Source organism: Thunnus thynnus, chromosome 23 (genome assembly GCF_963924715.1).
Source record: "Thunnus thynnus chromosome 23, fThuThy2.1, whole genome shotgun sequence".
In the NCBI taxonomy this organism is placed as follows: domain Eukaryota; kingdom Metazoa; phylum Chordata; class Actinopteri; order Scombriformes; family Scombridae; genus Thunnus; species Thunnus thynnus.
In genome coordinates, this window is record NC_089539.1 from 7316343 (window position 1) to 7386323 (window position 69981).

The window sequence follows — 69981 nt, forward strand, 5'->3', positions numbered from 1 at the left end:
CGACTGTATACAGGATCTAAAATGGTTAATGTTCAACTTATCTGAAGGCCAATTTATGTCAATAATGAATAAGTGTCGACATTAACTTAATTGCCGGCTGTATACTAGGTCTATGAACTATATTCTTGTGACACTTTTTAGTAGTTTCAAAAGGTATGTACCGGTATGTAAGTTTGTCGACAGTGCACTGTTTTGGTGGTTAATGTACAAAAACAGATAACAGATATCAGTGTAACAGCAACTTTGGAAAACCACTGAAAACATCAAAAAACTACTAAAATGCTTTTCTAATTTTGGCCGATTGATACCATATGAAATTTCAGTTGGTCACCAAAATCATAGTTATCATCTTTCGAGGGCTATGAATCACCAGGGAATTTGCAAATATACTAATATACTATTAAAAGTTTTGCAAACTCACTACATTAGATGATTTTTTGCTGATTTTTTCTGGAGCAAGCTCAGGAGCTTTTGAGCCAAAAATGTTCACCACTTTGGAAAAATATTTCCAAAGCAGGAAGCAATAAAAGTATCAAGTCATTTACTTGAGGGGAGTGAGGGAAATTTTGAAAAACATTTTCATATTTGAATATCAAGGGTAAATTGAATTAATCTGCTTCATCTTTATATACAAATGAGCTGTAAAGGAGGCTAGTGTGCCTCATAAACACACGAGCTAAGTTGCACAAACGATAAAACAGAAATGCATACAAACATTGGCTTTTAATACTTTAATAGTACTCAAACTTTTTTAGTTTTCACCCTGAAAACTCAATGCAAAACCAGAACTTGTTCATTCATTCATTCATGTGGTTTGGTTGCCACAACAACAGAGTCACTACTGCTGTGTTACCTGTCATGTGAAACCTGGTACAGACGTGTATCTGGATAGACTGAACATTTTCCCCTCTAGCACCTGTAATGTTAACTAAAAGATTCAGACAGCCATTTTGGAGTTTTGTTGAAAATCAATTAAGGCAAATTTTGTGTGACATGGTTTGTAAAAGGCTCTGCAATCATACAGCCAAGTTCAAGAATTTGTACTTCACTGTGCACAAAATGTCAAAACATTTGTCAAAGTAATAAGTCTAACTGTCTACAACAATGCTAGCAGCCCTATGAGACTGCAATTTCATGGTAAACCAACAGTTGTCCAGACATTTCATTTAAAACCACAAATGTCAACCTCATGTTGGCACCAGAGAAAAAAGTCATGGAATCACCAGAGTCATTAGGATTCGTATGTACAATATTTTGTGCCAATCCATCAAGGAGATGTAAAGATATTTTGCTGGATAAGTGAAAAGTCAGGGGATCCCATAGGTAGCCTATCTTAATTTATCAAATGGGCCATGTACTGTATATCTTTACCAAATGTCGAGGAATTTCACAAAAAAATAAAAATGTCAACCTTATGGTGGCGATAAAGGAAAAGTCAGTGGACTTCATCCTCTGAGGACAATGAATTTCACAGAAGTCCACCCAGCAGTTGTTGAGATTTTCCCGTCTGGACCAAAATGGTGAAGCGACTGACAGACCGAGTTATCAACAGTTAATATTTTACCAGTGCTCTTTTTGAAAATCTGCCATGGAGCATTAATTTATCACCATTGTACTTCTGAGTACAATAACCTCCTTGTGTGCTCAATTTTGTTGGAGAGAGGGATGTTTTGTTATCCACTCTGATGTCATTTCACAGCAACATGTTGAATGCACCCAGTCACAATTATCCTGATGAGCAACATGCGACAGTCTGTGTGACTCATGAATCCTGTGAATGGGCATCACACATTATGTGTGCTTCAGATCGGCTCCATAAACGGACACAAGGAAAGCCTGTTGGCGGAATAGTAATGTTGGATTTGGTCCAATGAAAACAGAAGGTAAAATGTATATTTGTAGTGAATTTATTGGTCCAGCAGATGCAAAATCAACTATACAACATACTGTCCTCTCATGCATAGTCCTCAGGTTTTAAGAAGGTGCCTCTCGCTCCAAGCAGTCATTCAAAAACTACATAAAAATAAATAAAGAATATAATAAAACAGTTTTTACAAAAAACAAATTTCAAGTATCTCAAGCAAACATGTTAAAAGATTTACTGAGAGACAGGAGCAGCAGCTTCTTTCTCAAAAGATTATGCTTTCCATTCAGTCCCGACACATTAGTACAAAAACACTTATTACACACACGTTCATTAAAAGACTCCCAAGAGAGTTCCAAGTCATCTCCCATCCATCTCCAGTTATACTGTATGTACACTAACATTTACAAAGATATTATTAACAGCACGCTTTGTTGTAAGAAAAATATAGGTGCTTACATTTGTGCGCAGCAGACAATGACAGCAAAAGGAAATAAAAAGAAAATAAACTTTCCCATCAGTGAACAGAACTCTGTTTAAATGATCTGCATGTTCTGTAGCATTGAAACTAAACACAATGAAAAATAAATATTACATGAAAAGTAAAATATTGAAATGATATGTGAAGTAATTAGGTGAAATGTGGTGCCTCTCCTCCAGCGATTAAGTCCACAGAAATAGCAAGAGAAGCGGCATTGGGCTTGCAAAACAAGCACTACAGGCACTCTACGGCAAAAATCACCTCCGTTACAGTGAAGTCATGAAAATTAAAAAGTTAAAGTGACACATAAACCAAAAAAAAATAATAATAAAAATGTATCCCCACTGTGCAAAATAATCTCTTATTTTGTCGCATCCGCATACAAAAGAGTCAATTAAATTACAACGTTCTGCCTTCACACACATTTTAGAAAAAAGTGCACGTGAAAAACGCCAGTGCTTCCAAAGAAGTGCCAAAGAGTTTACAATGTAAACTAAATACCATCCCATCATCTCGTTAAAGCAACCATAATTACATGGTTGAAAAAGGAAGAGCTAAAAGTTCTATTTGGGTGTGGTCTCTCCAAAAAAAAAAGCTTAACCAGAAGAAACTGGTAATCCAGAGAACTGACTGAGCTGTGAAATATAACAGGAATGACTTTAGATTCGAAAGAGTCACAGTTTTCCTCTGAATCTGAATGAAAGAACGAATTATACACAAGAGGTTTTCTAAAGTTTCCTTGAAAACACAGATTCATCAGTCTCAGAGGGACAATGGGAGGGGGAATTTACGAGTTTGGCTTTGAAATGAAATCGACCTTGAACATAAATATCTCACAAAATAGCTGATAGGACAGCAATTACATAACCATGGCCTGTTTTGAAGGATTAAAGGTACAGTAACTTGCATCCGTAGCGGACAAAATGATACAAGATTCATTCCATTAGATTTTACAGGCCGAGAAATATTGAAAAAAAAAATTCTCAATTTTGCGTTTCCTTGTTGTTTGAAGTTTTTTTCAGCGAATCTTTGTCAGTGATCCACTTTCTGGCCTCTTGAGTCACATGACCAAACGGTGCAATTTCATTGGCAGGACTGCAGGACGTCATGGCGGCCAGATGAGTTCCTCTTCAGGTTCTGCAAACACACAAAGACATGCACCAAAAATGTTAACACTTCATTCTGTATTAAACTATAAAACACGTCACATATGGCTGCCAGGACGTCAGCAACAACACAACTGACTCTTGCATAAACGTCCCCTGGCCAAATGATACTTTCTCATTTAGTGTAATCCCTAAACCACAAGTTACATCACCTGTGTTTCCTTGGGCCCTGGTTTGCTTTGATATTTTTAGAGGGCGTGAAAACTAGCGCTGAGTTCAGGAGTGTGTGAACAGGTTGCTGCAGCTGAATGAGCCGCCACCCAGTTAATCCTCAAGTGATTATGAATGAAGCTGACAAGATTCTCACACATCCAGTGGCGTTATCCACACTTTTCCACTGCGCCAGCAAAACTAGCGCCGACATGTCGCTTCCCCTCACACAGTCAATGGAGTTTCATGACTTTGTAGGTTCATTTATCGTACACACTCAAGCACTATTTGATTTTCTATGGTTATATCTGGAGGACACCCAGCTTTACTTAAACGGACAATATTAAACTGGCAATAAACACAACCAAATTAACAATGACAAGTCATTTCTGATCTACAAATGGCTTTCATTGTGGATCCAATACGCTGCCATGTTGGACGTCCCTGGGTAATAACAGCTAGCAGCTCTTCGAAAACTTTAAATTTAAACATGCCTGTCTCTTTTGGACAGATAAATAATGATATAACTGTTTTTAATATAGTGTGTGAATCAATTTGTTAGCTGTGCTAAAAGCTGTGTTAGCTTGTTAGCAAGAAAACAAGCTAACACACCTAGCACAAAACTAATACAACTAGTGGAAGCTAGCATTAGCATGCTACATTTGTGTCTTTGCTAAATGAGCCTGTTTGCTTGTTAGTGAATCGCCCTAAGTTCCTCAATAACTCACATTATTTGGGAGTACAAACTTCTTAAGAGTTATTTGTGCCACAGCAACTTGGTTTAGTCTGGTTGGCAGATATTTAGAATATATTTGAATCAAATGTTGGGAGAGCTACAAAGCAACAGCAAAGCCTCTACAGTGTGTTTACCTTTGAAAGACTAAGAGAGAAACCACTTTCAGATAGTGGAGGCTGGTTCGTCTTTAAGCAGGACAAGACAGGCCAAAAATAAACCAAACACAAAGACAAGAACAGGACAGTCAGCATGAATCAGCGTACAATAGTAGTAGCATTGTAGTGACAACAGCAGACAGGAATCACAGGAATGTAAACTGGGAAGAGAAGAGCTTCCCAGGAGCAAATATGAATGCCTGTCTTTTTTTCCCTCACTGCCAGGAAACAGTGCTGCTACTCTTCAGTATGAGACATCATTTCCTATTAGTTAAGTCTAGAACACATTCACTGTAAAACAGTGTCCTAATAAGAACATACTGTCACAAAATGTTTTAGTTTACTGAAATATGTTGCATTTATCATGATAAATACTGATAAATGTGATGAATTGAGCTAATACAAGTTACATAAATGTACCTACTAAAGGTAAAATATGTAAATTTGCCAATATTTGTATAAACTTCTTTGCTTTTCTCACTTACATATTAGTGGGGAAAAGAAACATCAGCAGTGAACACCATGCAAATGAAGATGCAGCAACAGGAAGAGGATGAGATAAAAAAAAGAGTGACACAGCCACAGATACTGAACAGAGTGAATACTTACAGGCAAACTTTGCCCAGCCAGTGCTGTAAGGTGCAGAGCAGGAGAAGGCAGCAGAGAAAAAGAAGATGGGAAACAAGTGAGTGAACATACGTGCAGACTCTAAAGAAGCCGTCAAAAAGGAAACAGATGGAGGAAATGTTTTAGCCTGTTTGTTTTATTTTGTCCCATGATGTCATAAATGTTGCTCAAGATAGTTCTGTACAGAAACAATAGCTTCTTATCGAATCTTCCCTGAAAATATACCAATTTGGCATGAAATATCAGCCTCTTGTGATGTGAAGTCTAAATTTTTGGGTACTGGCCTTAAAAAACCCACTGTATCCTAGTAACGCAGTGCTTGAAAATGTAAAAAAGTATGATTTGTGCATGTTTATAATGAACCCACCTGTCCGGCCAGGGCGAGAGGGAGGTGTGAGGGGCTGCACAGGGCCAGGGAAGCAACAGAAGGGGGCAGCTCTTGAATCGGAGCCTCGTCCAGGTCATCGATGCGAGGTTTCTTGATGTTTGACTCGGGGCTGGTCAGAGGAGTCACGCTGTTCCTCCTGATCAAGGTGCCAGGACCCCTCTTCACCTCCTGCAGGGGTGACAAAGATAACACTTTATCATCATACTAGACTTAAAACTCAGAAATCAAGCACTGCAGGGGAGCATTATGGGGACTGTTTTTTTGTAAGAACAGATTAAATGTGCAGTGTGAGAAATGTATCAGGATATCCAGTTCCTTTACTGTTAATAAACACTAGGATCTGAATGTTATACAGGATGTGACTTCACTTCCGTAGTTCCCAGTATTCAGTGAATCATGTATTACCTCTGGTCTGTCTCTGTGGGTGTTCACAGCTTCCACATTCAGAGAGATGGACTCCACTTTGCACCCATAGGCCACAGGGGTGAGCTTCAACACTGTATGGAGCGGACACTTCAGATAGGGCATCTCATCTGCAAACAGCAAATCACACAAAAACATGTTGGATGCCACCAAACAGAGAATGACTGTCTAAATCAGAGGGCTTAATGGGAGTTGTAGTACTCACCTGCGCTCTTATCCAGGAAGTAGGCCAGCAGGCAGCGCATGACGGCCTGGTGGCAGATAACCAAGACATTCTCCTGCCTCTCCAGCTCCATGATGACTGACTCCAATCGCTGGACCAGGTCCTGGTAGGACTGCAACCAGGATTTTTATTAGTAAGTTGGTTTGAAACCACATCAGGAATCCTACTCCTCTGTATTTTGGGATTGTGAAGGTGTTCAATGGCTGTATACCTCTCCAGCAGGGTAGCGGTAGTAGTATTTATCTTCATCTCTCAGTGCAAACTCCTCTGGGAATTTCTCCTTCACCTCGTCGTACGTCATCTCCTCACACATTCCCTAAAAACAACACACCAAGTGTATAATATTTCAGTTCGGCAAAAACAAAAAGAGTTATATGGTGTAAGAGTTTATGTTAGAGTGACACTCACTGCGTCTATCTCGTTGAGAGCCTTCCACTGTTCGTAAGGGACTCCCAGATGCTCGGCGGTCTGGATGCTGCGACACAGCTGGCTGGTCCAAACCTTCAGATCCTTCAGCTGCTGCTCCTCCACAAACCGAGCCAAGGCAGCTGAAAACTACAAAGAGGGAACAGTATTCAAAACCTGACGTTTATCAATTCATCATCTACTCTCATCTACGCTCCTCTCTGCTACTGTTCCTACCTGTTTGCCGTGCGGCGAGAGGCCGGCGTCTCCGCCCAGCCGTCCCTCCAGGTTGTCCGTGCTCTCTCCGTGCCGACACAGGTAGATGGTTCGGGGCTGGACGTGGATGTTCATCAGGTAGTAGACAATCTTACTCTGGATGTGATCTTGGATCCGGTTGACGAGGAAGCGGCGACCAACGTCTATCACTTTGATGAAGGACAGATCCCTGGAGAAAGAGAGCGAACAGGACGGTATGAGCCACTATTTTGTATTAGTTTGTACTGGACATGGCAGAATCAGTGCCGATGATTTACCTGTCATGCTGGTCAGGGTCCAGAGGTTGGTAGCTGGCTTTGTAACATTCAATTCTCCTCTGGAAATCCAACATGGCATCAGTCTTATTGCAGTCCCGGTAGTCTGGACAGGACACCTTCACTTCCTGCACAAGGAGGAAGATTGTCAGACGGCAAATAACACGCCTGAAGCCAGAGAGTTTTAATACATTTCATGTTTTTTCGCACAGCACCGGGACGCATCATCTGTGACATCATCATTGTGACTTACCATGATGTTTGATGCGATGACACTGGGATCATCACAGACAGACTCGATGAAGAAGACCTGGGTAGAGAAAGGAGACGTTGTTGAAAGCTGCTGCACTGGCGGTAATGTCATACCTCAGGTCACCATAGTAACACTGACCTTGAAGGCGTTCTCGCTGCCAAACTTGAGGATCATCTCTCGCCTTTCCCTTGTCGTGTTTGTGGCATCGAAGACCTGAAAAAAAGACGAAGTGGCTTTGTAAGACGACGGGATGCAAAGAATATTGATTTGCACATCACGCTTGAGGGCAGAATGTTAGAAAACGGGTGATGCACGACAAGAAACTCACCGCTACTTGGCCTCCTTCATCCTTTAAATAGGACTTGACATCCCTCAAAGCTGCTAAGGCACATTGCCTGAAGAACAAAGACAGTGGAGATGTTAATTTTGCTTTTTATGGTCAAAAAAAACCCCAACACAAATACAGTAGATTACTCTCATTGTGCATGTGTGTGTGTGTGTGCGTGCGGGACTTACTGCCTGATTTTCACGGCACACTCATTATCAGGCTTGAAGAAGTCATAGGAGCTGTAATTCTTAACCGCCTCCCTGCGGTACTCTCCCACATTGAAGACTGCAAAAGACACGCACACACACAGGAAGAGGCAACAAGCATGAACATGATATCCTGAAGGTGAAAACACGAGTTTATGTTGCCACGCAAAACACCATGAAAGAACAAGGAGTGTCATTGTGTAATTGATAAGCTGCAGAACAAACTGAGCAAGTGTTTAAATATGTGTGTGTGTGTGTGTGTGAGTGGTGTGTACCTTTGGTGGGCATGCCAATCCAGTTGAGGTAGCGTGTAAGTTTCCTGGACATGTACGTCTTGCCCCGAGCCGGCAGGCCAACCATCACAATGACCGTGGGGGGGTTGGCGAAGTGTGGGGCGCCAGCCGCTGCGGAGAGGGATGGCAAGGGAAGGGAATTGTCATGACAACAGGCCTGTTTACAAAAAAACACACTGAGAGGAGCAGAGGCCAGAATGAACATCTTGTACGCTGCCTGCAACCTGAGTCCACTACAACCAGCAGCCAGAGCGCTGGCACCGATAACGACTGGTCACCAAGAGCTGCAACCTGACTGAATTTATTTATTAAAATCATCTCTGCACATATAATCTCATTTCTCCCCATGCTGACTCACTCCCAGCCAGCACGTGGCTCGTGACTTTTATTTCCACCTCGCTGCACATCTGACTCACTTTTGCAAGCTTCAATATGACGGGGCTTCCACCAGCTGGGATGAGTTGTTTTCACTTGCTCAGATATACTATAACCTGACCCGAGGCCCATGGGAGATTTGATATCATAGATATGTCACTGCAGGCTGCTCCGTGTTGCCCTGGAATCCCACAGTGAGTGGGTGGGAAGGAGGATTTGACTCTACATGAAAAATATGCTCTGCAGGGAAGTGAAATGGTGACTAAATTGCTGCATACTGAAGCATAACTCTGACTTTTTATTGGCTCAATTTTTCACTTTTAACGTCAAATTTCTCCAAACTTTTGGACCAGGTCAGCAGACTCCTCGTTCCTCTCCATCACTGCAGTTGCAAGCATCAGGGGTGATCACGCACTAATCTTGTTTCCACAACACAGGAGCCACGATGCTTCAACGGAAAAATGGATCAAGCTCTTACGTGGACATTCAGACATCTGGTACCTCTCTCCTCTCCTCCATCCCCTTCATCTCATCTACCACATCCCTCAGGCCATAATTCGCTAAATTCTTTAGCTTTCCTCCTCATGAAAAACACAAATTACACAGTCAAACTCTGAATTTTGGATCAGACCTGAAACCATCACTGGGTTCAGAATCTGCCTTGTCTTCACAAAAGCTGTTTCATGAGGGAGAAGCATCCCTCCAGCACAGATAGCTTTCTTCTTTCCTCATTGATCAGTAAACCAAAGTCGCCCATCAATAATCAATGAGCAGCAGAAAGGTCAACAGAAATCTCATCAGTCATGAAAAATAAATTTCTGCCTTCCTGATCATCTAAAGGCAGAACAGACCCCTGGTCTCTTTTATAAAACGCCTAAAAACCTTTTTATTCAAGAAGGCTTTTAATCTTAAATCTTATTATCATTATTTAATAATTAACACTGTACACTTTGAGTTTCACTATGAATGAAAAGTGCAGTACAAATTAAATGTATTATTTCTCTCAGGAATGGGGCTAAAAGAAGCAGCAGCATTGGTTTAAATTTGCAGAGATTTGATCTTTGTGCGTTTATAAAAACTATCCAATAAAGCAGAAATAGAAGAGAATGGAGCTCAGTCACAGTTTAGGAATAAAATGTGATGATGAGTTGCTTCAAAAGCTGTTAAATGCTTGTTTTTCCTCATCAATAATCTCTTCCCTGTCTTTTATTTGGTATAAAGCCAGAAACGAGGCCTCAGCAGCAGCAGCAGCAGGGTCGCACCATGCACAGGCGCTGCCGGCTGACCAATCAGAAAACGGTGCGCTTTCAGCTGCATCACGCACAGGTTGCGGGGCACTGTGGTAACCATGGAGACCAGAGCTTCGTCATGCCCCAGTTGGAGGGTCGTTACGTGCGGTGCGTGCTGATGAAGACCACTGATCTATCGATAAGTGAGGATGTGAAAGTAGACTATGCGTAGCTCTCCGGGGATTTTTTATTTAAAAAAAAAAGTGAAGTGAAAAGATTAAAAAGCGCCTTTGAACTCCACTGAAACACTAATAAGTCTCCACGTGGTTGTATCAGACTACAATCAACATTTTCTTCATGTTGTGTGTTGCATGTTTTAATGTTGTAGCACTTTCAGATTCACTATGAATGAAAAGTTGGGTACAAATTAAATTTATTGTTATTAAAATTATTAATTATGTAGAAATAGTCTGTCACATACAAACTTATACTTCAGGAAAACTAGTATTAGATTAAATTATATTATCTATTCCACATAGAAATATATAGAAATATTATTAGTGTTTACCTCTCCGGGGGGCCGGCTTGTCATCCTTAGTGGGAACCCAGATCTTTTGGATCCTGTTCTGGGTCAGCTCTCTGGGCATTCCTTAAAGACTAAAGAACCGTACAGGACACGGGAACCGAGTCGCTTAGATCCCGGGGAGGTGAAAAAAAAACACCACGTCAAAAAAAGAGCCGGTGGCTGTTCGAGCAGGAGCCTCGTCCGTTCAGGCGGAGTGAACCAGGCTGCTCACAATTGTGGACAGAGCGCGCTGAGCCGGGTTTATCTGCCGGTCTGCTGCGCACACCAGCTATTTAACCCCACCCGACCGGGAAACAACGTGACTGTGGTGACGACACACATACATACACACACACACACACACACACTTACACACACACACATAGGCAGCCACAGCGCCTCTCTGTGGTATTTATTGTTAGGATGATAATTTTAATTTCTATGATTAGGCTATATATTAGTATTTAGTGCCTATAGGTCATTTACTTTTTCAAATGAATCACCTCATTGTGTTTATCAAATCTGTATGATTAGTAGCAGTAAATTATAGGCTATTTCGTCTATATTTAAAATATTTAAAATTGGTTCATTTTCAAACATTTCGTGGCTGTGTTGTTTGTTTTTATTGTTTTAAGGCTGGCAGTGGTAGCAATAGTCATGTTATTGTTGTATTTAATGTGTTTTCTACATTGAAAATGTTTCCATTAAAGTTATTAGCAGTTGAAGAGAAATGGTGGTTGTGTTTATTAATATTAATAAATACTATTTTAGAATAATAGTAATCATTATTTTTATGACATGAAAAGATAAATTATTGCTTCAAACCAGAGCTGGTTTTTTTATATGATGTAGTTACATTTTATTCTAATTTCAACACATTGCTCAACATACAGTTGTGAGTGTGAGATGAAACCTGAAGGAAAAATGCGGAACTTCACATCAACTCACTCTGCTTCCTCATCTTGGATTGTCCCATTGAGTCATATTTAAACATAAGCCGATTTTGTATAAACTTACAAGACCACCGCATAGACTAGACATGTTCTCATTTAAGTGTACTGAAGACTCTTAAAGGGAAATGTTGAGGCAGAACCTCTCCATGATGAATATATTAAAAGAGGCTCAGCAGAAGATAATAAATGGCCTATATAGTCCAGTGTTTGGTGTTAGTACTGTCTGTAAAATGAAAAGCATCTGGACAGAGACTAAATATAACAGCTCACTGTGTTTCTGCTGGTTTGCAATTTCAGCCTGAGCCTCATGAAGAGTTAAGATGCATAAACAGACCATCTGATCCATTACTCTTCGATATTTTTCAAACACAATCTAAAATATCAAACATTAAAAAGCTGTATGAAGGTCACAGAATCCTAACGGAAGAAATTTGTTATTTGCTAGTGACTTAAAGTTTATCTATGATGCTCATTACTGACTTTATCATGACCTCATTCAAAGTTTGTCCTTTTAATTTTTGTTCTATGAATCAAAAAGTGCTGTATGTGAAAAGATTTATTCATTAAACAATAAGGGACTTCCATGCTTTTATGTTTACAGGAGTAATATATTTCCCACAGTGAAAGGCCTTTAAGTTTGGCTTTACTATAAAAAATATTTAATACTTTAGCTTCCTCAACTTTTTACAGTGCACTGAAATTCCTCCCTTGCCTCAGTTCGGACTTACTTGCATACTCCCTGAACTCTCTCCAACCTTTACGAAAAACCTTTATGAAATTCGAACTGATTTCCTGTTACTACCTCATAGAGTTTGTCATTCAGAGTAAAAACCTCCCTCTTGTCGACCACCTGAAGATAGCTCAAAGTTTTAACTGGAGTGAAAAGAAACTTGAACTTGTACAATCAAGGTCAGGTTATGATCTTTCCACCTGAAGGATTCAGACGTGTCACAGTCCGAATTCTGAGCTGAGAAACTGAAGTTGTGAAACCAGACGTGGCCTGTATGTGTTGTTTGCCCTGATAGTAAAACACTTTTAAACTTTACCTTAGATAAAGCTGATTGAAACCCACATGCAGTTTCTGGGTCTTTAGAGGATGCAATTATCACATTCCTTCAACTTAAAGTGCAAATTCAACTAAGATTTTTAAAATTCTGTTACAACGTCTTATTGTTTTCTGATTTTTATTCTGTCTAACAAATGCTGAGACTTGGACAGTGATTTACTGTAGATAATATTTTGTCTCAGGAGGATAAACTGCTTGTCTGTCATGGCCAATGTTTCCCTAAAAATAGATGTTAATCTAAACGGAGCTGTGCTGGTTGAGTTTAAGGTAATTAAAATAATATTTGTGAGGACAACACTTGATTAAGCCTTGAGTCTGTAATGACATTTACTTTGATTGACATCTTTCTGGACACTTACTAAGGCTTCTGGTTTGTAAGTGAGGTTTAGAGTAGAATCTAAAGGGATCAGACTATCGTAAAAAGGATTGCAAGATTTACTCTGTGGTCTCTGGAACATCCAGTAAATGTCATTAAATGGAACAAATCTGCTGTGACTTTTAAACAAAACAAATTGCACGGATTGTTTCCAACACGTCATCTTCAAATATTCACCCAGATCTCCTTTGTACTTTGGTGTAATTGTACAAATTTTCACCATGAAAGGAGATTCATGGGGGAAATTAGAGATAATATATACTTTGTCTTCTTTCATTTTCAATTTTCTTCGTGAGAACAGGCAGCAGGGAGAGACTGTGATGGACCAGGGTCAAATATAATATAATAATATAATGTTTCATTCTTTTTTTATGTCAACCTACTGGTTGTTTAAAATGCCTTCAATTTAGTTTACAACAGTGTGTCTAAGATGATTTAAAGCAATAAACGACGGAGAAAGGTTTGTCTTCCTTCCAAACATGGACTGCACAGTAACCAGAGAGATTTCAGGGTGTTGCATCAATTCAAAATGAATCATTGAATTCATTTATTCATTATCTGTGTTGCATGCTGCAGCTTTTTTTCAAAATGTGTAAGACCTCAGGAGAAACTGGACAACATATCCAGGTCAACCTACACACCTCTATGAAAATACGGTGACCCTCACAGACACTTTAAACCACACGTATCGTGACCTCTCGACCTCGTCAAACCGGCTGGTATGTGGGGCAGGGTTAAATAGGCTGCCAACAGCCAATCACATCGCTCTGGTGTGCTGTGCACGTTCAGAACATGCTTTCACCATCGGTCTCCTGCCTGGTTCCCTACATATGTAAACATACACTGTTGCTACAGGCCTGAATGGAGCCCGCTCTTGATGAACCCTTGCAGTGAACATCCAGGCAGCAAAGAGGATAAATCTGTCTGTACGTTTTAGTTTGTTACTCTCATATCTTCAAATTAAATGTATTTTTAATTGTGCTCTTATCCTGTCAGGCTAGTAGTAGATTAAATACTCTTCTGAGCTGGTCAGACGTCTGTTTTTACCAGCTTCTGCCCATTGGCTCATATTTCCTTGACCTTTGACCCTAGTAGACCTGCAGCATGAATGATGGAATGAAATCACACAAATGGGTCTCTCTACTGTTTTCCATTTCTCCACCCAACCTGTTTCTCGATCAGAATTAAGCCTGCTCCGGTGGGATCCCTCCTGACGTTTTTCACTGGAACCTCTGGGGGCCCTGAGGCGCACTTACATAAGTTCTGAATGAGGCTGGGGCTGCTTTCACTGTCCCAGTCCCCTTCCCATAATCCATCAGGGCTAAGTTAAGACTCTCAGGCCCTGGAGACCAGTTAACACTACTGTGGAACTGGCGTTATGTCAGACGAAATTCAGAGGGAAACTAGGCTTCTTGGATAGTGCAAGCTGCTCTATAACAGGATGTGCTGAAGTATGGAGTTTAATTTATTGTTTTGCGAGAATGTGTTTATACCAGGATGGAATATACATCACTTTGAAACTGAAAACAACCGCAGCCTAGTCAGCATGACTAGGCTGATTTCTAAAAATGGATTTCAAAGAATCATTTGCTATACGGACTTAATGTTCAACTCAGATAACAAACAAATAACTTATATTTGCATGGCAAAATGATACATGTATGAATACAACAGTCGACTAGACATAGTTTATACCCTTTATTTTTTCTTGACACAAAGGTATTTTTCATCACAGGAAGAAAAAAAACATAACCGACAAGGTGGACTTACTACATTCACACTTCACTGCTGTTCAGGAAATATAAAAAAAGGTTTATGTACAAGTGGAGAGATCATCTGTGTTCATAGTGTCAGTTGGTGCTGCACATCAGACCTGCTCGCCAAGGTCCAAAACCCGAAATTTGTCTAGATTGTAGAAACAGGCCTTGACGACTCGCCCGCCGAAATAACGTCCGTTCAGATCCACCACAGCTGCAGAGGAGAGAGGAGGTTATGGTCAGACTGTACGCAATTAAACCCCATAAAGCCTTCTTTCACATACTCTGGCTTGTGTTTGCAGCATGCAAAGAGATATTTGTGATAAAGGTCTGTGACTGCAACCAGACAATCTCTGTGATCAGCTGGTGGTTTCTTCAGTTTCCCCAGAATGCCTTTTAACAAGCTCCTGTGAAGGGGCTTTCACATGCATGTTCACAGGAGGGTGTAAGTAAACTGAGAAAAGGTCGCTATATTTTTTGAACGATGTTGTGTCTATCACTGGAGCTGAGAATCTAACCTGTTTGTATCTACTATGCATTTCCTGTTACTGTGGGTGTAGAGACTGGTTTCTATATGACTCTTCAACAATACAGTTCTTAATGATTTGTATGATAAATAAAAGGGGCACAAAACAACAGCTCCACAAAGACACTTCCTGTCTTTGGTTAGTTGACGTCAGAAACACTGACAGTTGATTCATAGGCTAACTCTTTACTGTTCTTTCAATTTCATTCTTTAACACAGCACTAAAATGCTGTTTATGACAGTTGATTGTTTTGCTGTTGATATTTTCCCCTCCGAAGCAGTGAGGACACGTCTCACGTTGTGCAAAGAAATGCTTTGATTTGTGTGGAACAGACTGTTGTGAAAAGATGATAAGTGATGCTAACAGTTTGCCCCCAAGTGCCGGCGATAAAAGCCCTCGGAAAGAAAAACAACATTGCTTTGGCTCTCTCGCTTGGACCTTCAGAGCTGTTTACACCTTCACAACTGTTTACACCTTCTGAGGCAAAATATAGATGCTGTCTTGAAATCCGACTCCTCACACACACACACCGAGGTAACGTCCCTTTAAAAAGGAGATACACAGTGCTAATTCTGTTCTGACCTTATCAATGAACACTGCGATGTTTGTGTGTGTACGCCCCGATCCGGTAATGGGTCCCATCCTTTTTCCACGAAGGACACTTGATCGCTGCAGTCAGCACGTTTCCTGCCTCGTCACAGTACTTTTTATTCAAAAACCCCACAGTGTGCCGACACTGGACGTACAAAACACAACATGTGTGTGTACTTTACATCGTAGTGATTAGACTGTGTGAGCCTAACGTGACACTGTGATACCATTTAGCTGTAAAACTCATCAGATTTCCAACATGTGTTATTGTACTGTATTGGTTATGGAGACAGTATGATACATTTTTAAAAACCTTTCAGAGTTTTAGGAGCAGCACAAAACAAGAGACTTTCCTTCCTGGCAGTGATAACATGTTTCGGCATCATCATCTATAGAAAAAGATGATGCGGTGTGATAATTATAATCTAATTCCGTATCGTTCTTTGAGCGTCTGTCCTGCTTTCTGAGAGCTGTGATGTAAGCGCGGTTCTGACGGGGGGCCGCAGGGAGACGGTTGGGTTGCTGGGCCGCGTGTGATGTAACACCGCAGGGAGCCCAGTCTCACCTTGTTTCTGATCTGGGCCGACGCAATTAGAATGGGACACACTTTCACCCACATTAATAGAGCAGTTATACAATGGTAGGGAGAAAGTGATGCAATTACATGAAGTTGACCTCCCATCAACAGCTGCTTACATATGCAGACGCAGAGCCAAGACTAACATTTTTTGAGGCGACGTGACTTGATGCGGGTGTTCTTAAAAGTTCTATGTGTCAAATGACTATGTGGCTTATTTCTTCTGATGTGTTTAGGCTTTAAAAAATATCAAATGAGCTCATCTATAAGCCTCATTCAGGGTTGTGGTCATAAGACAACAAGTAAACACTGACCTTTGATGGCTGACTCCACCCTCTCGAACTCCAGAAATATCCTGACAGCTTCGTCGTCCAGCACGTCTGCAATCTGAGGAGCAAAGTGTGTTTGTGTGATTTGTTTCTGTTTGATTCATAAATGACTTCATCTGATCAAACCTCGTCATACGCTCCTCTCACCTCAAAAATGACACATTTAACCACTTTGCCGTATTTCTCGCACTCTTCTTTCGTCTCTCCCTCCAGGTCTTCGTCCACTTCTCCTCGGCCCACCATGTTCTACCAAACAAACGCACGTGTGAGGCCTTCTTTCACACTGATACTATTATATGACAGCGTTAATTTGATCAGTTCATTATGTACGGGTCTAATGCACTGAAAATGCCTTGACTTTCTTTCACAAGTTCTTGTATTGTTTCTGTTTTCTGACTAGAAGACATAAATGATCAAAAACCAACAGAGAGAACTCATTTGAGATTAGTTCAACTCACGCTAGGTTATTATCATTTCTGGTATCAGATCACACTACGTGATAAGTTTTTCACCATTTTTCCTGTGTTGAAACATTAAATGTGAACTGTGTGGTCACTTTTGTTGAATAATTAGAAAACAGACATCAAGAGGACTAATATTTCATGTTATTCAGTGATACTGATCCGATCAAGAAAGCTGCATTTCAATTTTTCCCTCCAGAAAACTGTTTTGCAGTTGTGGTTAGCATAACAGCCTAAACTATTTTGCATTTGTTTATTTGTTTATTTCACAGAAGTTCAGAATTGTCCAGACATACCCTCAGCAGGACCACTTTGGTTGGGTTTTTGAGGATCTCTGTGAGCGGGTTCGCCTCTGACTTTTTGGAAGAGTCCGCTGGTTGGACGGAAACAGAGTTAAAGGTTATGTGTGGGGTTTTTTTTGTTTTTTTTTTCCTCTGAAAAGTATATTTACTAGCTGCTGTTGAGCTGGATGAAGTAACTGGAGCAGGTTTAACAATAAGTTTTATCATATCATGTTGTATTGCTCAAGGCAAAGAGCTGGATTCAATACACACGATAACTCAAACTATTCAGCCCATCTTTTGTTCAAAAGCTGTAGAAAAATGCTATGAGAACTGAGTGATATCTACTTTTTCTGTCACGTCTGGCTGGCTTTTATTTTCATATCTTAAGGTCAGAAACTCTAAGTGGGTCACCTGGGTGAAATACAATTATTAGTATTCCTGAAAAACTGAGCAGCAGAGGGATAAATGCCTCACTGAAGTGAACACTAGAGACATACTGTATGTGTGTAAATATATATATATATATATATATATATATATATATATATATACATATGAGAGACACATGTACACACGCAGTGCATATTACATCTTAACTTATCAGCTCGTCCCTCCAGTCACTCAGACACTAAGACACTGGTCCCTAAACTGGGGATCAGCGAACATTAAGTGTCCGCTCCAATTACAGAACACTGTGAGAAGGTATAAAGTGACTGTATTCTCATCTAAACTCTCATCCTGTACTGTGCAGAGCTGATAACAAGGCTTCCTGCTGATTGGTTGTAAAGCCTTTCAAAAAAAATCAACTCAACAACTTAACCGAAGCAGCGATGGAACTGGTGTTCAGCCGTGACATCTAGTGGCCAAAAGCAACTGAAAAACAAGTTGACTCACTGTTTTCAGGTTAAAATCATTCCATCAAAAACAAAGATATTTATGTCATTTAGCAAATAAACACATCTTGTTAAGCCACTTCATCTCTAGTTTATGTGCACTTAGACATTTCACCTCTGTGCTCACAGGGATTGCAGCTCGTAAACAGCCTTTTCTCATGTGACTGATGACACCGATAGGTTAAGAGAATCGGGGGAAAAAAAGGCTAAATGCAGAAGTAAAACTTTCAGTAGATGCAGGCAAGTCTGAATCAGAAGCGGAGCTGTTAAGAGAGTTAAAGTAAGTTTGGGCTGAGAGCAAACAGCTTGCCTTAGATCTAAAAACCACTTCCTGCGGAAACTGTAGACAGAACATTTCAAAAATGAGCGCAGGTTGCAGCACTGGCAGAGATGTTGCATAGAAAACAAGTTAGGTGTGGCCGTTACTAATACACATCAAGCAGAACAACTCTCCTCACAAATGAAGGTTTGGGTGGAAGCATCTCATTTTGAAACAGACATAATGCATTGCTGCTCTCAATATGGTAAATGGGTATGGCGATAGATAAAAACATACAGTGGGGTCCAAAAGTCTGAGACCACATTGAAAATCTTATATTAAACCTGGAATAATCAGAAAGTTTGAGGATTCAGAAACATGTAAAAACACAATGAGTTATGACATTCTGCGCTATTTCTATTTCTATTTGTGGCGCTGACCAACTTAACTCCTTTGTAGAAAAGGTCAGATGACACTCAGGTAGATTTGATCTACTCATCAGAGGCTCTTTCACCAAACTCAACTTGCAGCCAGTTCATATTTATAAATATGGCTGTGCCTTAAGTTTACTAAGTAGCATTGTGATTATGGGAAACTCTGGGGCTGTTTTGCTTACTCTGGAGTTGGATATCTACACCAAAGTGACTCCACCCTGAGCAAGAAGAGAAGTACTTCCCCATTCTTCAGAGACATGCTGGAGCCTCTGGTTTGCATATTTGTGAAGAAAGATTCATACTGCGGCAGGACAATGACACCAAATACACCTCAAAGCTCTGCAAGAACTACTTGAAGACCAAAGAGTCCCGACTGTCACGATCTTTCCTCCACAGTCACCTGACCTCAACCTCCCTGAACATTTATGGATGGGCACAGAGGGGACATACCAGATACTAAGATATTATCATTTGTAATGAAAAAAATAGTGTTACATTCGAAACAAATGCAAAATAGAAGTATCTTGATCTCAGACTTATGGACCCCACTATTCAGAGATAAAACACATGCAAACAAACACACACACACACACACAGTAATTGATATGTATGACATCACAATATGTGTATGGCAGAAAGAAAATGGGAGTGGAGGCCAACCTGCAGAGCCTCCGCCTGAAGTCTCAGCAGCACCTGACTGGCTGGACCCTGCTGCTCAGTCACACACACACAAACACAAACACAGCCGCGCACACACACACACACACATACACAAAATGAAAAAATACAAAGATGTGCACACAAAGTCACATAAAAAAACACCTCACAGATGCTAAAATGACACTGTTGGGATGTCAGTGACAGGCGTAGAGTGCAAATAACATGTGAAAAGATCGACACTTCTGTTGCAACGAGGTGACGTCATAAGCGCCGGAGACGATACGAGCTAAGGTCCGTTGCCATGCAGCTGACAGAGAAATGACATCAGATCAAGCAGAGAGAAAAGGCGAAAAAAAATGGGTGAAGAAATACAGAGTGCAGCATATCAAGCGGTGATTGTGAGAAGAGAACTGTAACAGCAAAACAAAAAACAAAAAAAGAAAGAAAAAGGTGCACAAAGGGTGTACTTACGTTTTTCTGCGGCGTCGCCTATGATGATCTTTCCGCCTCTCTTGCTGGTCTTCTCCACTGACAGCGCCGTGCTGAGGCCTTGCTCGTGCTTCCCCAGGCCCTGGCCTTCTTTAAAGCCGTACTTCTGCATGATTTTATGGGCCACTGTTCCTCTGCGGGGGAACGGGAGAAAGAAGGTCTTGGATTTAAAGTTTGTCCGCACTGTAATTTACTTCACATTAGATTTCTGTGTTTCGGTAATTCCTTTCGTCACGACACTATTACGCAGTGCATAAGTGCGTTATGTGCGTCGCACTCACCCCATGTTGGCCAGGAAGGAGCTGGTTGGTCCGGGCGGTGAGCGTGGCCGGTCTGAGTCTTCATACATAGGCGGAGGGATGGCAGCCTTTGAGCCTCTGGCAGGGCGACCTTCATCCTCGTAAGGGTATGAAACGGAGCCTGTTGCAGAAACACACAACCAGTAGTGACGTGTAGTGCTGCACTGAGGATTGGAAATATTTTAGAATAATAATTCATGTTAATAATAATGAGAATATTTTGTAGGTGATTTTATTTGTTCAATTTCATAGTCTGAGAATTATTTTAGGCATAGTAGCAAGAATTTAAGCTGACATGGTTGTTCTTTCATTTCTGCTACTGTAACATCACAGCAGCTTTGGAAAACTTAACTTCCTCAATTAAAATACAAAAATGAAGAAAATGCCTGAAGAAGGTTTTGACTGAAGAAGGCTGCCTTCATTTTTTCCATCCTTGGGACTCTGCACTGAAGTTCACACAGTGTTTATGTAAACAATGTCGCCCTCTACTGGACAAACTAACTGCTAATTAATCAAATGATTAAAATCACTCGACAGAGACTGGTGTTTATATATCTTCCTTTTTTCACTCATTCAGAAGATGCACAATGTAATACATGTTACAAGCCTTTATTACTATCTAACATAACAATGTGCCTTCCTGTCATTTCACACAGGATTACCGTGAAGTCTGTTTTTGGCCTTAAACAAGCTTTTTTCTGATATTACTGTGTATTTATTCCATTGATGTATAAACTCAATAGAATACTGTTTCACCTGAGAGACCGTCTCACTTACCGTCTCTGTCCACAAGTGATGAAGGAGGAGCGATGGCTGCTCCGCCCATACCTAAGAAAGAGAGAAACAGAAACACACAAACAAAAGCCACCATGTGATAAAAGCAAAATTCCACACAGTCATACAATTCAGTGACTCTTAGGTATTAATATAGTTTCTGTTTTCCTTTAAGTCACAGTCAACATTCTCTAAACAAAGCAGAAATTCCTAAAAAAAAATGGTTTCACTTCCTAAAAGTGTTTCATGATCGGTCATTTGAGGACATCTTGGTTTTAAAATTAGATGATGATAAACACTAGCCTTCAGACTGTAACATGAGTTTCTATTATTTGACTGAGATACATTTTTTAATGATCTGTTTTGACTTTGAGATTAATTTCATTTGTTAATCAGTATCAAAACATTCCAGTTACAGGCACTCCACATGTAATAATGACATAACTTTAACCCAAGCCATGTCAAACACTCACTTCGTTTCCTCCGCTCTTTCTCGTACTCCTCATCCTCATCTGAGTCGCCCTCTGCTGCCGGGAACCGAGAGAAACCGCTTGGAGCTCCGCCGTCGTGCCTGTCTTTCCTTTTCCTGCAACAAACAGAGACCGAGATTCAAACAGGAGTCCTGTGTTTCACCAAAAATTCAGTACGACTCTCTAGTTTCCTACAGTTTACTGTCACGTGACAAGTGACTAATCCTTGAGAACTTTTCTGGGTTTGGACCCACATTGCGGCTGCAAACTTGTACAGATGCATCATGTCTTGATATCACAACAGAATAAGACCACACTGCACCAAAGATGACGTAACTGCATCAAATAAAGCTCCATATCATTCTGCTGCATACAAATATTAGAAGAAAAACCCTGACATGTTGCAATTATTTCGTTCTCCTAATTTATAGTTATTAGTACTATTCCTATTTTCTATTTTTCTATGAAGGCCTAAACGCACTGGGAGCCATAACTGACGCGTGTCAATTGATGCTCCTATGGCACACTGCAAGCGTCAGATTTGAAATTCCAACACCGCAGAACCAACACAAATTTTGTCCTTGTATTAACCGCTAGTTGGATTTAATGAATGAATGAAAAGGAGAAATGCAGAGGAGGAAAATGAAACTGAAACTAAGAGCATCTGTGTCCACAGTAAATCATTTGTTGACTGTTTGATGGTTATTTACTTGAGCGTTAAAACGTGACTGAAATAATCAGAATATAACTTTTTATTTCTCTCATTCAGAGGTTTTGTTCTCACTACCGCTCGCTCTGCTTGCTCGACCACCGCCTCTCTCTCTCTCTCTCTCTCTCTTTCAGCTGACTTGCACTTCCTCTCTCTCTTTTTTGGCTGCAGAGAAAACAGCTTTGGGCGCTGGGTACTCATTTGGCGCTCCGAAATTCGAAACAAGATCGGAGTAGGTGCGTCAAGGCAGTTTGACGTGCGTCGTAACGCTTCTACTGCGTGTTCGTCCATTGAACGCAATGGGTGTAATTCAAAACACGCGCGTCAGACGCTTCCAGTGCGTTTAGGCCTTTAAACTTATAAATTCTCTCTTGCTGTTTTTTCATTTGCTTTGTGAGCAGAGTAAACGAGTACGGCTGTACTTTTCTCTCTCCTCGATCTCCTTCTGCCGCTCCTGCTCCCTCTGCCGCTGTCGCTCTTCTCTGTGTCGTTTCACCACCTTCTCATAGTCGTTGGGGAACATCGGGTCATACTCGTCTGCTAGCGGGATTAGCACATCTCCAGATGAGAAACCACTGGGCACCGCGTCCTGAAGGAACCACAGACACACAGGAAGTCCAAAATATGAGAGTCCACAACCTCACGCACTGCTCTGTATCATATTATGAACAATATGTTAGCCAAGATCCAGTTGAATCAAGTCAAAAACAACAACAACAACAAAAAAAACAGGCCACTTGAAACAATCTAAGCATTTAATAAACTTAAAACACCTCGATGTCATTAACTCTGATGACCAGGTTCACTGAATAAGACAGACCTTGAGTCCAGCAGCAGCATGTGGAGGAGTGTCTGTGATCTGTCTCTCATCACTGGAGCCTCCTCTCTTTAGATCAATGACAGGAGCCAAGACAGTGGTCTGCTTCATCCGCTGAGTCTATACACACACACAGAGACAGTCAATGTTACCGTCATCACTCATCAGCCCTAAATATCTTGTAAAGCTCTGAATATAGCACAGGTAGTTATCGTCGGGTCGTGTGTTGCGTTTACTGCCCTGGAAAAGGAATAAATCTTTGGGTTATTAGCACAACGTCGCCTCTCTGTTGTCTCAGTCTTATTTATAGGCTTGGGCAGTATCAAGGTATACCAGGGTATTTAGAAATCCTGAAGGTATGATTGTCAATACCATCAAAAATACAGATGCTCCTCTTTCTATTAAATGGAGATGCTGTATTGAGGTGATGTATTATAGTGCACAGCACGCACCACCAGAGGTCAGTCTTTACTGGTGGAACAAGCAGCTGAGCTGAGAAAGATGGTAACTGTGAGTGGTGGGGATAACGCTGCAGGACTAGTAATAAAGACAAATGCCTCTTCACCAGTTTGGGAGTATTTTGGGTTTAGTCCCGATGAGAAAGGCTAGCCAAAAGCAGTTTCTTAGCCACATGATTTTATTCAACTGCCGGTCTGCCACCACCACCCCGCACATCATCTCTGTTCAGCTCACCGATGTGTCTGTATGCGCATATTAGATAAACAGCATTGTAGGCTAGACAATGTCATACATGCCACAATGACTTCTATCACCAGTAGCTCAGCTTTTATGGTTTTTTTTTTTTTTTACACAAAAACGTCATATACTGCATATACAGGTGAAATGTCAAGAAGATATGAAAGTATGAAAAAATAGATACCATCCAAGCCTTCTTACTAACGCTGCCAGCAGATCTATGAGAGGCACAACCTGAGGCTACAGTTAGCAGTGTTGTGATACTTATACTTGGTGGCATTTCTTTTCTGTGAAACTAATGTACTGTTAATAAACATTGTATATTATCTGACTATTTCCTCCTCTTTTAAATATTTCTTTCTTTCTTCTTCAGTCACAGATACCATGATATGTATCGTAGATTATTTATTTTCTTAGTAATATATCATGTATCACAGAATGTCCTTTATTGTGATATATTGTTGACGTGGGAAAAATATTGTGATAGTATCGTATTGTGAGTTCATCTGTGATTCCCACCCCTTCTCTACTCTGGTCATGCATTCACATATTTACCCAATCTAGTGCATGCTGTAACACTTGTTTCATGTGCCTACCTTGGCCTGGGTCAGAGCCGCCTTCTTCACCTTCAGCTGGGACTGCAGCAGCTTGAAGTTCTTGGACCAGCCTTCCGTCTTAGTGTCACTGGCAGCCACGCCGAGGTCATCATACAGCGACATAGCTGCCTGTCAGAGCCTCTGTTACCTGCAAACAGACAAGTTTCCTTTAATTTCAGTTCTGCAATACTACGAGGTAGGAACCGAATTGCAAAAGCTAGTTTACCTCATTTTTTTAGGGTTTATTCATTAAATGCAACGACATGCCCAAATCATTTGTTACTTATATACCTGTATGTAAGTAAGTAACTTAATACCAAGCAGGCCAGGAGAAAGTGGTGTTTCGGTTTAACGAGTGACCGTGTTAACTGGTGACTTTCAGCCGAACGAGACCGTGGTTGCCGTGCAGCTGTCGCAAAGCCTGGAAGCCTGAAATTATCTTAAATTGAATGTTCAACGCAGTATATATATAGATATGTCTAGTCCTTTTTTCCCTACAATATGTACATCAAACAGTGTCGCCAACAAGAAGCATTAACATTTATTGAAGTTACTTTTAATGTGGAGAAAATATAGACTAGCAGAGCAGCTAGCGAATACTGAGGAACTTGCAATTATACATGTTAATTGGTTGAATATGGGCCACTTGCCGATTGAAGATGACTGCATAATGTCTCAAGATAGGCTATAGCTGCACTGCCAACTTACAGGCTACGGTTTATTTCGCACATTATAAGAAACGTTACGAGAAGTGAACGCGTCTTGGTTTAACTTACGTAAATGTTTAGCGTAGATATTAAATACAGACGAGTATGTAAATTTGATGAAAGTAAAATAATTACAGGCTTTTAAGAGGACATGTACGTGTTCTGTTCGTGTTTTCAACAGCCACAGTCGCCAGTTAAGTCACCAGTTAACAAGGTAACTCGTTAAACCCAAACACCGGCTACTAGCTGACATTAGCTAATGCTAACATAGCTACTTAACTGAATGCTCCTGAACGAATTATGTTAGTAATAAACATTAGAGCATTTTAGCCTGTTTTCAACCTAACTTACCAGTGTTACAGATATCTGGACATTAACTAAATACAAGAGTCTATCATATAAAAAGGTTTAACAGCACATTTGATGCGGCTCCTTGCTGTCGGTGGCGGAAAGCAGCGGCACAACAACAAAACTATCTAACCCGACCTAGAGCGACAGTCAACGACACTTAACGACATTTTATGCTCTTACGCCACCTAGCGGTCGGCTGACTTCATCTTGGTTGCTACAACATAGAATATGTACTATGGATGTTTAAGAAGAGCTCTTATAATACATCCATTATATGTACTCATCTCCTTGGTACATCGTAAAAATACGCGATAAATACTTTTGTTGTGCTGCGACACATGCATGAATAATAATTAAGTATAAAAATAAGGCAATCTGTCAACTTTTTTCAACAAGACATCATAAGTACACCCTCTGTCGGCTCATATTGGTCCATATTTGTTGGAGATATTTGGTAGTAAGTTTGTTTTGTTTTGTTTTTGATACCCTTGAAATTGCTTCACAAGTTTTATCCAACTAGTCATTATTTGCAGGAACTCAAGAAAGACACTGTTGTACCTTTTCTCCAGTATCTGAATGTACTCACAAAAAAGCTGTTAAGACGTATAACCACCACAAGCTGTAAGCACTGTAAGCAAAATATTTCCGTAAAGATCCATTAAGTATATAAAATACGTTCACTAATAATATGTGTCTGATATGGTTTTTCTACAAAAAAGTAGTTATATTGTTTAAATCCTTAAAATAACATCTCCTCCTTCTCCCTCATTAAACATTCCAGAAACTACAAATCTGCAAATATTGTTCATTTCAAAAGTTTTCCTGTTGGGCACCAGATGGCTCCCACTTCACTGTTATGCCCATTCTCAGTGTTTGTGCACTGGAGGCTTCAAGTCTCCACATCACACTTATGTAAATTGCATATTGGACCAGGATTGGCTTCCAAAACCATTTGTCATGTCAGCCATTTGTCATAAGCCCACGTCATAAAATTGGATTTTCAGAAACTTCCCACTTTCAGCATACTTCCCCATAACATGTTATATACTTGTTTTTATTAAGCTTTTAAAAAATAATAATAAAATAAAGTGTGAGCGTAGTTTTGTTATGGAACTACAAACATGGCGTCTACTAGTGCGTTATTGCTGACCACGAGATCTACTGCATCGTATTGCATATGATAAGAAGCAGAGCTGAGTTGAGCAAAAGTGAAACTAAGTGATAGCAGCGCTGCAACCGCAGTGAGGATGGTCGCATTACTTCAGGGTGATACCGGCGATCATGTTATAATTTTCCACAGAGCTGTCAGATGGAGCTGGGTTCACTATCATTCTCTGTCTGCGTCATCATGATCTGTCTGCCCGGAGCTGGGCATTGCTCCAACGGCGGTAAGTGCAAAATGATCTCATCCCGACACGTTATGTGTGATGGGTTACAGTAAGAACTCCGTTTTAAAAAAAAATCAGTTTTGTGTCTGTAATGTATGCACCTGATTTGGTCCAAACGAGAGCACAGTAGAGAATGTTCTGTTATTAATGATCTTTTACTAACCTTTTTTCAGCCTCTCCCGTGTGAGATTATCTGTGTATTCAACTGTGATTAAACAAACCGTAATAATATAATAATAATTTGATACAATTTGAATATGATTTAGTCATTTATTCACACCTCCACATAAAATAAACACAATTCAGTCAATACAAACTCTAGCAACACACACAGCTAACTCTGCACATGTGAACAGCTCACAAAATGGAAATAATTATGACCAGTTACCTGGGTAGACAGGTGAGGGGCAAGGAAATGTCTCATGCTGTATAAGCAGACACTTCCATTTCAAGATTCAGTTTTACACCGAGAATTTTCAGTATGAAATCTAGATCTAGAGACACTCAAATGTGTAACTTTGTTAAAATTTCCTTTTATGAATAAGAACCCAGTTATCACTCAGTACTCACTTGGTAAGACAGTTTGAAGTGAGAGCTACTTAGTTACTGATTAATTAGGCATGTTTTACAAAACAGATAATGGAGTCACAGTATCATGTATAAAGCTTCCTTATTAAGCTTTGCTAAGGCCTTCTACTTTTCCTTAATAATAATAATATTAATAATATTAATAACCATTTTAGTTTTCTCTTGTTGCCATCTCTGTAATTTTGTCACATGATTCATTTTCATCCAGACATCAAGTGTCCATGCCCAGAAATTCCTACACACCCTTTGACTCAACCTCCAGAATCGGAGTGCAGACAAATTAACAGCAGTTTCCGCTACAAATGTATTGACGGTTACGTGAGGAAGGCAAGATCCTCAAATCTCATCCGATGCGAACAAGGAAGTGCTGGTCCAACATGGAGCAAGTACAAACTTGAATGTATACGTAAGACTTGTTTATTTTTTGTCTTTACACTTACACTTTACACTTTACAGGAGCTCACTCCTAAACTTGGAGTGAAAAGCCCGTGCCTGTGGAAATCCAGCAATATATCTGTCCACCGTGTAAGTAGGAGGACCCTTTAAGACACAGAGCAATGTTATCATCCAACACTGTAAACTCAGAATACAGATTTTTGAGTGCTCCATTTATACTAGTAAAACCGGTGTGTACATGCCAGCAGATCTCTAGCACACAGAAAACAGACCACTTAGAAGTGTAACAGATTCTGTCTTTGTCCTGTAAGTGCTGCTCAATGCTAAATATATTCAGGGTTTGAGATCTTTCTTATTTAATCTGGATCCCAAATGGAAGCATATGTTGTAATCTTCAAATTGAATTGTAAACTAAAGTTAAGTCAGAAAGGAAGTCGTCACTTCCAGGGGTTTAAACTGGGCCTTCCTCCCTGAGCCCTTAAACCTGGCCACACATGCCTGGGTGAGACCAGCCTTCCTGTAAAAACACCTCTGTGACAAAAGCTGTCATTTCACACAAACACCTTATGTACACCCACACTTGTCAGTGGTGTGTTTATACAGTGCACAACCCCCCACATGTGGTCTGTTTATGAATGGATCGGTCCCTGTATATCGACATATCTGAGCATCACAAACAATTTCTTGGGTGTCACTCGGCAGATTTACATTACATGTAATTGAGCAATTTTTGCTGCTGTTCTGCTGTGCTGTGTCAAACTTTACGCTGAGTGGTCTGAAGGAGGTGATACAACATACTTGTATATCTTGTAAAAAAAAAAAAAAAAATTGGGGGAATTATACTTCTTATGACTGCAATTTATTTATTTCTAATCATACTTTTCTGAAAGAAGTTGGTTTGCTCTGTGAGGCATTCAGCACACTGCCATAATTAGACTAATAAGCACACTCAGGAAGTGCAAATTGTGCTTCAAATGAGGACAGGATGTTCTTCCTCCCATACAGTTCACCCTATATGGCTCTCATCATGACATCATGTTTTCTCACACGTGGGGGCACTCTAGTGGGAACTTTTTACTTTGTTGCCTTCCCTTCCCATATTAGGCCTCATAAGTCTTCCTTTTCTTCATTATTGAGGCAAAGTTTATTTCTAGCTCTGTTCAACTTCTCTTTTATTGTGTTTCAGGTGACCCAAAGATAACCACGACAAAACCACCAAAGACTACAGCAACAAGTGAGTGTATCCTGTCTGTATGTCTCCAAATAGGGGAATAGTGTTATCTATAATATTGCAGTTCAGTATAAAATAAATACAATAAATACTTAATATGAGACGAAGAATTTTTTTTTTTCTTCACATAATTATCAAGGATGGTCTGATCTTGCAGAGACTGCATACACTGATACTCCCCATGACTCCATCATCACTATCACAGTCAGTAAGTTCGGTATTTGCATGATTTTTAGAGACAGAAAAAAATACTAAAATACTAATAAACTAATAATAATAATATGACACTACAGTGCTAACTCTATCTCTCTAGATCATTTTTCTTAGTAGTGGTTGTAGTAGTGGCGGTATCAGTCGTACTAGTTGTATTGATTCGAGGCAGCAGTGGTAGTACTTGTAAAAGTAGCAGTATTCATGTCAATAGTAGCTGTGGCAATAGTAGTTGTACCAATAGCTTTAATGCACAAGTGGCAGCACCATTAGTGGGGTTGTAGTACTACTATTAGAGTCAGGAATGAATAGAGTACTAAAATATTTTATTCATAAGTATTACTTTAAATACATTTCACTTGTAAAGTGAAAGTGTATGTAAAAGTAACATCACTTGTGTAGAATTCACTTAAAAGGAAAGCATAGCTCATTCAAACGTACCATGAGTAAAAGTTACTTTTACATTCATAACATAGCTGTGGGATACATGGGAACATGCCAGTGCATGACTTTATTTATGATGTGAGTCAGAGTGAAGTGTATCCTAAGGCTATCCAAGAGGGATAATCCTGTGCCTTTGGTTAGAAATATAACTGTTATTTTAGTTCAGGCATTCAAATGATTTGCCAGATGTGTCAAAAGTTTTTTTAAGGTACACTCAGATGAATTTGATGGTGATTCAGATGAATTCATAATTTCTCAATACACCTTGGCAAATATAGTACACATTTAGGCAGCTGATACTTCATCTTGGTTGCTACAGCGTAGAATATGTACTATGGATGTTTAAGAAGAGCTCTTACAATACATCCATGATATGTACTCGTCTCCTTGGTACATCGTAAAAATACGCGATAAATACTTTTGTTGTGCTGCGACACATGCATGAATAATAATTAAGTATAAAAATAAGGCAATCTGTCAACTTTTTTCAACAAGACATCATAAGTACACCCTCTGTCGGCTCATATTGGTCCATATTTGTTGGAGATATTTGGTAGTAAGTTTGTTTTGTTTTGTTTTTGATACCCTTGAAATTCACAAGTTTTATCCAACTAGTCATTATTTGCAGGAACTCAAGAAAGACATTGTTGTACCTTTTCTCCAGTATCTGAATGTACTCACAAAAAAGCTGTTAAGACGTATAACCACAAGCTGTAAGCACTGTAAGCAAGATATTTCCTTAAAGATCCTTTAAGTATATAAAATACGTTCACTAATAATATGTGTCTGATATGGTTTTTCTACAAAAAAGTACAGTTATATTGTTTAAATCCTTAAAATAACATCTCCTCCTTCTCCCTCATTAAACATTCCAGAAACTACAAATCTGCAAATATTGTTCATTTCAAAAGTTTTCCTGTTGGGCACCAGATGGCTCCCACTTCACTGTTATGCTCATTCTCAGTGTTTGTGCACTGGAGGCTTCAAGTCTCCACATCACACTTATGTAAATTGCATATTGGACCAGGATTGGCTTCCAAAACTATTTGTCATGTCAGCCATTTGTCATAAGCCCACGTCATAAAATTGGATTTTCAGAAACTTCCCACTTCCAGCATACTTCCCCATAACATGTTATATACTTGTTTTTATTAAGCTTTTAAAAAATAATAATAAAATAAAGTGTGAGCGTAGTTTTGTTATGGAACTACAAACATGGCGTCTACTAGTGCGTTATTGCTGACCACGTGATCTACTGCTTCGTATTGCATATGATAAGAAGCAGAGCTGAGTTGAGCAAAAGTGAAACTAAGTGATAGCAGCGCTGCAACCGCAGTGAGGATGGTCGCATTACTTCAGGGTGATACCGGCGATCATGTTATAATTTTCCACAGAGCTGTCAGATGGAGCTAGGTTCACTATCATTCTCTGTCTGCGTCATCATGATCTGTCTGCCCGGAGCTGGGCATTGCTCCAACGGCGGTAAGTGCAAAATTATCTCCTCCCGACACGTTATGTGTGACGGGTTACAGTAAGAACTCCGTTTAAAAAAAAATCAGTTTTGTTTCTGTAATGTATGCACCTGATTTGGTCCAAACGAGAGCACAGTAGAGAATGTTCTGTTATTAATGATCTTTTACGAACCTTTTTTCAGCCTCTCCCGTGTGAGATTATCTGTGTATTCAACTGTGATTCAACAAACCGTAATAATATAATAATAATTTGATACAATTTGATTATGATTCAGTCATTTATTCACACCTCCACATAAAATAAACACAATTCAGTCAACACACACAGCTAACTCTGCACATGTGAACAGCTCACAAAATGGAAATAAGTTACCTGGTTAGACAGGTGAGGGGCAATGAGGGATAACAAGGTCAGCCAAGTCTCTTTTATTTACGGGTTCATTTTGACAGGAAATGTCTCATGCTATATAAGCAGACACTTCCATTTCAAGATTCAGTTTTACACTGTGAATTTTCAGTATGAAATCTAGATCTAGAGACACTCAAATGTGTAACTTTGTTAAAATTTCCTTTTATGAAGAAGAACCCAGTTATCACTCAGTACTCACTTGGTAAGACAGTTTGAAGTGAGAGCTACTTAGTTACTGATTAATTAGGCATGTTTTACACAACAGATGATGGAGTCACAATATCATGTATAAAGCTTCCTTATTAAGCTTTGCTAAGGCCTTCTACTTTTCCTTAATAATAATAATATTAATAATAATAAAAATAATAACCATTTTAATTTTCTCTTGTTGCCATCTCTGTAATTTTGTCACATGATTCATTTTCATCCAGACATCAAGTGTCCATGCTCAGAAATTCCTACATGCCCTTCGACTCAACCTCCAGGATCGGAGTGCAGAGAATCTAACAGCCGTTTTCGCTACAAATGTATTGACGGTTACGTGAGGAAGGCAGGATCCTCAAATCTCATCCGATGTACTGCTGGTCCAACATGGAGCGAGTGCAAACTTGAATGTATACGTAAGACTTGTTTATTTTTTGTCTTTACACTTACACTTTACACTTTACAGGAGCTCACTCCTAAACTTGGAGTGAAAAGCCCGTGCTTGTGGAAATCCAGCAATATATCTGTCCACCGTGTAAGTAGGAGGACCCTTTAAGACACAGAGCAATGTTATCATCCAACACTGTAAACTGAAAATACAGATTTTTGAGTGCTCCATTTATACTAGTAAAACCGGTGTGTACATGCCAGCAGATCTCTAGCACACAGAAAACAGACCACTTAGAAGTGTAACAGATTCTGTCTTTGTCCTGTAAGTGCTGCTCAATGCTAAATATATTCAGGGTTTGAGATCTTTCTTATTTAATCTGGATCCCAAATGGAAGCATATGTTGTAATCTTCAAATTGAATTGTAAACTAAAGTTAAGTCAGAAAGGAAGTCGTCACTTCCAGGGGTTTAAAGTGGGCCTTCCTCCCTGAGCCATTAAACCTGGCCACACATGCCTGGGTGAGACCAGCCTTCCTGTAAAAACACTTCTGTGACAAAAGCTGTCATTTCACACAAACACCTTATGTACACCCACACTTGTCAGTGGTGTGTTTATACAGTGCACAACCCCCCACATGTGGTCTGTTTATGAATGGATCGGTCCCTGTATATCGACATATCTGAGCATCACAAACAATTTCTCGGGTGTCACTCGGCAGATTTACATTACATGTAATTGAGCAATTTTTGCTGCTGTTCTGCTGTGCTGTGTCAAACTTTACGCTGAGTGGTCTGAAGGAGGTGATACAACATACTTGTATATCTTGTAAAAAAAAAAAAAAATTGGGGGAATTATACTTCTTATGACTGCAATTTATTTATTTCTAATCATACTTTTCTGAAAGAAGTTGGTTTGCTCTGTGAGGCATTCAGCACACTGCCATAATTAGACTAATAAGCACACTCAGGAAATGCAAATTGTGCTTCAAATGAGGACAGGATGTTCTTCCTCCCATACAGTTCACCCTATATGGCTCTCATCATGACATCATGTTTTCTCACACGTGGGGGCACTCTAGTGGGAACTTTTTACTTTGTTGCCTTCCCTTCCCATATTAGGCGTCATAAGTCTTCCTTTTCTTCATTATTGAGGCAAAGTTTAATTCTAGCTCTGTTCAACTTCTCTTTTATTGTGTTTCAGGTGACCCAAAGATAACCACGACAAAACCACCAAAGACTACAGCAACAAGTGAGTGTATCCTGTCTGTATGTCTCCAAATAGGGGAATAGTGTTATCTATAATATTGCAGTTCAGTATAAAATAAATACAACAAATACTTAATATGAGACGAAGAATTTTTTTTTTTTTTCACATAATTATCAAGGATGGTCTGATCTTGCAGAGACTGCATACACTGATACTCCCCATGACTCCATCATCACTATCACAGTCAGTAAGTTCGGTATTTGCATGATTTTTAGAGACAGAAAAAAATACTAAAATACTAATAAACTAATAATAATAATATGAAACTACAGTGCTAACTCTATCTCTCTAGATCATTTTTCTTAGTAGTGGTTGTAGTAGTGGCGGTATCAGTCGTACTAGTTGTATTGATTAGAGGCAGCAGTGGTAGTACTTGTAAAAGTAGCAGTATTCATGTCAATAGTAGCTGTGGCAATAGTAGTTGTACCAATAGCTTTAATGCACAAGTGGCAGCACCATTAGTGGGGTTGTAGTACTACTATTAGAGTCAGGAATGAATAGAGTACTAAAATATTTTATTCATAAGTATTACTTTAAATACATTTCACTTTTAAAGTCAAAGTGTATGTAAAAGTAACATCACTTGTGTAGAATTCACTTAAAAGGAAAGCATAGCTCATTCAAACGTACCATGAGTAAAAGTTACTTTTACATTCTTAACATAGCTGTGGGATACATGGGAACATGCCAGTGCATGACTTTATTTATGATGTGAGTCAGAGTGAAGTGTATCCTAAGGCTATCCAAGAGGGATAATCCTGTGCCTTTGGTTAGAAATATAACTATTATTTTAGTTCAGGCATTCAAATGATTCGCCAGATGTGTCAGAAGTTTTTTTAAGGTACACTCAGATGAATTTGATGGTGATTCAGATGAATTTATAATCTCTCAATACACCTTGGCAAATATAGTACACATTTAGGCAGCTGATACCTGTCATCATTATTAACATGTTGTGACATTTTGATTTGGCAGGAAAATACCTGTGTAACTAATAATTATAACAATGGCTCTGTCTGTTTTTTTTCATGAGGCTAGGCCCTTCTTGTTTTACACTTCAATAGTGTGTATTGAATGTTCAGCGTCTCCCTCGGTCTGGTCTTAGTTATATTTTTAAACTCTCCTGGGTCACTATGCAGCTGAGCACGCTCCAATCATAAAATCTAAAGGCGCGTCCAGCCAGACCCCATTCATAAATTCCAGGTTAAGTCGACTTGGCTGTGGGCCAATATTGTTTCCTGCCACATGATTTAAAGCGTTTCCGTGTTCATCTGGTACAACAAGACTAACATACCTTGATTTTCACACCCACATTAAAAAAAATAAATAAATAAACAGTCATGCCAGTAACAGCACAAAAGACAGTGAACAGGAGAAGTAATTAAATGGTTAATCAGTAATATGACAGTTTGGTTATTTGCTTATGTTGTGTGATTAAAGGCCAGCTGGCCTGTTTTTATTTTTGGATTTTGGGGGAGTTGTGATACCATTGTTTCCAAGCCAGGTGAAATTAGTAAAAAGTTAGGTGGAGCCCCATATAGGCTCCACAATATAGGGAGAAGAGGAGAGGAAGAGTTGTAAAACAATATATAAGATGATGTTCAGTTTAAACTTTAAACCTGAAACTCATTCAGTTTCAGGTTTATATCCTGGGATTAGCGCCTTGGTTTGCTTTGTATTACACTTGATGCACAGTAAACCTATTCACATTGAACTCTATTAGTTTCAAGTGTGTTCTTTAAGTCATACAAGTATTGAATTTATTACTAAGACTACAGTCAGCAGCTTGATCTCTGTCAGCTGCTCATATAGAGGTACCTATTTTTTTTACTATGTAATAGATGCTACTAAAAATAAGGAATAATTAAGTAAAAGTAAAATGACTTTTTTAAAGTACTTTAAAGCTGCCCCAATGAATATAAAGAGCTAGATATTTCCCTCAGGAGGGTTAGAACACCAAAAAAGAGTTCTGGAGAGTGAATATTGGAGTTACATTTGTCGGATGGTCAGAAATACAACTCCAAATTAATGCTAATGTTGCTCTGTGATTGCTGGATGTGTAATTAAGCAACTGTTTATGAACTCTTTTGCCATATAAACTTTATGAGGTGATAATATGTAAATGCTGTGTTTACTGCTTGTTATATGTTCTAGTTGCTGGTATAACTCACTGGAATACCTACATGGAAAAGAGCCATCATTAAAGTAATTAGTCACACTACTTGTAGTAGGTAGCAGGAGTAGTGCTAGCTCTAGAAGAAGCAGCTAGTGTTGTAAAAGTAGTAAAAATATTTAACAGTCTAAAAAAGTCACACAAAGCTTTGCATGTTTTTAATTTTTTTTAAATCTTTTGTTATTAGTTATGTGGCATGATATATCATAAACTGATATCAGATGTGTGTACTGCACTTATGGAAAATTGCTAACTTACAGCATTTCTGTACTGCACAGTCACTTGTGAACTGTTCATGCATGAGTAAAGACAGCCTTACACCTGCACGCTCCAAACGGAAGCATGAGTTTGTCTTCTTCAGCATTTGTTTTAATTGATTTGATGGGAGTAGAAGCAACAGTCTCGTAACAGAGGTATTATTTGTAGTAAAAGTAGTATTAACTGTAGTAGACAATGTCATGCTTTTAGCAGTATTAGTTGAAGTAATATGTTTTCTTTTGCCAACAGCACCTTCCACCAGCCAACAGACAACCCAGAGTGCAAGCATCTCTACTTCAATGACTTCAAAAACAGGAAGCACTGAGCCAACCTCATCTGGACCTGTTCAGTGGAGCCTGTCAGATGACACACAAGATGAAAAGCCTCAAGTCACACGTGGTATGTTGATTTTCCCAATCAACTCCCTTAGTATATATTAGGGGTATGCCCGAATACAAATATGTTATTTGGCAAAGCGCAAATGGTGGGTTTTTACAAATATATGTGTTTCAGGAAGGAAAAAGAAACATGTCAAATACCAGCACACAGGCCAGTTACATCATCGGTTACATCACTATCTCAGTCTCTGTCCCTTGCTCCAATGTTACGTCTATCAGCAGGTCTCAATAAGGGGAGTCACATCCACCTGCTGTTGGGTTTGTTTGCCAGAGATAAAGCTGAGTTACTGACACATGTGAAGTGGGGACAAAGGACTCTCCATAACCTGTTGTTCCACTTCTTTCCACAAAGTTGGGTTGTAAAAAATAGGCAATAAATGAAAAGTGCAAAACAATAATCACCTTTGAAGTTCCTCCCTACATTACAGGGTGTGCTGTCTCTGTGTTATGGGAGTATAAATAAGTAGAGGTCTGTTTTAGCTCAGTAGTCAGTGCAGTCATCTATGATCTGGGAGACTCCAGTTGGAGACCTGGTGTGGGGACCTCCTTCGTAAGGTAGTTTAATCATGAACACTTATTGTAACACTTTAATTCTCTAAAATGAAAAGCGTAGTAAAAACAAAAACAGGATTTTTAAGCCTCGTTCCACTTTTATTCAAATACAAATACGAATACAAATAATTTTGCTGCCTCAACAAATACATTTAAAAATACAAATACTGGGCTCTCTGCACATCCCTAGTACCTATTGTTGCTCACACCAAAGCTGTATCAGCTTCCTACCAATCAATGACATTTTGTGATCCATATTTAATCTGCTACTTCCACTGTCACTCTTGACAAATCTGTACAATTCTGTGGAAATGTGCAAGTCAAAACAGCACATAAATGGAACCAAATGTTTTCAAATCTGGTTGTTGAATGAATGAATGGACGAATTCATACATACATTTACATACAGCTCTCACTGCCTTTATCTGCCAATCCGCAAGTGGTAATGAATTATTGACCTCCAAAAATCTTTCCTCTGTCGAAATGTAGAGTCGGTGACGGTGACCAGTGCAACGGCCCGGACAGTGTCAACCTCCACATTATCACTGAGTACTGTTAAGAGCAACATCACGTTAATTCATGAGTACAGCATTGGTGAGCTTCAACACTGTTATTCTCCTACAATAGAAACATGTCTTCAGATGTATTTGTAAATGAATGGATAATAGAGGCACTGCTTTGGCTAATCTGATTATCCCTCAAAGTTTTAAGGAATAGGTCAACATTTTGGGAAGTACACTGATTCACTCGTGAGAAGCTTGATACCATTCTCGTATCTGTGCACTAAATTTGAAGCTACATCCCGCAACTGCTCAGCTTAGCTTAGCACAAAGTGTAGAAAAAGGGGGAAACAGCTAGCCCCTCCCTCTCTGCACCTCTAAAGCTCACTAATTAACATGTTATATCTTGTTTGTTTAATCTGTACCAAAACCAAAGTGTAAAATCAACATGTTGCTTTGTTACCGCGAGTAATGTGCCAGACTATTTCCTGGCCTGATGTGTGCTAACTTTCTGCCACGTGCCGAGCCAAGAAATAACTTGTGACACCGCTTCCAGTCTTTGTGCTAAGATAAGATAACCCCCTGCTGGCTGTAGCTTCATATTCAGCATAAGGACATGACATGACACATATTTCCCAAAATGTCAAACCACTCCTTTAATTTCACACCAATGATGTAGCAATTGTAGCCCATTAAATAACCATTTTTACACACACAAATAACAAGGCAATAATATTTTTGACGCAAGAACACAGTTTACACAGACAGTATTTAAACCATCTGGGTTTCATTCTAATCAGAACTGCACACATATTTATCTTTCTATTTTGTCCTTTCCTTTCCCTCTTTTTGTCATCTTCCCGTAAAAAATATTCATAAGATTTCCATGGAAGACATGAGCTCATTGTGCTGGCTCTAATGTGCGCCACCTTTTTTTTCTTTGTGGATACTGAGGAACATTTCATACTGAGTATTCTCTCTTATTGGCAGGAAACCGCACAAGAGCAGCTGTGATCTCCTGTGTATCACTGTTCATCATCGTTGCTATGATTGGCATATTATATTATCGACGGTAAGCAAGAGAAAACAGAAGGTTTAATTGAGTTTTGAGCACATTATTTGATTATTACAGGTGCAAAGGTATTATGTCCATCAAATCTTCATGCTGAATTCCCTTAAAGATCCCCTCCAGAAATGTAATAAGACATAAAAATGCTCTGCTTAGAACAAATGTTTGTTCCACAAAAAATGTATAATGACCATGTTAAAATCATTAAAATGACGCCTACTTCTCCCTTCCTCATTTAAAATTCCAGAATCTATGAATATGCAAATATATTTCATCTCAAAAGTTGAACTTCTGGACACAAGATGTCTCCTACTTCAGTGTAAAGTCTGTTCTCAGTGTTTGTGCACTGGATGTCACATCCTGCCTGAACTTTGTGTGTTTTCTGGACTCTGTGTTTCTGTGTTCTTTGGGGTTTCCTTTGATCGACGTGTGGAGTAGCAGGAATGGGCCCACATGCAGAGACCGGAATTCAAAGTTGAGGACACCACAATGAACACAAGAAGAAACACAAAGAGACCAAAAAACACACAAAGTCCAGGCAGGGTGTGACACTGGAGGCTTCAAGTTTCCATATCACACTTGTGTCGGTTGCACACTGGACCACGATTGGCTCCAAGCAACTTTGTCACAAAGATGCTCATAGGCCCACCTCCTAAAACTGGATTTTCAGTGATCACAGAGAAACTTTCCACTTTCAGCAGATGAATGTGAAAACAGCCTTCTGTTCCAACTTGTAGGAACAAGAAGAAAAATATATTTTTGAATGGAGGGGACTTAAAATAAAGTGTCTTTTTAGGCATTAAATCAGCTTGATCAGGAAAACCGATTTAATCTTCCTTTTTTCAAAATATTCACTATCTTTAAAAAAAACTACATAGGACATGGAATATGTAGAATTATGTCACACCACACTTTCACTTGAAATAAGTCAAATTGAGGTGAAACAGTTTGTTGTGATGTCCATTTTAGTTTAACAGTTCTGTGCTGAAAACCTTTAGAACTTTGGTGCAATTATGTTTTTACTGGTCTCATCTCATTACTTACTGTTTCCTTTTTACCTCAGGAGGTCAGTAAACAACATGCCACCGCAGATAACAGAAGAAGAGATACCCATGAATCCTGAACTGGCATCGGTGTGTGATGTCAAACAGGGACAAAGCCTCCCCGGAGCTCAAGAGATCTCCATCTTGTGAAGTATGGGTTATCACCCTCCACACAGGGGTGGAGAATGTGTAATTAACTCCTCCTGACAGCCCGTTTGATTCTTGCTTCTTCTTCTAGATTCTACCTGATGGGAATGTACCTGTTTGCACATTCCCAAGAAGATGACTCACATTGGTTTCACTGAACATACCAACCTTTCTCTGCACAGATCTCAAGACACCTGTTGTAACCAAATATTTAAAACCTGTTCATTTTAAGACTGTGACCTCTCCCCATGGTGAACTGAGCAGGCACAGATACAAGCAAATTACCCAGTTTGTCTGACGCAAACTTGAAAATTAATCGAAGCTTCTTTAAGTCATTATTCACCATGGCCTACCTAATGAGCTAAAAGCTAGCTAGGCTAATTAGCAAACATGACTTACTCTGGCTAGTCTGTATTGCTTCAGTAAATAGTAGAGTGCTATCCTTCATATTATTATCTCTTTTGACTGAGCTTTACATTATTGAATCTGAGCCCTAATTTGTTTGCTTTGCTACTGAGTCTTAGCTCAAGTAATGTGTATAAATGCAAATACAAGCCAGATGTAACAAGTTAAGGGATATGCAGCTCTGAAATGCTGCCATTTTATTATAATGGAAATTACATTTGAAGGAGTCAACAAGCAAGGTGTCTTTAAAGCAGCATCTTGGATAACCAGGGTAGTCCACATTTGTCACCATGAATAGTTTTCATGCGGACTATTCTTAAGAAAGTGTGAAAGTCGTTACGTGCATTTGTCAGACACTTCTGTCTGAAGTGACTTTTTGACTGACACATCATGAGCTATTTGGGGTCACTGTGAGTTCAGTGTCTTGCGCAAGGATAAGCTGAGGAATCAAGCCACCAATCCTCTGAGTAATGGACAACTGGCCCAACCCGTGAGCTTCTTGCATCTAACAAGCACGCAAACAAACAGCGGTTAGTTCATATTGACTGATGGAAACACATGCATAACTCAGAAAGTGGCTGTGAAGAGCCTAATGACCGCAGAAGGAAGATAATATCTACACCCCTCTCCACACTGCCTGCACTTCCTCAGATAAAATCGAAATTGGTCACTTTCTGCTGAGACCTTCTAAAGATACTGAAACTTCCTCTTAATGAACTACTTTCTCCAATGTATACTTGTAGCAATTCTTTCTTTTGAAGCAAAAATTTCGCTGTATAGAGTACATCTCATGACACCTGTAAACCTTTTTATATATGAGGTGTTTTTAATCACTGTATGACTATTATTGAAATATGTACCAGCACATTTGATATTTATAGACAGCTGAATGTTTCAAGGTATTATTAAAATTTTACAGCTTTAGTTTTCATTCATGTTTCCTGTGTGGTGTCTTATGAACTGCTGTTTTCATTTGCAAATAGCAATAACCTTTTCGTCAGAGTTTTATTTTTGTCAGTGTAAAAAACCCACCATTTCCCCTGAAGGCTGACTTATGTCATTCAGTGGCATTACCTCATTCTGTGTTAAAATCCACCCATGTTGTGGTTTCTCACTTGTCCTGACTTTGTTTCCTGTCGCTCTCCGCAGTCTAAAAAGTAAAAAATCTGTATAAATATTTAAATAATACAATTATTTAATTGATAAATATTTATAAAACACTGCAAATGAAGGACCTCACACAGTCAATGACTCCAATGAATCAGCAGTCATGCCAAAACTGTGTAAGCACTTTATAAAGGAGTAAGTTTTTTTTTTTTTTACCATCTCCAGATGTTGGCTATCTCCTAGATAACACTTGGAATGAAATTCTTTGACTTCTACAGTTCCAAACATCAACAAAATTCAACAACTCTGGACAACAGATTTCCTGTTATTCTTTTCCTCATAACTCTTTCATTTTTTTTTTTCTGTTTCAGTTGTATTAGAGATAGTTAGTTGCCAGCATCAAATAGTTTGCCATGGATGAGCATGACTTGATATTTTAATATTTAATCATTCATTCTCACTTTTGTCAAATGTGCTGTTTCTGTGGCTTTTGACCACCATTAGAAAAGCAGTTCAGAGTGTTCCCAAGAGGCCAGGGCTGATTGGTAGCAGCTGTTTGGCAGCAAGTAGTTGAATTCAGTAAACATCATTGCAGCCATTAGTGGATGGTCTGCCTAAAAAAGTTGAATATTATAAATGCAAATCAAAACTATTGCAAATGTGTACTGTCCTTTCACTACCAAAATGGTATCATTTAAGTTTTATTTATGTGATCATTGCATCCTCTCCAGAACATGCAATATCATTTCCACTGGGGGAAATGCATACAGGAGCATGTTAGGCCACAGGTGCACTAAAGCATCCGAATATCAACACTGCACCACAGCAATAGAGTGCAAGATAGTTTTATCAGGGGAAGTGAATGGGTCCCTCCCTGCTCATTTATGAAGGAGAGGCATGTTTGAACACCACCCTGTGAAAAGACTGGTAAACTGGGTTCCTTCCAAGGAAGAAAAACCAAAATGCAAGAAGGAATTATGATTAGCCTTCTCTGGAGGAGACACAGTGTACACAGCTGGTAAGATCAAGTCACAGGGATTATAGATGCCATCATGCCTATCGGCTGTAAAATCATCCGGAAACTGAAATTTAGAAAGGCAGCGGCGAAACACAACCACTCTGTGCTCTGACAGATGTGCTCCGCTGGAAACAGAATATGTTTCCAAACCGAGGAATGAAAACTGCTGACTCAGGGTTAGCAAACTTTTCTGTAAATTCATTGAAAAGCCCAGTGGTTGAATATGCAACAGAACTAGCAACAGCTGTGCCAGTGCCTGCTCGTTGGTACTCGCTATCAGAGCCCAATCATCCAAATAAGCTAATGTGCAAACGCCTCTCTCCCAGAGGGGAGTTAATGCTGCCCTGAAACATTTGGTGAAGGTACAGGGGGCAAGTGGCAAGCCGAACGGCAGCACCAGGTATTCTTAGGCCATGCCCTTGAATGCAAACCTTAGAAACTGCTTGTGGTCAGGGTATGTCTCTACATGAAAGTAAGCGTCTGTGAGATTGATTGTTGCAAACCAATCTTCTGGTCTAAGTATTAGCATTTTGAATCTGTAAGTTCATAGTTATTTGTTTAACAACTGCAGGTCTGGAATAGGACAAAGCCCTGCCCCTTTCTTTGGAACAAAATAATGTTTATACAAACCTTTGTTCTCCGCAGTGGGAGCAACTCATAAGGTTTTCATTTAGAGTGTGAATTTCCTCCCTCAGTACCCCTGCTGCCACTTCTCTCCGCCATTGAGGGAGGTGAACTGCTAGCTGACTGATGTGCAGCACTGTCTCTCTCTGGCGTGCTGGAAGGGAATGACATCACCAGTCTACCTTGGTCCATTTGATTTGCAGTGTCTTGACTACAAAAACAAAAAACATTGGGAACAGTTGCTGTGGTCACCTTACCTGAGAAACATTTAACACCCAAACTGGGGGCTACAACCTGAGGCAACATTTGTGTGCTTGGGAGACAGTGTTAGGGGAGTGAAATGCCTTTTGGTACTGAACCCCTGAACAGAACATGGAAGCTGCCTCTTGGGCAGCAACAGATGAGGGGCAGCAGTGTCTCCCTGCTGCTGGAACTCCTCTCCACTCTGTCCCAGAGCTAGGAGTGTGGAACATTGGAGTCAGCCAGCCACAGATGCCTTTGTGCCACGACTGTAGATGCCATTCCTCTGCCCCGGGAGAGCACTGCACAGCGGGACATGTAAAGGACGTAATTCATGGCAACTCTGACCTTGTTGAGAAGAGGTACCAGCGCACTGTCAGCTGGCTAGCACTATTTGAGGGCTCCAGCTCATACTCAGCTAACCCCTCAGCATATTCCATGTGGTCAGCCCAATTGTGGGTACTTCGACCAAAAACTCCTCCCCATTGGACTTAGACAAACCTGGGTTTCTTGACTCAGAGAGGAGGGCGGTTGTTTTTCCCAGCAATTTCTGCTCCAATTGCTGGGAAAAACCCACCTCTCCAGGTTTAAGCACTGGAGCTGGCGACAAGACGCACAGGACTCAAGCTCAGTCATCACTCTCCTGGTGTGGACAATCCCTAGACGGACGGTACATGCCTCATGCTGGTCTTTTTCGTGTAAAAAGAAGCCACACCCCTGAGGACAGGGGCAGACAGAAGACTTGATGACCATACCATGGATGAAACGCACCTGAAATTAGTGCTCCTCTGGTAGGCGGAGGCTAACACCAACAGGTGCTGCTAAGCTAACTTCATGCTTGCAGTTGCCTATTAAAGAAACAGAACTAATTAGCTGTAGCTAGCTAGCCTTACTCAGTAGAGGTGTTTTTAGCGAGGCGAAGAACTTAAGAACTGAAGGATAACTGTAGCGACAGATTTACATATGTGCAGGTGGAGCCTCACGTACGTACATCACTACCAATCATCTTAGGCGTGAGTAGAGGTTACTGCAGTCAGGTACACGGGGTGTGATATCCCATACTATATGTGTTGTACAGAGTGAGTCGACTGAAAGGGAACTGATTCCTCTTCATCATTACAAAATCTACATTGACAATATCCCAAACACATGTGGAGACATCTGTAGTTCAATTATAGATAACTCAAAATACATCGTTCCACAAGATTATTATGTTAATGGATTCTTTCCACCTAAATAAGGTATTTATAACAATTTAATCTTTTATCGTCATATATTTATAGACCTCACTCATGAAATATGTCATGGGTTAACAGTTCTTTTAGGCAATGCAAATTATACTTCATCCCTGATTAATATCCTGTAATTGTTTCCCATACTTTCTGTTGCTCCCAATATTTAATAATTCATTTTCATTTTTGTCAAATGTGCTAAAAGGCTTTTGTGGCATTTTAGCTTTACCCCGTGTCTAGACATCAAGCGTGTCAGACTTGTTTTTCATGCGCAACAGATACTCTCTCATTTCAATGTATGCACCTTTCTGCACAGGCTCACATCTCACGGGCATAACTGCAACCTGAAGCGTTCATTAAATGCTTCAAGTCTATTTTCCTCCATTTTATGTGCATCACTATAGTCGTGTGTATTGTGCTCTGAGCATTTCCACTATGTGGGTGACCTATGCTCGATATTGCACCTGACCACCTCCAGTGTAGACACACAGACGGCACGCTCGCTGCTGCTGCTGCTCTGCTGATCATGCTACATTTGCTGTCTAACCATGGGGTTAGTTGAAATGTTATTTCAGACATTGCAGTGTTTTCAAGATGGTTTACTGATAGCGGCAATTTGGCAGCAAGGAAATAAACAGTGCAGTCATTTGTTGATTGTGTGCCTTACAAAGTTGCATATTGTAAATGCTAAACTACTCCAAACTCGTGCAGTCCTTCCATTACCAGAAGGGAATTGCTTATCAGTGATAGTTTTATGTAATCATGGTGAAATAAAGTGAACTTTTGTCTTGTTAGCTAGTTTTCTGTTATCATACACGTTTAACAACATACCACCGAAAAACATATGTAAGTATTCTACTGTCATTAAAATCCTGACTTCTATCACATCTGAATAAAAAAAGAAAGACGCTCACAAAATGTTTTGTTTTAAGTTAAAGTAAACAAATCTGCTTTTTTTTTTTTTTTTTTTTTTAAATTTATTAGTGTTTGAGCCTTTTACAGCCAGGCCTCTTGTATGAGGCAAAAATACTGCTTCACACTGAGCTCTCCAGTTAAGCCTCAGTCCTCTGCTGATGGCCGCTAGGAGCAGATGGCTGTTAATTGCTTTTCTTAAGGGCATCTCACTTCAATATTACAACAAGGTGCATACAGGGAAAATTACAAATAAATTAAAATACAAAACACAGTCGGTAATCACTGAGCACTCATCTGTTACAAAGAAAACTAAAAACATCTTTTCAAAAATTGTTTTCAGTCCGTTTTCAGTGTCTCTGGATGACCAAACATTTTTTCTTAATGCTCATGTCCAAGTCAACTCCTTCTCCGGGGAAAAACCGAGGTGGATTTATTTTAGAACCTTGGATTTAAGCAGCGTCAGAGCGGTACCGGGGGAATTACGCAGCGCGGCAAGTTTGGCCAGGCTCGCCGGTCTGGCCAGCCAAGCCTTTCTGGTATTTCAGCCATTGAGAGCACGTCGTCTGTCATGAGGAAGGCAGTTGGCCCGATTCGTGTCCACACACACCTCTCGCACAGCGGGCCGCCTTCAGACACACCATCGGTCTGAACACAGATGAAAGAGAGACACTTTAAAACTTCTGCAAAAATTCTGTTTGATTTTTAGATTTATTTTATGTCCATCATAATCTTCTATGTCAATGACAAAATCCATACTACAGTATTCACTACTGAGAGACTAAACAAATGACAATAGGTGAAGCATTCTTGTTCTTACACATTTCATCCGTTTTCTGCACATGATGAAAGATGAGCCGGGAGTGATGCAGTTGGGACAGTTTCCAATGGAGCATGGGAGAGGCTCTCCCACCTTCACCAGGGAGCTGGGCATCTCTGACTTCAGGAAGTATTCCTGGAGATGACAGGAGGTTGTAGTTTCTCCATTACAATGTTGTAGGACACTACAGCCTTTTCTTCAATTCCATGGATAAAATAGCATTTCTTTCATCTCAAATTAAGAAGGGTGAGTGAACGAGAGTGAGTGAAAGAGATATGGAGAGTGCCTCACCCCTGGACCCCGAACTGACCTCTTTGCCCAGTGGGTGTTTGTTATCAGGATACTACCCAAAAATCAAACACTGACAGAGTGGAAACTGAACAGACCTCCTGAGAGACCAATTCGGACCAAAAATTAATTAAAGCATAATTGACCTTTGGGGTCTTTTGAACCATGAGAAAGTATCATCGACTCAATACACATGGACAGAAAATTCCCATCTTCTGGGCCAGGGCCATAAACTCTAACCCACATTCCTGGAAGACATGGACATTGAGTCTCCCTTCAAATAGCCAAGTTATGTGATGTTATTCATCATGTAAATACATGAAGAATGGTATAACTGTAACAGTTGTGTGATTATCTGTTGGGGAGATATTAATTAGGGCCCAAGCGCAAGGAACCTACTTTTTGTAGAGATTATTATTATTATTATTATTATCTCAGTGTAGATGGTTTGAGAAAGTTGAATCAACGAAGGTCGGATGTGTAGACATCATGAGAAGTGGTAATATGAAGGTTAATGTTTGATATGTTGATAGAAGAATGGACTTATTACAAAATGAATGTTTAATGTTGAACTGTTTTTCTGAATGGTTTTGCAATATATGGTACATGAAATATTCAGAGATAGTGACTGAAGTGTGAATTTGTGTTTAAAACTCAGGACCTAATTCCCCAGTGTAAGAAAGTTATTCACCACCTCAAGTTGAAGTAATAGTAATAATAATAATAACTTTTTTGCATGCTTTGTGTTGCTTCACATTAAAGAGGTAAAAAAGCAAAAGAGAGACGTTAAGAACATGAAACAGGAATTCATGCATAGAATAAAAGAAGGCAAACAAGAAAAATGGAAAACAGTGCATTGCATTAAAAGAGAGGACAAGAACAGCTTGAAAAGGAAACACAGCTAAAATTCTTAAGTAACAGACATAATCAATCATGAAAAAGAATAAAAATGCAATAAAGTGTCTTAAAGATGGTGGGATTTGGTGCAAGAGAAATAAGGCTGGGTTAAAAAGAACACCACACCTTAAAAGTCCAGAACAAAGGAATTAAATATTCATCGACAATTTGGCATGAAAACATTTAAAACACACCCAAGACTCAGCCTATCTTTTTCAAATTTATAAAATAAGCCTCAGAGGGATTTTTCCAAAACAATTCTTATTAAGACGTCTCTTTTAGTTGTTTTTCAACCAAGTATATGCATGTTTTATTGAAACAAGTTTACGCCACTGAAGATTTGAGTGTAGTCAGATTAAACTTGATAACAAGAAGCCAACCAAAGCCTGAATCCCCTACTCAGACTGAAACTTCACTCTGGAAGCAGATAGCGACACATGAAACTGGAACTCGGCAGGCTTGCTGACAGCAGTCAGTCACACCAGGAGTTGAACCGCAAAGACTCTTTCAGAGCAGCCTGAAACGTCTTGACTCCTCTCCGCTGGCGGTTCACCACCGCTGCACCGCAAAGACCCGAACCAGGCCAGAACGCACTGAGTTGTAACTTACAGCTAACTACAGCTGAACCACCACAAACCCAGACCTGCAGACGTGACATCTGTGCAGTAACGAAACTCGTCAACAGTAGTGCCTAGCGTGGCTTTGTGATCAAGGGTTGATGTCGAATAATGTTAAAATTAAAAGATAAATTCTTTAGAGAAGTTGAATTAGCGTTCCATGTTGCAATACGTTAGCCTCGAGTCACACACTTCGAACCATTTTCTTTATTATTTTATTTTTATTATCATGTATAGGCCTTATTATTCTTCTTATTTATTATCTTGTGCTTTATCATGTATCCTCAAGATGTTTAGCTATTAATAAATGTCTGCATTTATCATAAGAAGGTATTGTTGTTTTCTTTGAGAAAAGGAAATTGAGGTCACTGTTTGGGACAAGAACTTATGGTTATGAGACTGATTCGTTGATTAAATTGAATAAGGGTTAGTGCTTCCTCCTGAGACTAACATATTCTAACCAAAAAGGGAAGTGGTGCCCACACAAGGTTATGTTTTATATTAACAAAAGTGTTCAATGTTAGAGCAACATATACTGGAAGAACACAGCCAATCTCTTTTCAAAATAAAATCCTAGTTAATGCGAACATGCAGAACATATTTCAGATATTTATTTCGTATGAGAAATGGTTTTCTGTCTTTGCGAGGAAGTTTTTGAGGGCAACAGTCTGAGATGGTGGGCCCCAGCTAGTCCCGTTGAAGGGTGTGGTTTAAGAACACACTTTCTCAGAATTGAATCATACCCCAGATGTTTCCCAGTGGCAGAGTATGGTGGGTGTGAGAAAGAACTGTCAGGCTGAGTTACAGGAGGAGGTCCTCATGCCCGCCTTAATGTTCACTCCACATGGATGGACTGTGAGAGGAAGTCCTGGGGGGGGGGTGGGGCGGGGGGTTGTTCTCACTTATTATATATAATGTCACTGTGTGATAGACTGTACAGTGACAATAATTGCTTCAACAAGTAACAATGTTAACAATGTTGCTGGAGCCGTGCAAATATTTCCATGATAAGACACGGGCCAAAACACACAAATGCTGACAGCTTAGGTAGACAGAGCTGTCTACAGTAGTGATAAGGATAAAATAGGTCATAATAACATGAAAAATAATTTGTTATAACATTCTTGTGAACTAACAAGGGAAAAAAATCCTTGTTAACTAACACAAAATTGCAGCACATGGGTCACAATAGAGAATGCATTGACTAGCCTCCTAGCCTATACAGATACACATCAGGTTGGCTAATTATATGTGAGGTCTGAATAAAGTCAATAACAGGTGCCTGACACTGAAGCAACTAAATGGAATTAACCCATCGTTCATTTTATTACAGCTGTGCTTTCCTTATTGTGACATGTCTTCATTGAAAAAGGTCCATTAGGACTGTGTGTGTTGGTCCAAATGGGTTCCTCTCCATCAGGATACCCAAGAGATGTTTCCATTTGATCCCACAGAAAGCACAAGATGATGAAATTCATTAACAGCAATGTGAGATGGATGACTGAATATACTGTAGTACTTTGTGAGGAAAAACTGCATCTCCAATAAAACAAAGAATTCTAACATAGTACCAGAGTGGTTAACCTGGATTAAAGTTAACTAACGGATCGCTCACCAACACGTCAGCTTGTTGTCCAGACAGGAATTCATTCTGTGTGGCTCGTTTTCATCATAAACATACCGTATATATTTAATGGGCACTAGCAATCCCCTTCCACTTCACATCTGTGAGGAATTTACAAATAGAGGAGAAGTTTGGAAATTTGCAACACTAGGATTATTCAGAGTTTCAAACAACAAAAGTTCTCATGGGAAAAACTGCAAAAAGCAAACATTGCCAGATGTGTTTGATGGAGGATTACGCCTTGAAAGAAGCACTGCAGCAGCAGCTAAACTGTGGCTCCTACAGCAGTGGGAGAGATGGAAAAGCCTGCCTGTTAGTCCCTCGTCATAGAATGTTGTACAAACATTTCTGGTCCCTCTGGCGTCACAATGACCTTAAAATTTGTGGTTTTGAATGAAATGTTGGATGGAGTGCCCTGAAAACTTGTACAGCTGTACTTCGAATTTAGTGCCAATTAGTAAATGCTAAACTAAGAAGGTAAGCATGTTAGGAGAGAGTCTTGAGGAGAGTCTTGTCACCTGTCAAGGTGCAAAAATACCAATGATTGAGTGATTAAACACATTTGCTCTTTGGATGTCATACATCAGTTAGCTGTAGGACACCAGCTGGGTCGTATTTATATAGGTCACTGATAACATTGTAAGCAGCTTGGAAGGAACTGGAAGCAACCTTGTGATTTAGACTGCCAACAATTCAGCTCCTTCTAAAAGCACATAATACATCTCCATTTAGAAATCCTAAAAGCCTACACAGCAAATTATGTTTGACTTCTGCTTCTACTGCAGATACACTGGAATTTTGATCTCTGACAACATTACGTTTTCCCCCAAGCATTTCCTGAAATAAAAGAATTCCATTAAGCTAAACATTTTCAAGTTCCTTATTGCCACATCCCATTACACAAGTACGAGAGAGTACAAATCTTAGGTTTCAGCTCCTCAAACAATGCAGTAAGGAAACTAAAGTGCATGTGCCCTACTTAAAATATATAAATAAATATCTATATGTGTATGGACAAATATATGTGCTTATGTATGTGTTTGTGACATCAGGCAGGCTGCAGGCCGTCTGTATCCGCTGTTCACAAGCCTGGTGGCCTGGTGGAAAAAGCTGTCCTGGAGACTTCTGGTCCAGGCCTTGAGGCTGCGATAGGTTGAAACAGGTCATAGTTGGGGTGGCGGGGTTTTGTTCTTTTTGTTTATTTTGTTCTTTCCTGGCTTATAAAGATATTTTTCCCAGTAATGATGTAATACCGCAAAATGGCCCAACTGTAAAATTTCCTACCATTTCCGAAAGAACTGACCTATTACCGACTTCAAAGAAATTCCATTACAAGCACTTAAAACACTTGACACCACCTATACATTTGAAATTGGACAACAACAGCCACCTACATAGTCTTGACACCAATTTTAAAGAAGTTTAGAGAATGCAGGAAGTGAAACTGCTCAAAAACGTCATTGATTCTGAGCAGAGGATGTTCTAAACTTATGTTGTCTGCCCATATGTGTGATAAGAGTTCTGAGGAAAACCAAGTGACGGAAGTGGTCGATGATATCAGGAGGACAAGATATGACAAGATATGACTTAATATGTAGTGGCAATGCACAGAAGTAAGGTGCATTGCTTGGTTATGTCCTACCCCAGCCACTGTGAGGATGTGGCGGATGTTCTTAGTGATGATCAGCGAGGTCTTAGCACGAGTCACCGCCACATACAGCAGGTTCCACTCATCGTCTGGGAATTTAGCTGAGCAGGAAAGAGAAATAAATATAAGAGCTAAAGGTTTGCTTCCCAGAAGAGCTATCTACAGTCAAAAATATTGTAATATCTGCGTTCAAAGTTAACTACTAATCAACGGACAAACAGGAAAGCATAGCTATATACAAAAACCTATAATGTAAAATATATGTAAAAAAATAAAAGAAAGGTTTATCCAAATAAACACCCACAAAATGAGAAGGCGGGATAGTGGTGTAGCTCGTGCCTGGCGGACGGCACCTTGGCAAAGTCATCGGTGACCATCACGGTGTCGAACTCCAGACCTTTAGCCTTGTGGACTGTTCCGAGTATAAAGTCTGGAACAAAGCAGCAAACGTTGGCAAGAGTGAGAGTGCAGCATAAAACTGCATACAACAACTGAAAAACTTCACATATTGATGCAAAATAAGTAAAGCTTTACAAATATGCAACAGATTTCAAAAAAAAAAATCCAGTAATTTCCAAACTGGAACGCAATTCCACTAAATTTTAGTGAATTTAGTATTCATGCAGATGTTAAACTATAAAAAAAACCTGAAATTATGAAAGGGCAGAAACAGGAAAACCACATTATTTATTCTATTCTTCTGTTAGTACATGACTCATGTTTAAATATGAAATAAAAGGAACCAAATACTGGCAAACATTACAACACAATGAGTCACGCTCAGTAACTACTACTGAGACAGAAACACTACACTAATTGTTTGTTCTCATTTTAATTTAATTTTATCGTACTTTACGTTATATTTTTGATGTTTGTCACTTTGTCACGTACAACCGATACTTTGATGAGGCCTTCATTTACATCATTCATTTTTTTTCAGCCTTCTTGTGCATACCTGCTTTGTACATGTCACTTTCAAAGCATTTGTCCAGGCATGTCACCAGTTTGGGGATGCGACTTCCGTATTTTTCTACGGTGTTGAGTTTGCCCTCCAGCTCGTGATCCTCTGTCTGCTCGGCGTACTTCTTCAGGGCCCAGAAGGCGTTCCGACTTTTTCTCGCAAAGGAGCGGATGAGAGGATCCTTGATGGCTGCGGCGGAGCAAATTCAACATCCCCGTCAAAAAGGTCGGTTTATTTAAAACAAATACATCACAGGCTAAAGGTGTGCGTTGGTAGGAAACTCACGTCTTCGTTGTTGGTCTGCTCCTTGCATCAGCTGCCAGATGTCCAGGATCCTGTTTAGGCCGATACTTGTGACACCCTGTAGGAAGAGGTAGACCTGTAAGTGCCTGATCAATAAGCCAACTTTTACAAAAATTAATCGCTTCTTACAAGCTTTAAATGCCTTCTACTGCCTTTAAATGAAGAGAGAAAATGAAGAAAAGTTAGCTGTAATAAGACTGAACCCTTCATCATAACTTCATCATTTAAAAATGCTTTCATTTCTTTTCTACGCAGCCCTGCAGTGGGCACATTTACCAACCTGACAGAGAACGTGTATAGTCAGACAGGCTGTTTAGTGCTTTTTGACACTTGACAGAAAGCAATTCATCATCCTGTTAGAATTAGAACCTCTTTATTTTACAGGAATTTATACTCTGCATCCTATAATATTGTTATACTATATACCCATCCTAACTATTTTCTGTCACTCTGTACTTTTCCTTTAATTTGACATATCTTCATAATGTAAAATATGCTTGCTACTACTTCTTTCCATATATGTGTGTGTACACTCACTCCTATGTAGTGGAGGCGGCAGTGGGGGTTGGCATCGGTCAGCTGCACTGCTTGGGTGAACACGCTGGAATTACATCTGGACAGGATGGCCGTCTTCCCCCGGCAAGGACTCACACCCATCCTCAAAGCCGCTGCGACCTTGTCTGCGGTCTCGCCGCACACGCCGCCTGTTGCACACACAGACATGTCAACAAAAGAAAAAAAAAAAAAAAAAAAGGGAAATGCGATATTTTTAATCTTTCCAAGGAAGGAAATCATGTCTGTTTTTAAGGAACCTTATGGTAAAATATTGCGGTATTCACCTTTCTGCTTTCCTCCTACTAGAATCTTCTGGACTTTCTTGCACACTTTGAGGATGGTGGCACCGACATAGGCGATCTCAGCACCGAACCGGAAGCTCTGGACAAAGACAAGAGAAACCTTCACTGTTACTGCGAGAAACTTATTCAGAATGAAGAACAGCGTGCCCCAAAGATATGGGTTAAATTGAGACTATATGAAAAAAGTGACGGCTATTACAGCAACATCTCAAGCTGTCTGAACCCAAAGCTGTTGAAACTCAGTTTTCACTCCCTTTATTGATAGTTTTTCAGACAGTTGCTATATGATTCAGGGAGGCCTGCCATATAATGTTGTTTTCATGATACCTTTGCTCCATCACATGTTGTTTTTCACATTTGCGATGAATGTTTTGAGCTCTGGCTCTACAGTTTCCATTATGCCTCAGGTGACGTAAACATGAAAAGAGTGAGGAAGCCGTGGGCTACATCAATAAGCAAGATCTTGAATTTTAAGGGGTTTTTTTTTTTAAAAGAGTAGTTTAGAGCATCCCTGGTTCCTCTGTATAAGAAATTCAATGACCTTAATTGCTTCTATGTGTGTGTACCTGTGTGAGGTAGAAGATGTGCGTGTGGTCGACAATGTGCAAGGCGTTGACGGCTCCTTTGAAGGTGTAGATCTGCTGGTGAGGATCTCCGACCAGGATTTTCCCACAGTGCTGAGACAGCAGCACGTCCATGATGGCTGGGAGGAGAGGGAGAGAAAAGTTTAACATAATAATCACAATCATTATGTTTTTCCCCCAAATCACGCAGGACTGCATAACACACCTGGAGTGCAGTCCTGGGCCTCATCGATGAAAAGGACGTCGTATTGGTGAGACAGGGAGGGATTTTGGAGCTGCCACAACTTAAGGTAACCTGGGAATGAAAAAGTTCTGCTGAGCACCTGCAGCGTTCCTTCTATTATAAACAGAATTATTGACGTTCATCTCATTTATTTTCAGTTGGCGTACCGTCGTGGGTCATGAAGTAGGCGTCGGTGTTTGTCTTGACGAGTTCTTTCATTTTGTTCCAGATGTGCTGCGCGTCGCGGACAAACAGCTGGGATTTAAAAATAGAAGTTTACAGGACAGTTTAAATATTACTTACTTATTATTACTTTGCGGTGTCTCCTTGTTCTGAGTTGTAATATCATTTGTTAACTTAGTAAAACAAAGTCCATAAATACAGAAGCCAAGATTTAATCTTTAGTGAGGTTTGTCATTCATTCACCATAATTTAGTCTACAAGCCAGGGATCTGTCTTTTGAGTCAAAATTAAACTGCATGTTTTATTTGACATCCAGCAGAGCAGTAAGTCCTGAGACTGTGTGTCACTATATAAATTAATGTGTTCATACAGTACCTGTTTTTCTAGAGGATCGACACCATTACTCGGGACATGACTAGTGGTGATGGTCTCGTCCGCTGAAGCCATGAAGGTGTTGAGAGTTGTGGTCACGACTTTGGATTTACTAAAGCCGCCGCGGCCTTTAGGTAGGACAGAGTTGATGGCGAATGGCTTCAGGTTAGAGGTCAGCTTCTTGATAAAATGGTACCTGAACGGGGAAGATCACAGAGGCGTAAGAAATGATGTGGTTTAAAAATGGAAATCACCTGATATACCTTAAAAAAAACACAAAGAGGGGTTACTGAAGCAAACAAGCCTAAGTGAATGTTATTCTGACTGGTTATAATGAATACTGAACAGCATGTTGAGTATTTCTTATTTTGTTTATTACAGATTTAATATGCAAATGTTGAATAAAGCAAAAAACATGCCACACACAGCCACCTCTCTTTGTACACCAAAACTCAAAATCCATGACTGCCGCTGAGAGGGTCCGAGGGGCAACTTTGATTCTCACCTCCTCCCGATGTCCTTGAAGGCCAAGGAGTGGACAGTCTTGCAGTGCACGTTGCGGGGGAAGCGGCGCTCCGCCTCGACGGCCACTGACTTGTTGAAGGCCACATACAGGAAGCGGAGGTGTGGTCGCTGCTCGGCGTACTTCACCAACGTGGTCGTCTTCCCTGTACCTGCGGCAGACAGCACCGACCTCTCAGCTCTGAACAGTTGCACTGACAAAATTCACTACTGACCCTCAACGTTTACAACGTTATGCTCAACATTTACAACTTTTGGACACATATTCATCACTACCTGCTAAACATATTCTTCATTAACTTCAGAGCCGACATACAGCCCTGATGAAACCTGTTTAACATGGTAGAAAGAATGCAGAATTTGGGTTTTAAACGAAAAGTCTTGAAATGAATTATCTACAGAAAGAATGCCCCCTGGTGATGTTTCAGCCATTCTACACTTAAACTGGTGTTCCTATTACACACATATAGTGCTTTGCATGTGGTGGAGGGCTACAGATCTAAAAATTATTAATGTTTTTTTGTTCAGATGTAAATACTTTGGGTCTGAGCCGGGCCAAATAGTGATATCATCTTTTATTTCCATTGTATTATTATTAAGTGAGCTCTTGGTTGTAAGAAATGATGACTATGTGGATGGCTGAAGTGCCATCAGCAGAGTTGGTTGCTTATGTACCTGCAAAAGCCATGATCTTGACCACATGGTCCGGCTGGATGTCGTGGCCGAGGATCTGCTGCTGCTCACGTGTGAGCTGAATCTGAGGCCGTCTAGTAGAAACACACAAACACAAGGCTAAACACACAGACATGTACTGTTCGGTCTGTTGGCTGTTCTACAAACATCAGTGCTTAGAGAATCCTGTGGTTAATGGTTGATGATAAATTCTATTTTTATCAACGAGTTACAATGTCCTACTTGTCACAGCCCTACAACAGTATGCAAAAAGACAGAAGTTGTGTAAACACCGTCTTTAGTGCTGAACTCTTTCACCCTTCAAGAATTTCGCAACTCACCCGCTCTGAGAGCCGATAGAGAAGGGCCCGTTCTCCATCAGATGAAGCACATAGTAGATGTTGTAATGCAACCTGGAGGAGGCAGAGAAGACAAAAACTTGTGGGAAGGCTGACGAGCGCGATGAGTGAATATAAAGAAGCTGACACTTTTCAGCTCTCACCTGTTACTGATCGGAATGTTGCTCCTCTTTATCGCCAGCAACATCATGGCCATGTGGCTGAGGTACTCTGTGATGGCGGTGTACGACATGCAGCCGGAGAGCAGCGACACCAAGGCCCGCACGTCGCCGACGCTCTCGCTTAGGATGAGTATGACAGCCATGGCCGCGTACGGGTTGGGACCCTGGGAATCGGACACAAATTATGTGAAAACCTTAAAGTTTCCGTAGACGTCATGTACAAACTGTAAACCTGTTCAGTTCATACACAGGTCGCTCTTGAAAGAATGATGACAGCATCCTACAAACATTTGGAAGGGTACCATGAAGAAAGAAAAACATATTTTTGAGTGGAGGGGGACTGTGTGTGTGAGACAAACCTCAATGTCAAGGTTTATACACTTTGGAACGTTAGGAATTCGTAATCTGATGGAGGCTTCAGCCTGAGGGAAAAGGCGATGTTGCTTAACACACTCCAGGACGTCGTCAGGTCTCACACGCTCACCGACCTTATGCTGGGCCATTACACTGAACAACATTACACAGACAGGATAATTACCACAGTGAACATTTCAACAACAAGTGCCAACCTTTCCATACTTTTGCTGATGATCCACAACTTTACATTTGATCCCAGTTGTAACCAGCTTTGCTTTTTCTACAATTGGTCAGCTTCGTCTGAAGTTTTGCTTAAGAGGTTTTTATGTCTTTGTTGTTTGAAAGTGAAAAGTTAGATATTTATTGTGATGAGACTTTGTAAATGCAGGGTAGCTAGAATATTTCCATTTCTCTACGAGAAAATGTGAACATACATAACAAGGTGTCGTATGCTGTGCTGTGACGATGCTGGGTCCGTTATGCTGCTGCTTTTCAGGATGGAGAAGACCTCCCCCACTGTGTCCTTCTCCCTCATCATGTAGCGGTAGTATTGTTTCTTGAAGGGCACGAACTGCAAAAAGGGAACACACACACACACACATCAACAAAAGTGCACAACTGCCCTGCTTTTGTTACATCCTTTCTACTAAGATAATGTTATTCAACTTCTCTCTCACACCTTGCTGCTAACATATAACTTGATATAACTCTGTGGTCTGTTTAACCTTAGTGTCCTGGACGATGTTCCTCCAGCGATGGCAGACGAGGCTGACGTTACGGTAGAGGTCCTGGGCAGGGAGGAGCCACAGTACCTGCCTCAGCACCTCCTCTGGAAGGTCATCTATGCAGCCCTGCGGCCGCAGAAGGGCCCTGCTGCTGCCCAGGAGCCCATAGTGGGCGTCAGGGAGGGCCTCCACCTCATCTTGCTCATTGTGAATGCCACCGTCACATTTATCAAATTCCGCATCATCCCCGAACATCTCTGCTGTTATTCCCTCCAAATAGTCTACCTCCTTCTCCTCTGCCTCAGGCTCTTGCACTGTCTCAGCAGCTAAGAGACTGAAATCGTCAACCTCTTCCTCCTCCTCAGGGTCTGGCACCATCATGGCAGCTAGCAGGCTGACATCGTCATCCTCCTCCTCCTCCTCCTCCTCCTCAGGGTCTGGCACTATCATGGCGGCTAGCAGGCTGACATCGTCATCCTCCTCCTCCTCTTCCTCCTCCTCAGGGTCTGGCACTATCATGGCGGCTAGCAGGCTGACGTCGTCATCCTCATCCTGCTCCTCCTCTTCCACAACCTTTGGCTCTTGGTTGGGAAAAATTTCTCTTTTGAGTCCATTTGTACAGGTGGAGGAGCAGGGCTGAGCAGATTTGTGCGGGCTGGAACTGATGACGGCAGTCACTGAAAAGAAGTCTTTGACGCCCTTCTGTTGCCTTGCGGGACTTCCTGAGGCAGATTCTGGTGGTAAGAGGAGTGAGTAAGAAAGGAAAAGATTTAGTGACTGACATCAGTTTTAAGCCAAAGGCTGATAAACAAAAGAAAAGGGCTGTTCAGGCATTATTCTACTGAACAAAAAAAAAAAGAAGAAGGAATTCACATATTGTCGCTCTGTCTGTTTACATGTTACATTGCGTAAAGAAAAGTGATGTGTATGTATGAACCGTTAGTTTAGAAATACATCTTATCATAAATATGTTGAAGGGTGTGACAGCAGAGGATTCATTGCAAATTACCCCACTTCTGTCGCTTGGTGGGAGTCCTGGGGTAAAGCCCCTGGTTTGGGTTGCGATTGCCCTGCCCCTGGTGGATGGTTTGGGGCTGGGTGAGGGCGTACGTGCCTTCTGCACATCGTCCCAGCTCATCACAATCTTCTGCATTCAGGTGCTTCCTCTTGGCCTTCCCTAGAAACCCACCCAACATTTAGTCATGTAAACACAATAGAAAATGTACTCTATTCAGTCCTTAGCAGACAGCCATATCCTACATTAAGATGTTAATTCCTCTTTTTTTCCACCACAGCTGGGATTCCTCTTAACAATCAAAACTCTATGGTTGACTACAGTCCAAGCAGATCCCTCAGGTCATCTGGCATTACTTTTTTTATGTTTAAAAGAAAACTCAAAACCTTTCTGTTCTCTCAGGCTTATGACTAACCAGTTTCTTTCTTGAGTGTGTGAGACTGGACAACCTTAACTTTTTATGTTTTTTTTGTTTGTTTGTATGTGTGCTTAACTTGGTGTTCATTTTAGGTTGTTGTATTTCTGTATTGTTAAACTTTGCTTTAAAACGATTTTACCATGTTGATAAATTGTTTTCATGCTGATGTTAAGCATCTTGAACTGTCTGCCAAAACTGACATGACTTTATTGGCTTGTAGCAAGCGGCTACGTCAACTACAGGGCCATAAAGTTTATCAGTGTGGATGTCAGTAGAGTTTAGAGTATCATTATGACCCAAATGTTGTTTCAGAGGCTGTTGAATCCTGACCAGGACAGACTTGTAAAAGGAAAGTAAATATCGTCGTTTTGAACCTAGGAAAATTAGCAACTTTAACTTGTATGTTTGCATAAAACGCAGCGAGTAGTATGTAAGCTATTTTAAAACTATTTGTCTCACACATACCTTAATGTTTGACAAACGTTAGAGGCCATAACTTTATTTTCGTTTACCTTTAGCAGCCACCTCCATCTTCGTTGTCACTGCATCCGTGTTTTAATGCCAAAGCCACGTAACTTAAGAGTTCACAATTTGTTTACCGAGGAAAAGTTAAAAACTTAGCAGAAATGCCGTCCTCATATTATTTATTAGCTTTGCTTGTGCAAAAACAAACGAACCTTCAGCGCCAACGTTAGTTAGTAACGTTAAAAAACGACTGTTACTAGCTTGTTCATGTTCATGCTACACCAACCTGTCCAAAAAATGTGCCGCCTCACTTAATGTCAACTAACGTCAACTATCTAACACTGATTGTATTTATCGGTTGAAAAGTGAGCACCTTTGCTTTCAGGTAGCTAGAGACATGATTTAAGTAAATACAAATAAAGGCTGTAAAGTTTGTGTTGGTGAAGAAGCCACATGATTGGGTGGCGCTTCTTCTTCTTTGAATTCTATTGGCAGTTGGCAAAGCAGCTTTAAGGCGCAGTATCACCACCTACTGGACGACAGTGTTGAGAGGTGGAAGGCTGACCAGTCCAAACCATAGACTGTGTATACAGAGGGGTGACAAATTTAAGGAAAACTGGTACAGTTCTGAATGTTTGACCCCTACAGTGAGGCGATCTGGTGGCTCTGTTATACTGTGGGGAACATTTTGCTGGCATGGTTTGGGTCCACTTGTCTCCTTAGAGAGAGACAAGTGCTAGCAGGCTGACATTGTCATCCTCGTCCTCCTCCTCCTCTTCCACAACCTTTGGCTCTTGGTTGGGAAAAACCTCTTCATTGAGTCCATTTGTACAGGTGGAGGAGCAGGGCTGATCAGATTTGTGCGGGCTGGAACTAATGACACCAGTCACTGAAAAGAAGTCTTTGATGCCCTTCTGTTGCCTTGCGGGACTTCCTGAGGCAGATGCTGGTGGTAAGAGGAGTGAGAAAGAAAGGAAAGATTTAGTGACTGACATCAGTTTTAAGCCAAAGGCTGATAAACAAAAAAGGGGCTGTTCAGGCATTATTCTACTGGACAAAAAAAAAAAAAAAAAATTCACATATTGTCACTCTGTCTGTTTACATGTTACATTGTGTAAAGAAAAGTGATGTGTATGTATGAACTGTTTAGAAATACATCTTATCATAAATATGTCAAAGGGTGTGACAGCAGAGGGTTTATTACAGATTACCCCACTTCTGTCGCTTGGTGGGAGTCCTGGGGTAAAGCCCCTGGTTTGGGTTGCGATTGCCCTGCCCCTGGTGGATGGTTTGGGGCTGGGTGAGGGCGTACGTGCCTTCTGCACATTGTCCCAGCTTATCACAATCTTCTGCATTCATGTGCTTCCTCTTGGCCTTCCCTAGAAACCCACCCAACATTTAGTCATGTAAGCACAATAGAAAATGTACTCTATTTAGTCCTTAGCAGACAGCCATATCCTACATTAAGATGTTAATTCCTCTTTTTGTTCACCACAGCTGGGATTCCTCTTAACAATCAAAACTCTATGGTTGACTACAGTCCAAGAAACAAGTTTTTAGGGAAATGTAATATTACAACATTGGGCTTAGCTGGGAGCAGAATTTCTGTATTCATGCTAACATTCTCTGAACAAATATACAGAACAAATAAGGGTTAATTTGCAGGGTTGACTTCTTATGTAGCCCCATAACAGTATATACCATGAATAATAACCACAAAACAGTCATATTTTTTATGAATAGTCATTTATTAATGAAAAAAACAGAATAAAATTGTAAAATTGTATTTACAAAACTGAATTTCATCTCCATCCCAGTGTTCAGCCATGTTCATTTGCAATGATGATCCCGAAGACACTTCTTTTCTTCTGAAAAGTAAAGATGAACATCCCACTTGCTGCATAGCGTGTTGGTTTATCCTTTATTGCAGTGTCTGCAGCGTCCTCTTCGTCTTCACTGGAAAATGTGCGATTTTTCAGCAAGCGATACCTTGTCACGGGACATGGTGTGTTTGTTTGTCTGTTTGGGGCTTGATGTCCATATAATCACTGGCTGGGAAGTCAGTGGGTTGTTGGTTTTTTTTGTCCACTTCACTGGCATCTTCATCTGCCTCTTCATCACTCGCATCAGTGTTGTCTGATTCCATTTCAAAATCACTCTCTCCATTTTGGATGGCAACATATCCTGCACACTGTATAGAAGACCTATCTTTGCTGGTTGCATTCAGAAATGGAAAAAGTAAAATCAAATAATAAATATATGTATTAATGATACATATAAGTATTATACTGTATGAGATAACCTGAAGGAATAGATACGGTGGTGGACCAAGTGTTCAGGATTGAGAGCCAAGTATTTTCCAGGCTAAATAATATCAGTGCAAATTAATCCTAATTCATTTACACATTCCACTAAATTCACACAATACTGTCTGACTAGCCTATTCTGCTCTCTACTTATCATACCTAAAGGAGTACTTGCCTTACCCCAAAACATTTACATCCCTAAACCAGGACCATTCACACCTGTCCCTGAACAATGCAACAACCACCCCCCAAAACATTCAGAACAGTCAGAACCTGTTTCTAACTAACGTAACAGGCAACTATTTGGGCAAACAAACAAAGCCCAGAAAAAAGCTGAGGATCAGTTAAATCTATTTTTTAACTGATAAGATACAGATACAGTTTCTGCTACAGATTGAGCTTCAAATACTGCAACCAGAAACAGTTTATGCATTTGTTCAATTCTTGTCTAAACTCAAAATTTTAACAGAGGAAACAAATTTAGAACTTAGTTATAGTGAATCATCAAAGAAATTATATTTCTTTTAGTATTTTTTCCATATGTGAACATGTGAGGAGTGGTGTCCCCATGTAATGTGTGAGGTGCACATGCTATTTTGACTACCACTCTAAGCCAGCGTTGTAGAATTACAACATAGACGTAACAAGCTCAAAATCAAGTTTGATGAATGTATTCCACAATAATTAAGTATCTACATGTTCTAGACAGTGTAATCATCACAAAAAAAAATATTCAAGGCATGTTACTTACTACTTACTACTTACAAATCCGGTCCAATAAAACAGGAAGATGAGCTTGACGGAAAGTTTGCAGGTAGTGTGAGTTTATGGCCAAATGGCCAGACTTATAAACACATTTACTATCCAATAGCATTGCAAGGATAAACAATAGGACCCATTGACTATGTAAATATGGCCTTTAAAAAAAAAGCATTTACAGATTTTTTTTAGGAGAGCTAAAAGTGATTGTTGTAATATGACAACAGTGGGCCTTACAGGGTTAATTGTATTTATCGGTTTGAAAAGTGAGCACCTTTGCTTTCAGGTAGCGAGAGACATGATTTAAGTAAATACAAGTAAAGGCTTTAAAGTTTGTGTTGGTGAAGAAGCCACATGATTGGATGGCGCTTCTTCTTAATTGAATTCTATTGGCAGTTGGCAAAGCAGCTTTAAGGTGCAGTATCACCACCTACTGGACGACAGTGTTGAGAGGTGGAAGGCTGACCAGTCCAAACCATAGACTGTGTATACAGAGGGGTGACAAATTAAAGGAAAACTGGTACAGGTCTGAATGTTTGACCCCTACAGTGAGGCGATCTGGTGGCTCTGTTATGTCGTGGGGGACATTTTGGTGGCATGTTTTGGGTCCACTTGTCTCCTTAGAGGGAAGGGTCACTGCAAATCAATACAAAGTTGTTCTGAGTGATCACCTTTATCCAATGATGAAACATTTCTATCCTGATGGGAGTGGTCTCTTCCAGGATGACAATGCCCAAATTCACAGGACACGAGGGGTCACTGAATGGTTTGATGAGTATGAAAATGATGTGAATCATATGCTATGTCCTTCACAGTCACCAGATCTCAACCCAATTGAGCACCTATGGGAGATTTTGGACTGACATGTTTGACAGCGCTCTCCACCACCATCATCAAAACACCAAATGAGGAAATATCTCCTTGAAGAATGGTGTTCCTCAGCCTTGGCATTGATTCTACAAGTCTCTGGACTCTACTGGAGAGATGAGCACCATTATTCACCATTTTGTCCACTCCATTAACATACATGAGAGGGGCTAAGTATTAGGAACACTTTTCAATATAAATTACTGCAGTACACCACCACCACCCACTACAAACTCAATAATAAACAGAGAGTAGAATTATCACCTTTCTGACAATGTCAACAAAGATGAAAATGTATGAGCGTCATAAATGTAGAATTTATGGCAGAGCTGTTGTATTGGATTGGATTGCATTAGATTGCACAGGTGGTCCTAATTAAGTGGCCGCTGAGTGTACATAAAGAAGTGCATGAATATGAAACTAAGTTAGTCAACTAAATAACATACTTATACCACAGCCAATAATCATTAAGAGGCTGCAAAATGTGCATATAGAAAATGAATAATGAGGCAAATATATCCTATATCCTGTATATATGTTGTATGTACATTATTTTTATATATATGTATGTTTACACACATCAAAGTTCTATTTTAAATCTTAACTGACATTAGATTTAGTTTGCCAGGTGTGCTAACTAAGATTTTCTCAAGGTATAAAGTACCTGAAACATCTTGACACTTTCTATACTCACTTTTTGACATAAGTTACATGGTCCACTTATATTTGATTTGATGATTTATTTGCCACCTCAACTATAAGAGACAACAGGCAAAGTGCGACTTAAAAGTGTTTACTTACTGATTTATTGTTGAATTTGTTGTCTTAATATAGTTCCTCACTACAACCACAGGAGGGCAGTGGACACTCATGATACTATATCACCAATGTCCTCAATTTCCTCAGACACTTTAGGACAAAAGCACAGATTCAGGTAAGAACAAGGGTAACATTACGTTTATTTATTGGTCAGTAATTTCTAGTCGCTAGGATGGGTACAGCATCAATGTCCAGTTAATTGCACCATGCATCATTTACTATTAGTTATTGTCTTCATCAATTAAGTACAAAAACACTAATTTAACGGTTTAACTGCAGCTGCTGCCAACACATTCATCAAAGAGAACAAGAATACACCAGATAAATGGAGCCCAGCTTTACAAACTTCTTCACTAAGAGCCAGATTTTAATAGTAACAGTGTTTAGACGTGGACTTTTGTTCCATTAAGTTGGCAAAACAGTATGTTAGCACATGTTAAGGAATGTATTACAATCACTAAATAAAAATGACAACAAATAACGACTCATTCTACTTGTAATCTCATAAAAACCTGGAAACGACCGTTTGACACTTGTTAAAGGCATATAAGACCGAAGGCTGAAACATATTCTGTGTCAAGAGTGCAAACACAACTGAGTAACACACGTGTGGAAGTAGTTATCAGCTCAAAGTGTCTGATTATATACCTGCATAGAATATGTTTCAAGCCTTGAGGGTGTAGCAGTACCTCCATACTGAGAATAAAAACTGGTCCAGTATTTGTAGTGTAAACAGGGCTCCTTCATAGGCTCGGTTTCTAAATCCAAGGCTTTTCCACTGCCTTGATTTCTTGATTGTTGCTGTTCAGTTTCACTTACACATACACAGCTGTCCTGCTCCTTCTGCCATATTATTTTATAAATGGCAATTACACTCGACAGCAAAAAAATTAAAAATACAGAGTCACATTGAGTCTAAAAACCACAATGCAACAACAATCCTCCATTTCCTTTTCCATACATTTCCAATTTTTCCTGTCCTGTGCAGGAGCCCTATGTAACAGAAAAGACAGCCGCCTGAACCCTTCTCTTCACTGCTTGAGCACAGGGAGCTCCCTCGGCTTGAAGAAAGCCTGCACCATCCCCATGGCGAAGATGTAAACTTTAGAGTCCACCACGATTTTTTCTTTCTTCAGCAGCTCTGCGGGATCAAAACAACAAAGCAAGAGTCAGACGGCTCCGAATGCTCCCGTTTTTCTGTACGTGTCAACAGTGTCTGTTAGGTCTCACCGTCTATTTTCAACTGGAATTCATCCAGAGGTAAAAGGATGACTTCCACAAATTCTGGGAGAAGAGGAGAAAAAGCCGTGTGTGATTGTTTGCGTTATGAGAGAGGAAGATTAAGTGATTTTAAGTGCAGAACATAACTCACCTCCATCACCTGTGGAAGACAAGAGGACAAGATGAGTTTGTAACATGGGACTGATTTGTTTTTGTGCAGCAAATATATTCTCAACATACAGCACAGTTGGCATGAACACTTTCATATTCTTATGGTTTTTCTATGATGGTTCACATTTCTTTTCTCAACCACAGCCTTCCTTGTGGCTTGTGTTAATCTTATCTGTGCTATTTTTATGCCTGCAGTTTTGTTCAATGCATACATCACGTGTTTGGGAAACATGTGATGTATGTGTCACATGATAACTGGGGTTTAAAAAGTCTTGTAGTCTGCGCTTGGATTCAGGCATCCTGCTCTGCTCTGTTTGTGGGCAAGTTTCATTCCACGAAAATGTAGCTTCCAAGTTCTGCTGTTGGAAATCAGCAAACAATTGTATCAGTGTCAGTAGAAGACCCAGAGCAAATACAAAATATTAATACAGCTGCCAACGACGTGTCATCAGAGCAGAGCAGAACTATGACAGAAATGCTAGACTTGACTGTCACGTCCCCTTTGACCGCTTATGTTTTTTTAGCATCTAGCAGCATTTCATACCATTCCCTCTTTATTTACTTCTGACACAATACAATGTTGTTCAGGCGACACGTCCTTATTTAAGAAGGTGCAGTGAGCAAGAGGGGTTTAGAGGTTAAACATAAGAGTTTGAAAATGTTCTTGGCCCAATGAGTGAAAGAGTGACTGTCTGTCTTCTCACCCAGCTGTTGTGTCGGGTTGATATTCTCCACTTCGTCTCCATTGATGTTGACCATGACAATCTGAGTGGTGCAGTTAGATAAACCAGGGTCCAAACAGGTCACTGCATTTACCAAGATAACAATGAGAACGGAATATCTTTTCACTTTGCACCTTGAACCTCTCCAGCACGTACACGAGAGATAAAAATACAGCCAGGAGTCGCAGCTAATGCAATCAAGTGTACATGTGTGTGCAATGATACCTGGAGTGACTCCTACTACTTCCCCTTTGTAGCCGGTTTCTTCTTTCAGCTCCCTCAGTGCAGCCGCCTCTGCGCTCTCCCCCTCGTCAATCAATCCTGAGAGAAGCAGAGATAAAAAGCAATACCTGAAGGTATGGTAGAGGTCCCAACAGCCCCAATGTGTAGATGTAAGGTTTTTCTGAGACTAAGAAATACAACTGCAGAGCATTTTGATGAAATTTGGGACCCAATATTTGTATGTTTTGAAGTACGACAATGTCTACAGAGAGTGTTCAAGAAATCTGTCTTTCTGACCTGCAGGAAACTCCAGAGAACAGCATCCCAGAGGAGGACGAAACTGCTTCACCATCACTACGCAGTCTTTGTGCAGCGTCCGTTTCAGCAGGGCGATGATTCCCACACCTGTAGGGAAACTCTGTTACAATAATTCTGCTTCTCTCCCAACAGTCAATGCAAGGTCAAGTGACCAGCGAAGCTCACCATCTGCTTCTGTGTTGGTTTGCCTTGTCGTCCTCTTCGCAGTCTCCCAGACTCTGGAGGATGGAAACAGTGAGGGGTGAAAACAGTTTGAAGGGGGTCTTGCTTCATATTAATGTCATGTCGCTAAAAGACGGGACAGTACCTGGTGTTTCCAGCAGGGTCCACATATGTCGTCTTCTCCAGCTTCACCCATTTTCCTGATGCCAAGAGCTGCAACACAAAGAGTAGCATGGATACTCTGGACTACGATTATCTGAATGGCCCCAAACGCATCATGTTGTTCTGTAAACTTAACAGCTGTGAAGACGAAAGAACAACTCTGCATGTTAAACAGGTGTAGCTAATAAACCTGTCAGTGCAAATTACAGCTGTAAGTCTTCGCTCATGTGGAGCATTTTCAGGCAGTGGACATCGAGTTTTGTTAAGTACAAAGATTAAAAACAGGCGTACCTCTTCTTTCACTATGTGTGCAGAAGTAGTCGCTTTGGGTTCCTCGAAATTGCTCATTTTTTTTTATCTGAACACAAAATTGAAAGAAAAGTCGAGTCAGAGAGCTTTAACACGAAATACAACACAATTCACCAGAGACACAGTTCAAGACATCAACAAAACACAGTTATAACCACCATTTAGATAACGACGACACTAATAGACGTGTCTAATCATGAGTTGCTCAATTAGCTCGCCCCCCGTTACATTTCCACGTTTAACGCTAACTTTTACATTCGTTATGTTCGTTATTTGACGGCAGAGAGCTGCGTCACACTTTACACTACTGTAAATGTTAAGAGCCGGTATATTTTAAACTTTCAGTAATCATGTATGATGAGAAACTCTAAACTTAACTCACGTGAAATGCCAACCGTGTGTAAGCAGTACCAGAGATAGGGATGACGCAGGAAGGTGTCACTCTGCCGCTACGTCCGGGTACCCGCAAATGTCATCAGAGTGGTCAGTGATTATGTTGACTATTTAATAATCTTGCAGTTATTTCTACCAAAGATTCAAAGCACAAATTCCGTATGTATTTTTATTTTTATGTTATACTCAACCATTTTTGAGGACATACTATTTTTGTGATAATTTACAATAAATAGATAAATATGGGCAGTTAAAAGGTAAATGTACAAATCCAGAGATAGTGTCTCTCGTTTTATTGAGTATGCTTGTTGATTCGTGTTTGCTAGATTATGTGACATGTCGGAAATATTTGGTTCGTGGCTTGTGAGAATGAAAAACAATGCTGCGCTTGTAGATTTTTTATAGTATCGAGTGATGCTCTTCTTAATAAACGATCTATGTCGCAAGTCAGCGGGTTTTACATCGACCACGCCTACATGTGCACCCAAAAAACCTCCCCATCTAAAAAAAACAAATTCATTCCACTCTTGACTGTTTGCTAATTGAAATTCAAGCAGTTACAAAAACAGTGGAAGCAATGTCGCCTTAAATTTCCAAGGCGTTGAATGAGGACGCATTACCAAAACATCAAAGACTCGGAAGATATTTACTGATGGACTCACTTCCGTTACAGGAAATTGCAGCATGAAGAAGGAGCAAGTTGTCAACTGTCAGTTTTCGGTCTGGTACCCGATATTCAAGAAACATACGATAAAAAGGTAAACAGCTGCCGTGTGTACAGAAAGTCCAGGAAATATTTTGTTGTTGCTGCTGTAAAACATAGCGCCGTTAGCCGACAGCTAACGTTAGCTGCCAGACAGAAGCAGATAACTGTTATCTCTGTCTTCATATTTGTCTTCATCGTGTTTATCACTTAAGTATTGTGTTTAAATCCTGCTCAGAGTATCTTCCTCCAATCTCCTCCTTCATTCACCTCTGTCTAATTGTTTTCTACGTGTAATTCTATTATTTTTCTTATTTTCCAGTGTAATTCTCCCACTGCCTCAGAATGTAATAGACTATTTACTGGACGATGGGACACTGGTAGTCTCTGGGAGGTATGAACACACACAGACACACACACACATAAATTATGATCCAGTTGTCAAGTTGCCTTTGTTAGAATGACCAGAGATGACTAACTAGCGTGTATATAAAAAAAATATGGCAAAGCTTATGCAGTCTGTCTTGTCAGGTCATACATGTCTGCATTGAACCAACCAACACACACTTGCCAGTTTATTAGGTAAACCTAGATAAACTAATGTAGTATAATACATGCTATGGGCGCTGCTCCTCAGGCAGTTTGCTGTGTTTCAGAATCATCAATGTAAAAATGCTTCGGGGGTTGTTTGTAGTGGACAAGTGATGTTACAGGTTGCCACTGTGTTTGATGAGGGTCACCAGTCCCTTTCAAACTGTTTTATCTAAATTGTATATATCTAAAATGTGTACATCAAGATCCTCAAAGCTGCTTTTTGTCCTGTGAATGAGTTTAATTGTTATCTATTTTCTAATAAAGCTGCCAAAATGACAAGTATTCGTCTTTGGTTTCTTTTCCCTTCAGTGACCATAACACGCAGCAGACAAACACTAACAACAGCGACTCTGATGCAGAGGAAGACATTCAGGTGAGGAACAAGAGGATGTGTGTCCGTTGGGAGAGTCTTTTCAGTATTTATTGTCTTGTTTCATTGAATTTGTATCAAAGGAAATTAGTCCTTGTTTTGCTAATTCACAACCACAAAATATGTCATGTAAGCGTCAGACCTCTGCAGTCACTTTTTCACTCTTATTAACATAAACTAATTATTAGTTCACTTCACATATTTTAACTGAATGTGACTGATGTTAAATTAGTCAAAAGGCCGATGCTGAAACCACAACTGTAGACCGAAGAAAGAGACAGTCAGTGTTTTGTGCTGACATTAATTATCTTTTAACAATTTCTGGTTTCTAAAAATAAGGGAGAACAAGTAGATTCCTTCATGAAACGGCACATAGACCATCATGGTGCACTAATAGTTTTAGTTTTATGCTGACTCACCACAGCTACTTGGCAGAAGGGAAACTCTGAGATGTAGTAAACTTTTAAAGTGAATTTATAATGAAGCATTAGTGAATTAAATGAATAGATACGCATGAAAATCAATGCCATCATATTGTTCTCATTAATTGTCTGTCTCATTACATAACAAACAACCTCACAGCAGCAACACAACAACAGTTGAACAGTAAAGTCAGCAATTAGAACTGTATTCAATCTTGATTTTTTATTTTTATTTTTTGAAT

The 69981-nt window shown here is 40.1% G+C and overlaps 6 protein-coding genes across 16 annotated transcripts in view; 2 read left to right on the forward strand and 4 right to left on the reverse strand.

Annotated features, from left to right (window-relative positions):
• Positions 1–1891: 1891 nt before the first annotated feature.
• pfkfb3 (6-phosphofructo-2-kinase/fructose-2,6-biphosphatase 3) lies at positions 1892–10677 on the reverse strand. 4 transcript variants are annotated; one of them, XM_067581448.1, is made up of 15 exons: positions 10401–10676; positions 8211–8339; positions 7918–8014; positions 7730–7796; positions 7540–7614; positions 7402–7458; positions 7152–7276; positions 6856–7063; positions 6622–6768; positions 6425–6529; positions 6196–6325; positions 5973–6100; positions 5547–5735; positions 5162–5184; positions 1892–3482 (listed from the first exon to the last, which is right to left on the reverse strand). In XM_067581448.1, exons 1-15 carry the CDS (start codon positions 10477–10479, stop codon positions 3476–3478), a joined length of 1566 nt encoding a protein of 521 aa, XP_067437549.1. In that variant the 5' UTR covers positions 10480–10676; the 3' UTR covers positions 1892–3475. The 4 variants fall into 4 exon arrangements, with proteins under 4 accessions (XP_067437549.1, XP_067437548.1, XP_067437550.1 ...); XM_067581450.1 differs by lacking the exon at positions 1892–3482 and adding an exon at positions 4528–4582 and having other exon boundaries at positions 10401–10677; XM_067581447.1 differs by lacking the exon at positions 5162–5184.
• Positions 10678–14475: 3798 nt separating this feature from the next.
• rbm17 (RNA binding motif protein 17) lies at positions 14476–25622 on the reverse strand. Of its 2 annotated transcripts, XM_067581632.1 has the most exons (13): positions 25473–25622; positions 24415–24562; positions 23126–23242; positions 22728–22894; positions 21600–21712; positions 21130–21180; positions 20335–20473; positions 20036–20187; positions 19565–19615; positions 17331–17407; positions 16721–16819; positions 16559–16631; positions 14476–14763 (listed from the first exon to the last, which is right to left on the reverse strand). In XM_067581632.1, exons 2-13 carry the CDS (start codon positions 24535–24537, stop codon positions 14660–14662), a joined length of 1266 nt encoding a protein of 421 aa, XP_067437733.1. In that variant the 5' UTR covers positions 24538–24562; positions 25473–25622; the 3' UTR covers positions 14476–14659. The 2 variants fall into 2 exon arrangements, with proteins under 2 accessions (XP_067437733.1, XP_067437734.1); XM_067581633.1 differs by lacking the exon at positions 19565–19615.
• Positions 25623–26646: 1024 nt separating this feature from the next.
• On the forward strand, positions 26647–40946 carry il15ra (interleukin 15 receptor subunit alpha). 6 transcript variants are annotated; one of them, XM_067581794.1, is made up of 12 exons: positions 26650–26860; positions 27657–27854; positions 29031–29078; positions 29215–29283; positions 32042–32230; positions 33405–33452; positions 33589–33657; positions 36151–36300; positions 37341–37445; positions 38342–38423; positions 39484–39614; positions 39702–40946. In XM_067581794.1, the coding sequence occupies exons 1-11, from the start codon at positions 26782–26784 to the stop codon at positions 39611–39613; spliced, it is 1167 nt and encodes a 388-aa protein (XP_067437895.1). In that variant the 5' UTR covers positions 26650–26781; the 3' UTR covers position 39614; positions 39702–40946. The 6 variants fall into 6 exon arrangements, with proteins under 6 accessions (XP_067437900.1, XP_067437895.1, XP_067437894.1 ...); XM_067581793.1 differs by having other exon boundaries at positions 39484–40946; XM_067581797.1 differs by having other exon boundaries at positions 33607–33657; positions 39484–40946.
• Positions 40947–45010: 4064 nt separating this feature from the next.
• On the reverse strand, positions 45011–59678 carry fbxo18 (F-box DNA helicase 1). Its single transcript, XM_067581792.1, has 21 exons — positions 59267–59678; positions 58331–58498; positions 57322–58055; positions 57031–57167; positions 56599–56746; positions 56222–56403; positions 56061–56132; positions 55723–55814; positions 55031–55199; positions 54529–54721; positions 54138–54225; positions 53953–54042; positions 53730–53866; positions 53146–53242; positions 52844–53010; positions 52289–52364; positions 51998–52192; positions 51347–51472; positions 51037–51143; positions 45969–46103; positions 45011–45796 (listed from the first exon to the last, which is right to left on the reverse strand). The coding sequence occupies exons 1-21, from the start codon at positions 59283–59285 to the stop codon at positions 45611–45613; spliced, it is 3318 nt and encodes a 1105-aa protein (XP_067437893.1). The 5' UTR covers positions 59286–59678; the 3' UTR covers positions 45011–45610.
• A 4420-nt stretch (positions 59679–64098) lies between these two features.
• On the reverse strand, positions 64099–67719 carry nudt5 (nudix (nucleoside diphosphate linked moiety X)-type motif 5). 2 transcript variants are annotated; one of them, XM_067581802.1, is made up of 9 exons: positions 67240–67312; positions 66932–66999; positions 66790–66842; positions 66604–66711; positions 66310–66405; positions 66067–66168; positions 65343–65351; positions 65201–65254; positions 64099–65111 (listed from the first exon to the last, which is right to left on the reverse strand). In XM_067581802.1, the coding sequence occupies exons 1-9, from the start codon at positions 67294–67296 to the stop codon at positions 65002–65004; spliced, it is 657 nt and encodes a 218-aa protein (XP_067437903.1). In that variant the 5' UTR covers positions 67297–67312; the 3' UTR covers positions 64099–65001. The 2 variants fall into 2 exon arrangements, with proteins under 2 accessions (XP_067437903.1, XP_067437902.1); XM_067581801.1 differs by lacking the exons at positions 64099–65111; positions 65201–65254; positions 65343–65351 and adding an exon at positions 67640–67719 and having other exon boundaries at positions 65733–66168; positions 67240–67306.
• A 429-nt stretch (positions 67720–68148) lies between these two features.
• The window catches only part of cdc123 (cell division cycle 123 homolog (S. cerevisiae)), a 6436-nt gene continuing 4603 nt past the window's right edge, over positions 68149–69981 (forward strand). Inside the window, exons 1-3 of the mRNA XM_067581800.1 lie at positions 68149–68408; positions 68676–68747; positions 69257–69320. Of these exons, the coding sequence (XP_067437901.1) occupies positions 68335–68408; positions 68676–68747; positions 69257–69320 (210 nt within the window). The 5' untranslated portion in view covers positions 68149–68334. The remainder of the gene's footprint in view (positions 68409–68675; positions 68748–69256; positions 69321–69981) is intronic.

Excerpts from the sequence above, each read along its gene's own strand:
- pfkfb3 (XM_067581450.1), bottom strand. The coding sequence starts at position 10,479 with ATGCCCAGAGAGCTGACCCAGAACAGGATCCAAAAGATCTGGGTTCCC. Across the intron at positions 6,530-6,621 it reads CTCTCAACGAGATAGACGCA|GGAATGTGTGAGGAGATGAC; the intron begins GTGAGTGTCACT and ends TGTTGTTTTTAG. Across the intron at positions 6,101-6,195 it reads CTTCCTGGATAAGAGCGCAG|ATGAGATGCCCTATCTGAAG; the intron begins GTGAGTACTACA and ends TGCTGTTTGCAG.
- rbm17 (XM_067581632.1), bottom strand. The coding sequence starts at position 24,537 with ATGTCGCTGTATGATGACCTCGGCGTGGCTGCCAGTGACACTAAGACG. Across the intron at positions 23,243-24,414 it reads CGGCTCTGACCCAGGCCAAG|ACTCAGCGGATGAAGCAGAC; the intron begins GTAGGCACATGA and ends GTGTGTGTATAG. Across the intron at positions 21,713-22,727 it reads GAGATCGAGGAGAGAGAAAA|GAAAAGGAAAGACAGGCACG; the intron begins GTACAGCCGTAC and ends TGTTTGTTGCAG.
- il15ra (XM_067581793.1), top strand. The coding sequence starts at position 26,782 with ATGGAGCTGGGTTCACTATCATTCTCTGTCTGCGTCATCATGATCTGT. Across the intron at positions 27,855-29,030 it reads GTACAAACTTGAATGTATAC|GTGACCCAAAGATAACCACG; the intron begins GTAAGACTTGTT and ends ATTGTGTTTCAG. Across the intron at positions 37,446-38,341 it reads AATTCATGAGTACAGCATTG|GAAACCGCACAAGAGCAGCT; the intron begins GTGAGCTTCAAC and ends TCTTATTGGCAG.
- fbxo18 (XM_067581792.1), bottom strand. Across the intron at positions 56,404-56,598 it reads GTATAAACCTTGACATTGAG|GGTCCCAACCCGTACGCGGC; the intron begins GTTTGTCTCACA and ends TCCGATTCCCAG. Across the intron at positions 46,104-51,036 it reads ACATCCTCACAGTGGCTGGG|GAATACTTCCTGAAGTCAGA; the intron begins GTAGGACATAAC and ends TGTCATCTCCAG.
- nudt5 (XM_067581802.1), bottom strand. The coding sequence starts at position 67,296 with ATGAGCAATTTCGAGGAACCCAAAGCGACTACTTCTGCACACATAGTG. Across the intron at positions 66,712-66,789 it reads AACCAACACAGAAGCAGATG|GTGTGGGAATCATCGCCCTG; the intron begins GTGAGCTTCGCT and ends GTTTCCCTACAG. Across the intron at positions 66,169-66,309 it reads AGTAGTAGGAGTCACTCCAG|TGACCTGTTTGGACCCTGGT; the intron begins GTATCATTGCAC and ends TGGTAAATGCAG.